Here is a 72089-nt window from a genome sequence, read left to right on the forward strand (position 1 = left end):
AATTATTGTCATGTCAACCATCAAAAATATAATGTAATATCAAAACGGTAAAAGAGTAGATATTTATATAGTTCCCTATGGAACTATATGAAAGTAAAAAAAAAAAACATTTATATTCAAGGCAAATATAAGAACTAAACTCCACAGTGGCCGCCCCTTTAAGAGTGACTTGAATAGTGACCGCCCCTTTAAAAGTGACTAGAACTGTGGCCGTCCCTTTAAGAGTGACTTGAATAGTGACCGCCCTTTTAAGAGTGACTAGAACTGTGGCCGCCCCTTTAAGAGTGACTTGAATAGTGACCGTCCCTTTAACAGTGACTAGAACTGTGGCCGCCCCTTAAGGACTCAGCCCTATTTCACCTTAAGGACTTGGCCATTTTTTGCAAATCTGACCAGTGTAACTTTAAGTGCTGATAACTTTAAAACGCTTTGACTTATCCAGGCCGTTCTGAGATTGTTTTTTCGTCACATATTGTACTTCATGACACAGCTAAAATTGGGTCAAAAAAGTAAATTTTTTTGCATAAAAAAAATACCATATTTACCAAAAATTTTGAAAAATTAGCAAATTTCAAAGTTTCAGTTTCTCTACTTCTGTAATACATAGTAATACCCCCAAAAATTGTGATGACTTTACATTCCCCATATGTCTACTTCATGTTTGTAGCATTTTGGGAATGATATTTTATTTTTGGGGGATCTTGCAAGGCTTAGAAGTTTAGAAGCAAATCTTGAAATTTACAAAAAAACAATTTTTAGGGACCACTACAGGTCTGAAGTCACTTTGCGAGGCTTACATAATAGAAACCACCCAAAAATGACCCCATTCTATAAACTGCACCCCTCAAGGTATTCAAAACTGATTTTACAAACTTCGTTAACCCTTTAGGTGTTGCACAAGAGTTATTAGCAATTTTTGCATAATTTTCAATTTTAACCCATTTTTTCCACTAACAAAGCAAGGGTTAACAGCCAAACAAGACTGTATCTTTATTGCCCTGACTCTGCCGTTTACAGAAACACCCCATATGTGGCCGTAAACTACTGTACGGGCACACAGTAGGGCGTAGAGGGAAAGGTGCGCCGTATGGTTTTTGGAAGGCAGATTTTGCTGGACTGGTTTTTTGACACCATTTGAAGCCCCCCCTGATGCACCCCTAGAGTAGAAACTCCATAAAAGTGACTCCATCTAAGAAACTACACCCCTCAAGGTATTCAAAACTGATTTTACTAACTTTGTTAACCCTTTAGGTGTTGCACAAGATTTAATGGAAAATAGAGATACAATTTCAAAATTTCACTTTTTTGGCAGATTTTCCATTTTAATATTTTTTTTCCAGTTACAAAGCAAGGGTTAACAGACAAACAAAACTAATTATTTATGGCCCTGATTCTGTAGTTTACAGAAACACCGCATATGTGGTCGTAAACTGCTGTACGGACACATGGCAGGGCGCAAAGGAAAGGAATGCCATACTTCCGTTTTTGGAAGGCAGATTTTGCTGGACTGGTTATTTTGACACCATGTCCCATTTGAAGCCCCCCTGATGCACCCCTAGAGTAGAAACTCCAAAAAAGTGACCCCCTTTTAGAAACTACGGGATAGGGTGGCAGTTTTGTTGGTACTAGTTTAGGGTACATATGATTTTTGGTTGCTCTATATTACACTTTTTTGTGCGGCAAGGTAACAAGATTTTTTTTTGTTATTTACAACATTCATCTGACAGGTTAGAACATGTGGTAATTTTATAGAGCAGGTTGTCACGGACGTGGCAATACCTAATATGTATACATTTTTTTTTATTTATCAATGATTTCATTTTTAAAACAAAAAAAATGTTTTAGTGTCTCCATAGTCTAAGAGCCATAGTTTTTTCAGTTTTTGGGAGATTATCTTAAGTAGGGTCTCATTTTTTGTGGGATGAGATGACAGTTTGATTGGCACTATTTTGGGGTGCATATGACTTTTTGATCGCTTGCTATTACACTTTTTGTGACGTAAGATGACAAAAAATGGCTTTTTTTACACCGTTTTTATTTTTATTTTTTTACGGTGGTCACCTGAGGGGTTAGGTCATGTGATATTTTTATAGAGCCGGTCGATACGGACGCGTCGATACCTAATATGTATACTTTTTTTTTATTTATTTAAGTTTTACACAATGATTTCATTTTTGAAACAAAATAAATCATGTTTAAGTGTTTCCATAGTCTAAGAGCCATAGTTTTTTCAGTTTCTGGGCGATTATCTTAGTTAGGGTATGATTTTTGCGGGATGAGATGACGGTTTGATTGTTACTATTTTGGATTACATGCAACTTTTTTGATCACTTTTATTACCTTTTTTGGGAAGTAAGGTGGGCAAAATTTCAATTTTCTCATAGTTTTTATTTTTTTATTTTTATGGCGTTCACCGTGCGGGGAAAGTAACATGACCGTTTTATGGATCAGGTCGTTACGGACGTGGTGATACCTAATATGTGTAGTGTTTTTTTTTTTTTTTTTTTTATTCAGTGATAAATGTGTTTTTTTTTATCTTAACTTTTTTCATTTTTTTTTTACATTTTTTTGACCCAGACCCACTTGGTTCTTGAAGATCCAGTGGGTCTGATGTCTGTATAATACAGTACAGTACAATATATATTGTACTGTACTGTATTTTACTTACACTTTGTCTGAACAGATCTCTGCCTTTAGCACAGATCTGTTCAGCAACATGGACAGCAGGATGCCTGAGACGGCGTCCTGTTGCCATGGGAACCTTCCCGTCTGCTCAGTAGTGATCAGAACTGCGCAGACGGGGAAGGGTAAGGACGGGGGTGTCGGGGGGCTGTCTGGGAGCTCTCTCCCTCTCCCATTGGGGGGCTGCAAAGGCACAGCAGCCCCCCGATGGGAGAGGGAGCTCCCTGAGCTGTTAACCTTTTCCATACAGCGGTCCGTATGGACCGCTGTATGGAAAGGGTTAAACGGCTGACATCGCATCACCCATGTCAGCCGTTTATACCAGGGTGTCAGCAATGTGCTGACACCCTGGTATAACCACTAGAAGCCAAAGTGACTAGAACTGTGGCCGCCCCTTTAAGAGTGACTTGAATAGTGACCGCCCCTTTAAGAGTGACTAGAACTGTGGCCGTCCCTTTAAGAGTGACTTGAATAGTGACCGCCCCTTTATTTTCGAATAAACTCTGTCTCTCTCAACTCCCCTTCCGATCCAAAGACAGGCACGCACGCACGTACGGACGCACAAACACGATTATGACGTATTATCGCGATAACAAACCAAACATGGTAGACTGTATAAGTTGAAATCGCAATTCGATTCATTCAGGTTATAATAATCGAATTGCGATTTCAACTTTTTACGTTTATTCCTAATGCTCTAACTTCGTCTTTTAGAATATTCGTATTATTCTAAAAGACGAAGTTAGAGCAATATAACGAATATTCTAAAAGACGAAGTTACAGCAATATTACGAATAGTCTAAAAGACAAAGTTACAGCAATATTAAGAATATTCGTATAATACACATATAGATTGTAATTTAGCTAATATACTGCTATTGTAATTTTTTAATAGTGTACATATTTTAGAAAACTTAAGTTCAGAGGCAAAAAAAAATTGAGAAAAAAAAGGATTATAGCACCATATTAGCTAAATTACAATCTAGATGTGTATTTTACGAAAATTCGTAATATTGCTCTAACTTCGTCTTTTACAATATTACGAATATTCTAAAAGACGAAGTTAGAGCAATATTAACCGCCTCACGTCCGCCCATAGGATATAAACGTCCTATGGGTGGACGTCTATTTCTGACAGCACGTTTTAAAACGTCCTGTCAGAAATAGCAGCTGCACGCTAATCGTGCAGCTGCTGATCGGGTTGCCCGCTGTCAGTGACAGCAGGGCAACCCAGAGATAAGGCAGGGACAGTGCCCAGGTGTCCCTGCCTTCACGATCGCTGCAGACACAGCGCTCACCGAGCGCTGTGTCTGCAGAGCAGGAAGCGCTGTGCGCTTCCTGTTCCGGCCCGGCGGTCATGTGACCGCCGGGACCGGAGAGTGCAGGGGCTGTGTGAGGTCTCTCAGAGACCTCGATCAGCCCTGCTGTGAGGCTGTACAGCGCAGGATTGCTGCTGTACAGCCTCTATAGGGGTGCATTTGTCCTGTAACTGGGGCTACTATCTCAGCCCCAGTTACAGGAGAAATCAACCGTGAAAAAAAAAAAAAAAAGTGAAGTAAATGTCCCCCAGAGGTCTTGTATGACCTTATGGGGGACGAAAAGTGTAAAATAAAATAAAAATAAAATAAAGTGTTGAAAAAATAAAATAAAAAAAAGGTTCACATGTAAAAAAAAAAAAAAAAATCCCAAGTAAGGAATAAAAAAAAAAAAAAAAAATAGAAAAAATAAAATAAAATAGACATATTTAGTATTGCCGCGTCCGTAAAAACCAGCTCTATAAAAATATCACATGACCTAACCCCTCAGGTGAACACCGTAAAAAATAAATTAAAAAAACTGTGTCAAAACAAGCAATTTTTGTCACCTTGCATCACAAAAGGTGCAACACCAAGTGATCAAAAACGCGTATGTCCCACAAAATGGTACCAATAAAACCGTCACCTCATCCCGCAAAAAATGAGCCCCTACATAAGAAAATCTCTCAAAAAATAAAAAAAACTATAGCTCTTAGAACATGGAGACACTAAAACATCATTTTTTTGGTTTCAAAAATGCTATTATTGTGTTAAAGTGAAACAAATAAAAAAAAGTATACATATTAGGTATTGCCGCGTCCGTAAAAACCAGCTCTATAAAAATATCACATGACCTAACCCCTCGGGTGAACACCGTAAAAAATAAATAAAAAAAACTGTGTCAAAACAAGCAATTTTTGTCTCCTTGCATCACAAAAGGTGCAACACCAAGTGATCAAAAACGCGTATGTCCCACAAAATAGTACCAATAAAACCGTCACCTCATCCCGCAAAAAATGAGCCCCTACATAAGAAAATCTCTCAAAAAATAAAAAAAAACTATAGCTCTCAGAACATGGACACATTAAAACATAATTTTTTGGTTTCAAAAATGCTATTATTGTGTAAAACTTTAATAAATAAGAAAAAGTATACATATTAGGTATCGCCACGTCCGTAACAATCTGCTCTATAAAAATGTCACTTGACTGAACCCCTCAGGTGAACGCTGTAAAAATAAATAAATAGAAACTGTGCTAAAACAACCAATTTTTTGGTCACCTTGCCCCATAAAGTGTTATAATGAATGATCAAAAAATCATATGTACCCAAAAATAGTACTAATAAAACTGGCACCTTATCCCCTAGTTTCCAAAATGGGGTCACTTCTTGGGAGTTTCTACTGTAAGGGTGCATCAGGGGGCTTCAAATGGGACATGGCATCTAAAAACCATGTGGAGTTCCTTTCCTTCTGCGCCCTGCCGTGTGCCCATACAGCAGTTTACGACCACATGTGGGGTGTTTCTGTAAACCGCAGAATCTGGGTAATAAATATTGAGTTTTGTTTGGCTGTTAACCATCGATGTGTTAAAGAAAAAAATTGATTAAAATGGAAAATCTGCCAAAAAAGTGAAATTTAAAAATTTGATCTCCATTTTCCTTTAATTCTTGTGGAACGCCTAAAGGGTTAACAAAGTTTGTAAAATCGGTTTTGAATACCTTGAGGGGTGTAGTTTCTACAATGGGGTCATTTATGGGGGTATCCACTATGTAGGCCCCACAAAGTGACTTCAGACCTGAACTGGTCCTTATAAAGTGGGTTTTGGCAATTTTCTTACAAATTTGAAGAATTGCTTCTAAACTTCTAAGCCTTCTAACGTCCTAAAAAAATAAAATGACATTTCCAAAATGATGCCAACATAAAGTAGACATATGGGAAATGTTAAATAATAACTATTTTATGAGGTATCACTTTCTGTTTTGAAAGCAGAGAAATTGAAATTTAGAAAATTGCGAATTTTTCAAATTTTTGGGTAAATTTGGGATTTTTTCATAAATAAAGGTGAAATATTTTGACTCAAATTTATGACTATCATGAAGTACAATGTGTCACGAGAAAACAATCTCTGAATGACTTGGATAAATAAAGGTGTTCCAAAGTTATTACCACATAAAGTGAGATATGTCAGTTTTGCTAAATTTGGCCTGGTCAGGAAGGGGGCAAAGGGCCCAGATGGGAAGTGGTTAAGAATATTCGTAAAATACACATAACCTAGCTATAGCCATAGGAACGTTACTATCAAAGAAAAAATCGCAATACGCGATTATTTAAATCGCATATTATTCGCGATAATTGGAATAATTACGAATATTGGATTTCGACGAATATAACACGAATATTCAATCGAATATTCACGAAATATCGCGAAATCGAATATGGCACCTCCCGCTCATCACTAATAGCAATCCATCCACTCCCTGACGCAGCAAAGCAGCCCCAAACCATGATGCCCCCACCACCATACTTCACAGTTGGGATGAGGTTTTGATGTTGGTGTGCTGTGCCTCTTTTTCTCCACACATAGTGTTGTGTGTTTCTTCCAAACAACTCAACTTTGGTTTAATCTGTCTACAGAATATTTTGCCAGTACTGCTGTGGAACATCCAGGTGCTCTTTTGCAAACTGTAAACGTGCAGCAATGTTTGTTTTGGATAGCAATGGCTTCCTCTGTGATATCCTCCCATGAATTCCATTCTTGTTTAGTGTTTTACGTATTGTAGATTCGCTAACAGGGATGTTAGCATATGCCAGAGACTTTTGTAAGTCTTTAGCTGACACTCTAGGATTCTTCTTCACCTCATTGAGCAGTCTGCGCTGTGCTCTTGCAGTCATCTTTACAGGACGGCCACTCCTAGGGAGAGTAGTAGCAGTGCTGAACTTTCTCCATTTGTAGACAATTTGTCTTAACGTAGACTGATGAACAGCAAGGATTTTGGAGATACTTTTATAACCCTTTCCAGCTTTATGCAAGTCAACAATTCTTAATCGTAGGTCTTCTGAGAGCTCTTTTGTGCGAGGCATCATTCACATCAGGCAATGCTTCTTGTGAAAAGCAAACCCAGAACTGGTGTGTGTTTTTTATAGGGCAGGGCAGCTGTAACCAACACCTCCAATCTCATCTCATTGATTGGACTCCAGTTGTCTGACACCTCACTCCAATTAGCTCTTGGAGATGTCATTAGTCTAGGGGTTCACATACTTTCTCCACCTGCACTGGGAATGTTTAAATGGTGTGTTCAATAAAAACATGGTAACATTTAATTCTTTGTGTGTTATTAGTTTAACCACCTCAGCCCCCCTAGCTTAAACACCCTTAATGACCAGGCCACTTTTTACACTTCTGACCTACACTACTTTAACCGTTTATTGCTCAGTCATGCAACTTACCACCCAAATGAATTTTACCTCCTTTTCTTCTCACTAATAGAGCTGGTGGTATTTCATTGCTGCTGACATTTTTACTTTTTTTGTTATTAATCGAAATTTAACGATTTTTTTGCAAAAAAATGACATTTTTCAATTTCAGTTGTAAAATTTTGCAAAAAAAAATACATCCATATATAAATTTTTCTCTAAACTTATTGTTCTACATGTCTTTGATAAAAAAAAAATGTTTGGGTAGAAAAAAAATGGTTTGGGTAAAAATTATAGCGTTTACAAACTATGGTACAAAAATGTGAATTTCCGCTTTTTGAAGCAGCTCTGACTTTCTGAGCACCTGTCATGTTTCCTGAGGTTCTACAATGGCCAGACAGTACAAACACCCCACAAATGACCCCATTTCGGAAAGTAGACACCCTAAGGTTTTCGCTGATGGGCATAGTGAGTTCATAGAACTTTTTATTTTTTGTCACAAGTTAGCGGAAAATGATGATTTTTTTTTTCTTACAAAGTCTCATATTCCACTAACTTGTGACAAAAAATAAAAACTTCCATGAACTCACTATGCCCATCAGCGAATACCTTGGGGTGTCTTCTTTCCAAAATGGGGTCACTTGTGGGGTAGTTATACTGCCCTGGGATTCTAGGGGCCCTAATGTGTGGTAAGTAGTTTGAAATCAAAATCTGTAAAAAATGGCCGGTGAAATCCGAAAGGTGCTCTTTGGAATGTGGGCCCCTTTGCACACCTAGGCTGCAAAAAAGAGTCACACATGTGGTATCCCCGTACTCAGGAGAAGTTGGGCAATGTGTTTTGGGGTGATAACAGATGTGTTACACTTTTTTGCAGCCTAGGTGGGCAAAGGGGCCCACATTCCAAAGAGCACCTTTCGGATTTCACCGGCCATTTTTTACAGATTTTGATTTCAAACCACTTCTCACGCATTCGGCCCCTAAAATGCCAGAGCAGTATAACTACCCCACAAGTGACCCCATTTTGGAAAGAAGACACCCCAAGGTATTTCATGATGGGCATAGTGAGTTCATGGAAGTTTTTATTTTTTGTCACAAGTTAGTGGAATATGAGACTTTGTAAGGAAAAAAAAAATCATCATTTTCCGCTAACTTGTGACAAAAAATAATAAATTCTAGGAACTCGCCATGCCCCTCACGGAATACCTTGGCGTGTCTTCTTTCCAAAATGGGGTCACTTGTGGGGTAGTTATACTGCCCTGGCATTCTAGGGGCCCTAATGTGTGGTAAGTAGGTAAATGACCTGTGAAATCTGAAAGGTGCTCTTTGGAATGTGGGCCCCTTTGCCCACCTAGGCTGCAAAAAAGTGTCACACATGTGGTATCGCCGTATTCAGGAGAAGTTGGGCAATGTGTTTTGGGGTGTCTTTTTACATATACTCATGCTGGGTGAGAGAAATATCTCGGCAAAAGACAACTTTTCCCATTTTTTATACAAAGTTGGCATTTGACCAAGATATTTATCTCACCCAGCATGGGTATATGTAAAAACACATTGCCCAACTTCTCCTGAGTACGGCGATACCAGATGTGTGACACTTTTTTGCAGCCTAGATGCGCAAAGGGGCCCACATTCCTTTTATGAGGGCATTTTTAGACATTTGGATCCCAGACTTCTTCTCACGCTTTAGGGCCCCTAGAATGTCAGGGCAGTATATATTCCCCACATGTGACCCCATTTTGGAAAGAAGACACCCCAAGGTATTCAATGAGGGGCATGGCGAGTTCATAGAATTTTTTTTTTTTGGCACAAGTTAGCGGAAATTGATATATATATTTTTTTTCTCACAAAGTCTCCCTTTCCGCTAACTTGGGACAAAAATTTCAATCTTTCATGGACTCAATATTCCCCTCAGCGAATACCTTGGGGTGTCTTCTTTCCGAAATGGGGTCACATGTGGGGTATTTATACTGCCCTGGCATTCTAGGGGCCCCAAAGCGTGAGAAGAAGTCTGGTATCCAAATGTCTAAAAATTTTTACGCATTTGGATTCCGTGAGGGGTATGGTGAGTTCATGTGAGATTTTATTTTTTGACACAAGTTAGTGGAATATGAGACTTTGTAAGAAAAAAAATAATAATTTCCACTAACTTGGGCCAAAAAAATGTCTGAATGGAGCCTATATGGGGTGATCACCCCCCTGTAAGGCTCCATTCAGACGTCCGTATGCGTTTTGCAGATCCGATCCATGTATCAGTGGATCTGTAAAAATCATACGGACATCTGAATGCAGCCTTACAGGGGGGTGATCAATGACAGGGGGGTGATCAATGACAGGGGGGTGATCAGGGAGTCTATATGGGGTGATCGCCCCCCTGTCATTGATCACCCCCCTATAAGCCTCCATTCAGATGTCCGTATGTGTCTTGCGGATCCGATCCATGTATCAGTGGATCCGTAAAAAACATACGGACATCTGAATGCAGCCTTACAAGGGGGTGATCAATGACAGGGGGGGGATCAATGACAGGGGGTGATCAGGGAGTCTATATGGGGTGATCACCCCCGTCATTGATCACCCTCCTGTAAGGCTCCATTCAGACGTCCGTATGTGTTTTGCGGATCCGATCCATGTATCAGTGGATCCGTAAAAATCATACGGACATCTGAATGGAGCCTTACAGGGGGGTGATCAATGACAGGGGGGTGATCAGGGAGTCTATATGGGGTGATCAGGGGTTAACCCCTTAAGGACGCAGGGCGTATCGGTACGCCCTATTTCCCGAGTCCTTAAGGACTCAGGGCGTACCGGTACGTCCTAGCTTGAACTCAGTATTCCGGCGCCCGAGGGGTTAAACGGAACGGGATTTCGGCTGAAATCCTTCAGCCGGCATCCTGTGACAACGCCAGGGGGGGTCATGTGACCCCCCCGTGTCGGCGATCGCAGCAAACCGCAGGTCAATTCAGACCTGCGGTTTGCTGCGCTTTTTGCAGTTTCTGATGCCCGCGGTCCCTGACCGCGGGGATCAGAAACTTTTGAGTGCCTATAATCAATATTTTTCACCCCCCCCTGCACCCCTGCACGATTTTATGCCGGCGGGTGGTGCGGGGGGGTGTCGCATGCGGTGGGGGCGGTGCGGGAGGCGGGCGGTGCGGCAGGCGGGATCGCGATCCCCCGCCCGCCTCCCCATGAATGATCGTTGGCTTCTAGTGGTTATACCAGGGTGCCAGCACATTGCTGGCACCCTGGTATAAACGGCTGACATCTGTGAAGATGTCAGCCGTTTAACCCTTTCCATACCGCGGTCCGTACGGACCGCTGTATGGAAAAAGTTAACTGTCGTCGGTCAGGGAGCTCCCTCCCTCTCCATCGGGAGGCTGCTGTGCCTTTGCAGCCCCCGATGGAGAGGGAGAGAGCCCCCAGAGAGCCCCCCTCAGCCCTGTGCTTACCCTTCCCCGTCTGCGAAGTTCTGAGCAGACGGGGAAGGTTCCCATGGCAACAGGACGCCTGCTCAGGCATCCTGCTGTCCATGGTGCTGAACAGATCTATGCTGAAAGCATAGATCTGTTCAGTGTAAGTAAAATACAGTATAGAACAATATATATTGTACTGTACTGTATTATACAGACATCAGACCCACTGGATCTTCCAGAACCAAGTGGGTCTGGGTCAAAAAAAAAGTTAAAAAAAGTGAAAAAAGTTAAGATAAAAAAAAAAACATTCATCACTGAATAAAAATAAAAAAAAATAAAATACACTACACATATTAGGTATCGCCGCGTCCGTAACGACCTGATCTATAAAACGGTCATGTTACTTTCCCCGCACGGTGAACACCATAAAAATAAAAAAATAAAAACTATGAGAAAATTGAAATTTTGCCCACCTTACTTCCCAAAAAAGGTAATAAAAGTGATCAAAAAAGTCACATGTACGCCAAAATAGTACCAATCAAACCGTCATCTCATCCCGCAAAAATCATACCTTACCCAAGATAATCGCCCAAAAACTGAAAAAACTATGGCTCTCAGACTAAAGAAACACTAAAACATGATTTTTTTTGTTTCAAAAATGAAATCATTGTGTAAAACTTACATAAATAAAAATAAAGTATACATATTAGGTATCGCCGCGTCCGTATCGACCGGCTCTATAAGAATATCACATGATCTAACCCCTCAGGTGACCACCGTAAAAAATAAAAAATAAAAACGGTGTAAAAAAAGCAATTTTTTGTCATCTTACGTCACAAAAAGTGTAATAACAAGCGATCAAAAAGTCATATGCACCCCAAAATAGTGCCAATTAAACCGTCATCTCATCCCGCAAAAAATGAGACCCTACTCAAGATAATCGCCCAAAAACTGAAAAAAAACTATGGCTCTTAGACTATGGAGACACTAAAACTTTTTTTGGTTTTAAAAATGAAGTTATTGTATAAAACTTACATAAATAAAAAAAAGGTATACATATTAGGTATCACCGCGTCCGTGACAACCTGCTCTATAAAATTACCACATGATCTAACCTGTCAGATGAATGTTGTAAATAACAAAAAAAAAAAAAACGTGCCAAAAAAGCTATTTCTTGTTACCTTGCCGCACAAAAAGTGTAATATAGAGCAACCAAAAATCATATGTACCCTAAACTAGTACCAACAAAGCTGCCACCTTATTCCGTACTTTCTAAAATGGGGTCACTTTTTTGGAGTTTCTACTCTAGGGGTGCATCAGGGGGGCTTCAAATGGGACATGGTGTCAAAAAAACCAGTCCAGCAAAACCTGCCTTCCAAAAACCGTATGGCATTCCTTTCCTTCTGCGCCCTGCCGTGTGCCCGTACAGCGGTTTACGACCACATATGGGGTGTTTCTGTAAACTACAGAATAAGGGCCATAAATACTGAGTTTTGTTTGGCTGTTAACCCTTGCTTTGTTACTGGAAAAAAAATATTAAAATGGAAAATCTGCCAAAAAAGTGAAATTTTGAAATTGTATCTCTATTTTCCATTAAATCTTGTGCAACACCTAAAGGGTTAACAAAGTTTGTAAAATCTGTTTTGAATACCTTGAGGGGTGTAGTTTCTTAGATGGGGTCACTTTTATGGAGTTTCTACTCTAGGGGTGCATCAGGGGGGCTTCAAATGGGACATGGTGTCAAAAAAACAGTCCAGCAAAATCTGGCTTCCAAAAACCATACGGCGCACCTTTCACTCTACGCCCCGCTGTGTGGCCGTACAGTAGTTTACGGCCACATATGGGGTGTTTCTGTAAACGGCAGAGTCAGGGCAATAAAGATACAGTCTTGTTTGGCTGTTAACCCTTGCTTTGTTAGTGGAAAAAATGGGTTAAAATGGAAAATTAGGCAAAAAAATGAAATTCTCAAATTTCATCCCCATTTGCCAATAACTCTTGTGCAACACCTAAAGGGTTAACAAAGTTTGTAAAATCAGTTTTGAATACCTTGAGGGGTGTAGTTTCTTAGATGGGGTCACTTTTATGGAGTTTCTACTCTAGGGGTGCATCAGGGGGCTTCAAATGGGACATGGTGTCAAAAAAACAGTCCAGCAAAATCAGCCCTCCAAAAACCAAACGGCGCACCTTTCACTCTACGCCCTACTGTGTGCCCGTACAGTAGTTTACGGCCACATATGGGGTGTTTCTGTAAACGGCAGAGTCAGGGCAATAAAGATACAGTCTTGTTTAGCTGTTAACCCTTGCTTTGTTAGTGGAAAAAATGGGTTAAAATGGAAAATTAGGCAAAAAAATGAAATTCTCAAATTTCATCCCCATTTGCCAATAACTCTTGTGCAATACCTAAAGGGTTAACAAAGCTTGTAAAATCAGTTTTGAATACCTTGAGGGGTGTAGTTTATAGAATGGGGTCATTTTTGGGCGGTTTCTATTATGTAAGCCACGCAAAGTGACTTCAGACCTGTAGTGGTCCCTAAAAATTTGGTTTTTGTAAATTTCTGAAAAATTTCAAGATTTGCTTCTAAACTTCTAAGCCTTATAACATCCCCAAAAAATAAAATATCAATCCCAAAATGCTACAAACATGAAGTAGACATATGGGGAATGTAAAGTCATCAAAATTTTTGGGGGTATTACTATGTATTACAGAAGTAGAGAAACTGAAACTTTGAAATTTGCAAATTTTTCAAAATTTTTGGTAAATATGGTATTTTTTTATGCAAAAAAATTAACTTTTTTGACCAAATTTTAGCAGTGTCATGAAGTACAATATGTGACGAAAAAACAATCTCAGAACGGCCTGGATAAGTCAAAGCGTTTTAAAGTTATCAGCACTTAAAGTGACACTGGTCAGATTTGCAAAAAATGGCCAAGTCCTTAAGGTGAAATAGGGCTGAGTCCTTAAGGGGTTAATAAGGGGTTAATAAGTTACAGGGGGGGGGTGTAGTGTAGTGGTGCTTGGTGCTACTTATTACTGAGCTACCTGTGTCCTCTGGTGGTCGATCCAAACAAAAGGGACCACCAGAGGACCAGGTAGCAGGTATATTAGATGCTGTTATCAAAACAGCGTCTAATATACCTGTTATGGGTTAAAAAAATCGCATCTCCAGCCTGCCAGCGAACGATCGCCGCTGGCAGGCTGGAGATCCACTCACTTACCTTCCGATCCTGTGAACGCGCGCGCCTGTGTGCGCGCGTTCACAGGAAATCTCGCGTCTCGCGAGATGACGCATATATGCGTGACTCTGCGCAGGGCTGCCGCCTCCGAAACGCGATCCTGCGTTAGGCGGTCCGGAGGCGGTTAAGCAGACTGTGATTGTCTATTGTTGTGACTTAGATGAATATCAGATCACATTTCATGACCAATTTGTGCAGAAATCCATATAATTCCAAAGGGTTCACATACTTTTATATTGCAGCTGTATATACAGTGTATTCATGTATGTGTGTGCAGCGTATATATATATATGTTAAATTTAGGCATGTATGTAGCATATATATATATGGTGTATTTATGTATGTGTGTATAGCATATATATGGTGTATTTATGTATGTGTGTAGCATATATATGGTGTATTTATGTAAGTGTGTATAGCATATATATGTATTTATGTGTGGTCTGTATATATGCCACACGTCTGCCATACTGTGTTTAGTAGAGAATCTTTTGTTAATAACATGAAACCCACCCCTGTCGGTACAGAAACTGATTCAGTTTACTGTAGAGAGATACATATGGACCTTTCATACTTTACAGTTCTATAACTAACTCTTTGGACAGAGGAGGGTATTAGTAATAATATTTTCTTTGGAAAAATCTTCTAGCCCAATATGGATCAATTCAAGAATAATGCATAGATGTTGTTATACATCCCTAAGAAATGGAGCTGTAATCCTCTGGTCATATGTTTTTTTCTTCACTCAGCTAAAAATCAATTTCATGTTTGGAACAAAAACACCAAGACATTATACCCAATGGATTAGTGATCTAAACATCTAATAAAAAGCACAGCTTAGAAAAATCCAATCACCTACTTTATAATTCATTTAATTTCATCATTCTTGATCTGCTCGCTTCTCTGCTTCTCTGTCTTCTTTTAAATCCATTGCTCTTTTGTCATTTTTTAATAGAAGATTGATGTCTTACCTGTACAATCAGATAAGCCATTATATTCTAGTGTCAGCAGCCAAGCAGAACCTAAGTGGGGTATTCTTTATACCCACTGAGCGCATTAATGAATAAATAAGCAAAGCACGGGTAGAACCTTATAGTTCAAACAAGAAATAAATACTATCTGACGCTAGAACCATTCATGAAAAAATTCTCTCATTGATTTAATAATCAATGAAGGATCTTAAAACTGTGTCAAAACTATGAACTGTCCATATTTCTAGCATACCAACTTCTGTCGGATATGTTTTTTCATGTGGTGTTTAAAGGGGTTGTCTGCTTTCTGGATTTCTGTTGAACTTAAAGGATTGCATGACCGTATTAAAATGTGGATACTTCCTTCAGAAACCAAGCCACTGTAGTCCATGTGGTGTCTGTTATTACTAGTGATGAAAATTTTGATTCGGCTGCTTCACCATATTGCACAAAAAATTTCAATTCATAATGAATTACCTTGTAAGGAAGCTCATTCCTTTGTATGTAGCGAGGGCAATGATGGGGAACAGCGATTTCGCCACTGCCCCCCGTCATTGAACCTCTCAGATGATGTGTTCATCTTTTATTGCGCCATCTGATGCTGTTATGGAAATGGAATAGACAACAGGTGGAAATTATAGGCAATTAGCAAGACACCCCCAATAAAGGAGTGGTTCTGCAGGTGGTGACCACAGACCAATTCTCAGTTCCTATGCTTCCTGGCTGATGTTTTGGTCACTTTTGAATGCTGGCGGTGCTTTCACTCTAGTGGTAGCATGAGACGGAGTCTACAACCCACACAAGTGGCTCAGGTAGTGCAGCTTATCCAGGATGGCACATCAATGCGAGCTGTGGCAAGAAGGTTTGCTGTGTCTGTCAGCGTAGTGTCCAGAGCATGAAGGTGCTACCAGGAGACAGGCCAGTACATCAGGAGACGTGGAGGAGGCCGTAGGAGGGCAACAACCCAGCAGCAGGACCGCTACCTCCGCCTTTGTGTAAGGAGGAACAGGAGGAGCACTGCCAGAGCCCTGCAAAATGACCTCCAGCAGGCCACAAATGTGCATGTGTCTGCTCAAACGGTCAGAAACAGACTCCATGAGGGTGATATGAGGGCCCGACATCAACAGGTGGGGGTTGTGCTTACAGCCCAACACTGTGCAGGACATTTGGCATTTGCCAGCGAACACCAAGATTGGCAAATTCGCCACTGGCGCCCTGTGCTCTTCACAGATGAAAGCAGGTTCACACTGAGCACATGTGACAGACGTGACAGAGTCTGGAGACGCCGTGGAGAACGTTCTGCTGCCTGCAACATCCTCCAGCATGACCGCTTTGGCATTGGGTCAGTAATGGTGTGGGGTGGCATTTTTTTGGAGGGCCGCGCATCCCTCCATGTGCTCGCCAGAGGTAGCCTGACTGCCATTAGGTACCGAGATGAGATCCTCAGACCCCTTGTGAGACCATATGCTGGTGCGGTTGGCCCTGGGTTCCTCCTAATGCAAGACAATGCTAGACCTCATGTGGCTGGAGTGTGTCAGCAGTTCCTGCAAGACAAAGGCATTGATGCTATGGACTGGCCCGCCCATTCCCCAGACCTGAATCCAATTGAGCACATCTGGGACATCATGTCTCGCTCTATCCACCAACGTCACGTTGCACCACAGACTGTCCAGGAGTTGGCAGATGCTTTAGTCCAGGTCTGGGAGGAGATCCCTCAGGAGACCGTCCGCCACCTCATCAGGAGCATGCACAGGCGTTGTAGGGAGGTCATACAGGCACGTGGAGGCCACACACACTACTGCACCTCATTTTGACTTGTTTTAAGGACATTACATCAAAGTTGGATCAGCCTGTAGTGTGTTTTTCCACTTTAATTTTAAGTGTGACTCCAAATCCAGACCTCCATGGGTTGAAAAATTAGATTTCTTTTTTTTTTTTTTTTTGTGTGATTTTGTTGTCAGCACATTCAACTATGTAAAGAACAAAGTATTTCAGAAGAATATTTAATTAACTCAGATCTAGGATGTGTTATTTTTGTGTTCCCTTTATTTTTTTGAGCAGTGTATATATATACACTGCGTGCAGAATTATTAGGCAAATGAGTATTTTGACCACATCATCCTCTTTATGCATGTTGTCTTACTCCAAGCTGTATAGGCTCGAAAGCCTACTACCAATTAAGCATATTAGGTGATGTGCATCTCTGTAATGAGAAGGGGTGTGGTCTAATGACATCAACACCCTATATTAGGTGTGCATAATTATTAGGCAACTTCCTTTCCTTTGGCAAAATGGGTCAAAAGAAGGACTTGACAGGCTCAGAAAAGTCAAAAATAGTGAGATATCTTGCAGAGGGATGCAGCACTCTTAAAATTGCAAAGCTTCTGAAGCGTGATCATCGAACAATCAAGCGTTTCATTCAAAATAGTCAACAGGGTCGCAAGAAGCGTGTGGAAAAACCAAGGCGCAAAATAACTGCCCATGAACTGAGAAAAGTCAAGCGTGCAGCTGCCAAGATGCCACTTGCCACCAGTTTGGCCATATTTCAGAGCTGCAACATCACTGGAGTGCCCAAAAGCACAAGGTGTGCAATACTCAGAGACATGGCCAAGGTAAGAAAGGCTGAAAGACGACCACCACTGAACAAGACACACAAGCTGAAACGTCAAGACTGGGCCAAGAAATATCTCAAGACTGATTTTTCTAAGGTTTTATGGACTGATGAAATGAGAGTGTGTCTTGATGGGCCAGATGGATGGGCCCGTGGCTGGATTGGTAAAGGGCAGAGAGCTCCAGTCCGACTCAGACGCCAGCAAGGTGGAGGTGGAGTACTGGTTTGGGCTGGTATCATCAAAGATGAGCTTGTGGGGCCTTTTCGGGTTGAGGATGGAGTCAAGCTCAACTCCCAGTCCTACTGCCAGTTTCTGGAAGACACCTTCTTCAAGCAGTGGTACAGGAAGAAGTCTGCATTCTTTAAGAAAAACATGATTTTCATGCAGGACAATGCTCCATCACACGCGTCCAAGTACTCCACAGCGTGGCTGGCAAGAAAGGGTATAAAAGAAGAAAATCTAATGACATGGCCTCCTTGTTCACCTGATCTGAACCCCATTGAGAACCTTTGGTCCATCATCAAATGTGAGATTTACAAGGAGGGAAAACAGTACACCTCTCTGAACAGTGTCTGGGAGGCTGTGGTTGCTGCTGCACGCAATGTTGATGGTGAACAGATCAAAACACTGACAGAATCCATGGATGGCAGGCTTTTGAGTGTCCTTGCAAAGAAAGGTGGCTATATTGGTCACTGATTTGTTTTTGTTTTGTTTTTGAATGTCAGAAATGTATATTTGTGAATGTTGAGATGTTATATTGGTTTCACTGGTAAAAATAAATAATTGAAATGGGTATATATTTGTTTTTTGTTAAGTTGCCTAATAATTATGCACAGTAATAGTCACCTGCACACACAGATATCCCCCTAAAATAGCTAAAACTAAAAACAAACTAAAAACTACTTCCAAAAATATTCAGCTTTGATATTAATGAGTTTTTTGGGTTCATTGAGAACATGGTTGTTGTTCAATAATAAAATTAATCCTCAAAAATACAACTTGCCTAATAATTCTGCACTCCCTGTATATATATATATATATATATATATATTCATATATATTCAGTCAGGTTCATAAATATTGGAACTTCGACACAATTCTAACATTTCAGGCTCTATACACCTTCACAATGGATTTGAAATGAAACAAACAAGATGTGCTTTAAATGCAGACTGTCAGCTTTAATTTGAGGGTATTTACATCCAAATCAGGTGAACGCTATAGGAATTACAACAGTTTGCATATGTGCCTCCCACTTGTTAAGGAACCAAAAGTAATGGGACATAATAATCATAAATCAAACTTTCACTTTTTAATACTGCAGTCACTTACAGCCTGAAGTCTGAAACGCATAGACATCACCAGACGCTGGGTTTCATCCCTGGTGATGCTCTGCCAGGCCTCTACTTTAACTGTCTTCAGTTCCTGCTTGTTCTTGGGGCATTTTCCCTTCAGTTTTGTCTTCAGCAAGTGAAATGCATGCTCAATCGGATTCAGGTCAGGTGATTGACTTGACCATTGCATAACATTCCACTTCTTTCCCTTAAAAAACTCTTTGGTTGCTTTTGCAGTATGCTTTGGGTCATTGTCCATCTGCACTGTGAAGCTCCGTCCAATGAGTTCTAAAGCATTTGGCTGAATATGAGCAGATAATATTGCCCGAAACACTTCAGAATTCATCCTGCTGCTTTTGTCAGCAGTCACATCATCAATAAATACAATAGAACCAGTTCCATTGGCAGCCATACATGCCCACGCCATGACACTACCACCACCATGCTTCACTGATGAGGTGGTATGCTTAGGATCATGAGCAGTTCCTTTCCTTCTCCATACTCTTCTCTTCCCATCACTTTGGTACAAGTTGATATTGGTCTCATCTGTCCATAGGATGTTGTTCCAGAACTGTGAAGGCTTTTTTAGATGTTGTTTGGCAAACTCTAATCTGGCCTTCCTGTTTTTGAGGCTCACCAATGGTTTACATCTTGTGGTGAACCCTCTGTATTCACTCTGGTGAAGTCTTCTCTTGATTGTTGACTTTGACACACATACACTATCTCCTGGAGAGTGTTCTTGGTCTGGCCAACTGTTGTGAAGGGTGTTTTCTTCACCAGGGAAAGAATTCTTCGGTCATCCACAACAGTTGTTTTCCGTGGTCTTCTGGGTCTTTTGGTGTTGCTGAGCTCACCGGTGCGTTCCTTCTTTTTAAGGATGTTCCAAACAGTTGTTTTGGCCACGCCTAATGTTTTTGCTATCTCTCTGATGGGTTTGTTTTGTTTTTTTCAGCCTAATGATGGCTTTCTTCACTGATAGTGACAGCTCTTTGGATCTCATATTGAGAGTTGACACCAACAGATTCCAAATGCAAATAGCACACTTGAAATGAACTCTGGACCTTTTATCTGCTCATTGTAATTGGGATAATGAGGGAATAACACACACGCCTGGCCATGGAACAGCTGAGAAGCAAATTGTCCCATTACTTTTGGTCCCTTAACAAGTGGGGGGCACATATGCAAACTGTTGTAATTCCTACACCGTTCACGTGATTTGGATGTAAATACCTTCAAATTAAAGCTGACAGTCTGCAGTTAAAGCACATCTTGTTCGTTTCATTTCAAATCCATTGTGGTGGTGTATAGAGCCAAAAATTTTAAAATTGTGTCGATGTCCCTATATTTATGTACCTGACAGTATATCCATTTTCTCGTTGAGAGGCCGTGATTGAAGACACCGCACAAAATATCTCGCTGGCTAGGTGTGGTGACATCATCACTGCACGGTATCTTTAATCAAAATGACTGCGAGAGCCTCTCCGTGAGCAAATGGATAAGGTGAGCATGTTTTTTTTTTTTTTATGCCCCATTTCAGGAAAAAAAGATTTGATACCACGGAGTGCAAGAAAATTTGGCTTTGTGGTGAATCAAATTTTTCCTGAAATTTGGATCGAAAGTCAATTCGTTTGGCGTCAATTCGCTCAACACTAGTTATTATATATCAGTCCCATAAACATCAATAGAACTGAGCAGCAGTATCAGATACAACCAATGGACAAGTGTAGCAATGAGTGTGAAAGAAAGGATCCATACTTTTCTAACGTACAATACAGTACATCCAGCAGAAAATTTTACAATTCACCTGCAATGCCACTGCAGAAGCAAATTACATGTCAAGTCTATTGAAATCAACAGACTGCTTGTGAATGTAATATATTACATAGTTTTGCCAGGTCCTCTACATTGAGAAACACTCTTTACAGTCACCCTGCGCTTTATCTAATTGATGGAAAGCTAATTGAATGTGTGATTTAGAAAAAGGGTTTCTACCGCCATTAATTGTGTGACATTTATGTGGTGTTAAAAAACAGAGCCAATGAAGAGTTATGATATCTACATACAGTTGCAAAAAAAAGTATGTGAACCCTTTGGAATGATATGGATTTCTGCACAAATTGGTCATAAAATGTGATCTGATCTTCATCTAAGTCACAACAATGGACAATCACAGTCTGCTTAAACTAATAACACACAAAGAATTAAATGTTACCATGTTCTTATTGAACACACCATGTAAACATTCACAGTGCAGGTAGAAAAAGTATGTGAACCCCTAGACTAATGACATTTCCAAGAGCTGATTGGAGTGAGGTGTCAGCCAACTGGAGTCCAATCAATGAGATGAGATTGGAGGTGTTGGTTACAGCTGCCCTATAAAAAACACACACCAGTTCTGGGTTTGCTTTTCACAAGAAGCATTGCCTGATGTGAATAATGCCTCGAACAAAAGAGCTCTCAGAAGACCTACGATTAAGAATTGTTGACTTGCATAAAGCTGGAAAGGGTTATAAAAGTATCTCCAAAAGCCTTGCTGTTCATCAGTCCACGGTAAGACAAATTGTCTTTAAATGGAGAAAGTTCAGCACTGCTGCTACTCTCCCTAGGAGTGGCCGTCCTGTAAAGATGACTGCAAGAGCACAGCACAGACTGCTCAATGAGGTGAAGAAGAATCCTAGAGTGTCAGCTAAAGACTTACAAAAGTCTCTGGCATATGCTAACATCCCTGTTAGCGAATCTACGATACGTAAAACACTAAACAAGAATGGATTTCATGGGATAATACCACAGAGGAAGTCACTGCTGTCCAAAAAAAACGTTGCTGCACGTTTACAGTTTGCACAAGAGCACCTGGATGTTCCACAGCAGTACTGGCAAAATATTCTGTGGACAGATGAAACCAAAGTTGAGTTGTTTGGAAGAAACACACAACACTATGTGTGGAGAAAAAGAGGCACAGCACACCAACCTCATAACCTCATCCCAACTGTGAAGTATGGTGGTGGGGGCATCATGGTTTGGGGCTGCTTTGCTGCATCAGGGCCTGGACGGATTGCTATCATCAAAGGATAAATGAATTCCCAAGTTTATCAAGACATTTTGCAGGAGAACTTAAGGCCATCTGTCCACCAGCTGAAGCTCAACAGAAGATGGGTGTTGCAACAGGACAACGACCCAAAGCATAGAAGTAAATCAACAACAGAATGGCTTAAACAGAAGAAAATACGCCTTCTGGAGTGGCCCAGTCAGAGTCCTGACCTCAACCCAATTGAGATGCTGTGGCATGACCTCAAGAAAGCGATTCACACCAGACATCCCAAGAATATTGCTGAACTGAAACAGTTCTGTAAAGATGAATGGTCAAGAATTACTCCTGACCGTTGTGCACGTCTGATCTGCAACTACAGGAAACGTTTGGTTGACGTTATTGCTGCCAAAAGAGGTTCAACCAGTTCTTAAGTCCAAGGGTTCACATACTTTTCCACCTGCACTGTGAATGTTTATATGGTGTGTTCAATAAAAACATGGTAACATTTAATTCTTTGTGTGTTATTAGTTTAAACGGACTGTGATTGTCTATTGTTGAGACTTAGATGAAGATCAGATCACATTTTATGACCAATTTGTGCAGAAATCCATATCATTCCAAAGGGTTCACATACTTTTTCTTGCAACTGTACATAGTATCACACCAGCGTGTGTATATGGCAATGTGCAGGACCACCTGGCACTTGCTCAGTTAGTTAAGGCTGTATTACACTCGCCGATATTTTGGGCGATAATCGCTAATGAGCGTTCATATGAATGCTCATCTTGCAGTCTAAGGCTAGGGCTACATGACGACATATGTTGTGCGACAAAAAGTTGTGCGACACATAGGATGGATTTTTTGCTACTGTCGTGTCGCAGTCTCAGTACGTTGCATGTCGCAGTGCGACACCATCGACAATCATTATAAAAATTGTCGTGCGACACATGTCGTTTTGTAGCCCTAGCCTAATACTGCAGCCAATTGCCTGATGAATAGTGTTGATCACGAATATTCGAATTTCGAATTTTTATCGCGAATATAGGTACTTCGAAAATTCGCGAAAATTTCGAATATAGTTATATATATTCGAAAATTCGAATATTCGAATTTTTTCATTTTTTTTTTTTCGATTTTTTTTTTTCGATTTTTTTTTATCAGTACACATGATCCCTCACTGCTTCTAGCTTGTGGGCCAATAAGAAGGCTGCAATATACTTGACTTTAGGAGTAGTACTGTTTGCGAATTTTACTCTATATTAGATTTTTTTGAATATTCGCTATATTGCTATATATTCTTGTTTTAGAATATTACGAATATTCGAAAAAACGAAGTTATAGCAATATAGAGAATATTCTAAAAAAAATCGAATAGAGCAATTTAGCTAATATAGTGATATAATCTTTGTCTAATAGTTGTAAGTTGAAAAATTCGCAATAAAAGAATCGAATCCAAAGATTCGAATTCCGAAAATTCGCATATTGCACAATCATTACCTTTCCGATTTTTTGAGTAAAAAAAAATCGCGAATTTTCGAATTTGCAAATTTTCGACGAATATTCTACAAAATGGTTCCCTCCCGACAATCGCTTGCTGATTTGCCTAATGCAAACTTTAGCCTTTGCACTCCTTACCACTGTGACTATTGGCCTATGTAATTGTCTTTACTGTTGTCTCGTGTAATTGTCTAATTGTCTACATGTAATTCAATGCATTGAATTTATGCCTACAATGTAAAATGTGGGGCACTAGATGGCCCTTTAGTACCATAGACAAGAAGAAGGTCATTTAAAGAAAAGATAGCAGCAAGTGAAGCCCTGTGTGTCTTAAGCCACATGGCAGGCCGACGTACCAGTTATTTTGAACTAAGGGGGAGATTTATCAAACTGGTGCAAAGTAGAACTGGCTTAGTTGCCCATAGCAACCAGTCAGATGCCACCTGTCATTTTCCAAAGGAGCTCTGAAAAATGAAAGGTAGAATCTAATTAGTTGCTAAGGGTAACTAAGCCAGTTCTACTGGACACCAGTTTTGACAAATGAAGGCCAGTATGTCCCAAAAGTGTAGGACTCGAAGGTTGCACTGTGAATATTGCCTGCCTGAATGTCAGCAAAGCTTTAGATACAGTGCCACATAATGAGCTGATAGATATACATTTTTGAAGATTGAACTTAATCCCTGCATACTGTAGCTAAGAGGATTTGCAAGTTGACTAATGAATAGATATCAGGTTATTGTTGTTAATGGTGTGGATTCTGAGGAGACACACAAGTGGTATACCTTAAAGGAAATGTGTCATCAGAAAATGGCCTATTGTTTATCTGTTACAATGGTGTTCACAGGTGCCACTGTTCCATGTATATTCCTTCCAGGTACTTGTAGACGTTCAACTTGGGTAATTTCTCGGTATGACAGTTCACTTTTGCCCCCGTCCCCTGCACATGTGCCGGCTATTTGTGGGAGTGAGTTAGGGTCATTTCTCTATATAGCAATTTGTTGGTGCCACTGTTCCTGTCACGGCCCTTGGTGTGGGCTGTGACACGGTTGCCGTGCATGCTGATGCCAGCAGCAACCTGTTGTGGTTACAGCATGTAGGTACCTCCTCCTTTCTCCTTGGGCCTTCCCTGTCTGGTGCCGGAGGGGTTAATTATCTATCTAGTGAGGATTTAGGTGTGTCCTGGGTGTGGCCACGAGGTTTATATTACCTGTGGCTTCCAGGCTGGAGTCAGTTGTACTCCAGCCTTGTTTGGTGATGGAGCTCTGCTCCTTTCCTGGTTGAACCTGCCCAGTCCTTGAGGGCCACCTTGTTGGACATAAATTGTCTTCCTTTTGTATCCTCCTTGTACCCTACCTCACTAGTATGTTTGGTGTGGGTTTGCGTTCAGGGTGTGTTGTACGTCTTGTTGTAGTTACATGTCTGGTCTGTTGGTGTTGTTTGTCCCAGCATATATGCAAGACGTTTCCCTATGTGTTATTCCTCCGGAAGGGGGCTCCATGGTTTCCCAGAGGGGTGAACCAATAGTCAAGTCAGTGAGCTGCTATTATCCTGATTCACCGGCAGGTAAGTATCTTGTTTCCCAGACCTTCTATCCAGGTGGGATTCAGGTTTCTGGGTTTTTACCTAATTATTCTGTTGAGGGTTCACTGTCTTGTCTCTCTTACTGTTGTGGTGTTGTTCTAGGGGTCAGGTGGACCCACTATAGTACATGACAGTAAGAGTTGTTTACTTTCTTTTTTTGTTTCATGAGCAAGGGGTCAGGTGGACCCACTCTTGTACATGACAGTAGCTCCGTTGCTTTTCCCTTTGTCTTTGGTTGTTTGGCCTGTGGAGACTCCGGTTCGTCTGTGTCCTTGAGGAATCAGTAGTCTCCTATTCCTGACCCCTATGCTAGGGATTGTTAGGGTCAGTAGGGCCCAGGTTCCAGTGTATAAGTCCTCACACCATTAGGGGGCACTCATACGGTCATGAGATCAGGGCTAGGATGAGGGTTGTATTGGAGGTTTTCATCTTCCCTATCCTTGCCTACAGATCTGGTGACATCCTATAATTCCTTTCAGGTTTCCCTCACTCCCCACCGTGACAGTTCCTTGCACTCATGCCGGCTACTTGGTTGTGAATTATGGCTATTTCTTGGTATGGCAATTCACCGGGACCACTTTTCACATGTGCAAGCTTTGATTTTTTGTGGGTGTGAATGGTACTATTTGTATCTCTTCCCTGTTTGGCATTGCAGGGTTAATGCCTCTTGCTTACAATGTGCTTACAATGTGTATCTGTTTGCCTTGACCGGGTTATTTGCCTCTTGCTTTGTTTTGCAGGGGTTAATGCATCTTTCTGTTTGAGTGTACCTGTGTGCGTTTTAAGGCTAATGAGTCCACCCCATGTTCTGTCTGTCTATCCCACCCCTTGGCTGAGCAACACCACCATCATGTGCATCTGTTGTTCTGTTTGCCTGTCCATTCTGAACCAGTTTTTATGCCTGATCTGTGTCCGTTGTTGTGTCTGACCTGATCCAGCCTGTGTTCTTGTTGTATTCATTCTGTGTTACCCTGCTAGTTTGGTCCCAGCCTGCCTGTTTGGTGTTCCAGCCCACCTGTTGTTATGTGCTATATGGATCCCAGAGACCTTTATTTTAGTCTTGGTGCTTGTTCAAACTGTGGTTTTGGTACATTTTCTAGTCCCTGAGCCTCCTGGTGCTTGCACCAGAATTTCACATTCTGGAGGGTCAGCTGCCAAGTACACCAGGACCATCTCAGGAGATAGTTTGGTTACTCCCCTGCAGCAAAGTCCACATCCTTGTACAGAGTTTAAAGGGCAAAAACCAGCAGAGTGTTGGAATAATACTCTTAGGGCTGTTTCACACGAGTGGATGCCGTGCATGTCATCCTCTGTGTGAAAGACAGCCAAGCCTCGCTCCGGACAGCAGAGACACGGAGCATTAACATGATTGATAATGCTCTTTGCCTCTCTGTGATCTTTTTATTACAAAAGCACAGTGAGATAAAGTTGTCACTGTGATTTTGTAATAAAAAGGTCACAGAGAGGCACGGAGCATTATCACTCATGTTAATGCTCCGTGTCTCTGCTGTCCAGTACATGGCTTGGCTGTCTTTCACACAGCGGATGACATGCACGGTATCCACTCGTGTGAAACAGTCCTTAGGGTTTGGCACTTAGCATAGTAATTCTGTAACACCCCAGAGTGGCATTATCACTTTACCCCGCTACTGTTTTTATTGGTCTAATATCATGTCATCTACAGTATGCATTTATTTCAGGTCCACTACACTGTGCATTTCCAATGTTTTGTAACTGTTATGTTAACATGTAATGTGCCTGGTTCACCAGCAGGTGGCGGAAAACATGGCAGAACTATGCTTAGGTAGAATGGAGCTTTTCATTCCATTCTAACCCCCCTCTATGTTGAAGTGAGCGAGTCCTACTTCCTGCAGGAAGGGTGGGGACCATTTCTAGTCAGTCTAGCTTACCCCCTGCTAGGGGAGAGTTCCAGCTTACCCCCTTCCAAGGGAGAGTGTGCTGGGCATGTCTCTGCTGGACGTGCCCAAGCCAAGCCAGCCGGAGCACCTTAAGCTCTGCTGGACATGGAGGTCAAAGCTTGAAGTCTCAGGAGCCAGGAGAAGTGTTCCCTGGCCAAACTTAGAGTCAGACTACCAAGTGTGGTGCAGCATAAAGAAGAAGCAAAGTCATACAGTCAGCTTGTCAGTGCAGCAGAGCCAGAGAGCAACAGATGTAGCAATGACGAGTTTGCCAGCCAGAGTTAATGCTAAAGCATGTTGGGACCAAGACAAAGTTGGGAGATTGTGTCTGATGAAAGTGTATGCAACTAGCAAATGTAGTATTAGGTAAATATAAAATATTAGGCAAATATAAAATCAAGATATAAAATCAAATCAAAATTTCAGTGACTTAATTCACCCAGGAGGGTAATGTGGGATAAAGCACAAGACACCCACATCACACCTCCTGGGTGAAGTGAGTCACTGAAATTTTGATTTATTTTATATCTTGATTTTATATTTGCCTAATATTTTATATTTACCTAATACTACATTTGCTAGTTGCATACTATATACAAATTTACCGTGAGAATTATAATAACTGGTGAGTGTGAAAGTATTGCCACCCCACTTATGTATATCTAACAACTCAAGCTCATATCCTTTTGGTTATATACCATCATAACCCTAGATACTAGGGATCTTGGCGCCTCTCTGTGGTCCTTTTTAGCGTCTCCACACAACCCCACTGTCTTCTTTGCACAGGTCACAGAGCATGCCTAGAAAAATCTAGTGATCAGAGTAAAAATTGCAGAATTATATACAATTTTAATATTCCATGTGATGTATTAGGAAGCTGGAAAAAAAATTCTAAATGGGGAATAATTTGAAAAAAATAAGGCTAATATTGTTTTATGGGTTTTGTTAATTTTATTTTATGGGTCAGTGTGATAACAGTGATATAATATAGTTTTTCTTGTGTTTTAATACTTAAAAAAAAAGAAAAACTCAGATTTTTTTTCTTCTTTGAGTTGCCATATTCTGCTCCCTTACCTTTTGTATATTTAAGTCTAGGAAGCTGTGCGGGACACTCCATATTTTTCATTGATATTACGGGATGTATTCGATTTTCTTTGTCACTGGGGAGCCGTTTGGTCACCAGGAGCACAGCGCTTCCAGTAATTGACTGCTCAGATGCCATCGTACTAACTGACCATGGCACTGGAGGGCATAAAAGTCAGTGATCGGCGTTGTTGATCATGAGCTTTGCAATCGGATGTCTGCCGAGTAAAACAGCAGGTACTTGGCAGCTATGGTGCCTACTTAGCTCCTGAGCAGCCACCGTCAAGTACTGCGGATGTCGGGAAAGGGTTAAAAATAAATAGCAGCACTTGTTCCCAGTTTTACATATTAAACTGAGTTCATTTTAAGCCTTTCATATTTTAACTACTTATCTATAGTATTTACTGGTGCATTACAAAGAAAAAGTAGTAAAGTTGTTTCAAAGGGATCATTAAAGATGGCTGCCATTGCTACACTATCGTGCATGGTTCGCTGCTGCATTCTTGTGATTGCACCATTAAGGAAATTACAGCAATATTAATCCAGCTTGTGCGGTATTTATGAACAGCTGGAGAAAACATTATACAAATCAGCTTTATTTTCTTATTCTTTTGAAGTCATTTGCATCCAGTCGTTTACACCTACATATAAAAAAAAATAATTAGCATCTTTTCAATTACAAAAAAATAATGAAAAGCAAGCAAACTCGAAGAAAAAAAAATAACCATTACACTACTGCATTTATTGCTTACTGAATTTCATGCTTGAATGTGGAGCTGATTTAATAAAAAAGTGCATTATCTTATCAGAAAAAGCTATTAAATCTACTGAGTACAAAAAATAATATTCTCATTTTCTCATTTATTCCTTTAAATAACACAAGGCATGATATCTCTACCTCTCCAAAATTAACACTGTATCAACAGTTCACGTTAAATTTATTTTATCCGTAGCTAACACTAACTCTAGATAAGTGGTTCTGTGCCATAGGGGACCACCAGAAATACAGAGTATCAGTGAAAATTAAAACCTAATGAATTACATTCTAATGAGGTCTTTCGAAATGCAAGATATCTCTTAAAGTTTGTGCCCAATAAAATCTTCGACATGAAGTCTTCGACATTTAGCTGCACAGAGCACACTAAAGGGTTTATTTATTATACTCAAATATGCCTATATTAGGCGTATTTCAGGCACAGATGGCAGCGCAGAGGGTTAGTTGCGCCACCATCTGCTACTTCTCCCTGTTCACGCCAGGTCTAAAATTGTGGGCATGGCACAGGCAGGGAAGGGGACGGGACGGCAGGCCCATCTGATTTACCATTTTCTACGCCTGTTTCACACATAGAAAAAGGTCTAAATGTTAGACAGCTAGGAAGCTGTCTTACATTTAGAACTGGTGCAGGATCCTATTAAAAATGCGTATAGCAGCACAGCGAAAAATTAAGGCCTTATCTTGTGGTGGTGCCAGCCGTGTTGGGAGCCTGTCTGGAGTTCCCCCTTGGGTGCGTCATATAGAAGAAACTGCAGCACTCACTTGTCTTCAATTCTGTGGAATTTATTTCACCAGCAAAAAATGCGACGTTTCGACCATAATGGTCTTTCTCAAGCAACCTTGCTTGAGACAGACCATTACGGTCGAAACGTCGCATTTTTTGCTAGTGAAATAAATTCCACAGATTTGAAGACAAGTGAGTGCTGCGGTTTCTTCTATATGACGCAGGATCCGATAAAGTTATGGAGAGGCCGGCGCCTCTTCATACAGTAATAAATGTGCCCTAGAAATATCAGCACAAACACACTGTATATACAACTCCATATTAGTGGTTGCAGTCACATCACATGTTGGCCCACTTATTGGAGAGAGTTATCAAAACTTGTACAACTGCCTTAGTTGCCCATAGAAACCACTCAGATCCCACCTTTAATTTTCCAAAGGAGCTATAAAAAGGTGGAATCTGATTGGTTAATGTGGGCAACTAAGCAAGTTTTCCTTTACACCGGTTTTGAGAAATCTCCTCCATTGAGGGGATTTACTATTGAAAATGATTCACTTTTTTGGCAAAATTTTCACCAAAAACTGGTTTGCATTGCATTTATCAAGTGTTTAGGCACATTAACATTTTTTTTAGACGCTCATATGTAGATTAGTTCTTTTTTCTTCCTCTGGTCCAACACTGTTCTACCTACGTCACATCCAATATCTTTGTTCTCCGAGTCCCCCACATGCACACCAACCATACTGTCCCTGCTGCTATAAATCAGAGGAGAGAGATGCTGCAGTGTGAAACTTGCTGGGGGTTAATGAGCAGCATCCACATTGCTTGTCCACCGTTGGCAATAAAAATGTGGAAGTGGCTGATATTTCTGGGTGCAAAAAGGTATTTAATAAAAAAAAAAAAGGTGCTGTTTGAGTTGCAGACTAAAGTACTGTATGTACCATTACAGCCTTGGTTGGTTTGCTTTGTGGTATAATCGCATTGATAAAATCGTATGAATAAAATCGCAATTAAAAACGCACACCAACATAAATTCGCAATAAAGCGCACACCAACATGAATTGTAGCCCAAATCCTAGGGCCTATGGATATGAATTGAATGGGCCTCTCGCTTGAATAAGCAGTTGGTCGAGTCAGTATAAGATACTTTGAGAGAATTCCTTGAGTTGATAAATAGAGGTGCTAGAAAGTAACTTTTTCGGATGATAAAAATCGATAGTAGCTTATTGTCAGTCTGTACCTCCGCTACTACGTGGTGTCCCACGGAGTGGTCAGCAATCCAACCTGTTTTACGTTCCTCCTGTAGATGACTCCGGCCGTGATAGTTCGCCATCCAAGTACGATACCCTGCGTGATCCTGGAGGTGTCAGCTCGGCGTCCCACGTGTTCAGGTAAATTGGTTTCCGGCTTTACGGTCGAGTCTTGGAGATCAGAGGTGGTGTAAAAGTTTGTAGAAAAGAAGCGCTTCTATTTGTCAGATGTTTTATCCAAAAAAGTCGAGAGTAGGTCCTGCGATATGGGAATCGAAACCATATGCATTTTGAAATGTATGCTCACTCCTTCATCAGTGGTCATCAACCTCTATTCCTTCTTCTTTCTACCTCATTATGTGTAGCTCATTGTGGGCTCAATGTGAAATTATATTACCAGTCTAATGCAACTTGAATGTGATAATGCGGCCAGAACAACACAGAATTTTAGGTGATACGCTCTGTCTACATTACAGCAATGCATGCTGCTAGGTAAGTTGGTCAACTGGGATGACTACTAGATGGCCAGCAACAGCTAGAAGTTGAGGAAACATCCATTTTTTTACTCATTTGCCAGGGGCCCTGACACCAGTATTTTGCTTTGGCTCAAAGCAAGTTCACATTTTCTGTATATCCACATAGGCATAATGATAATCATTGAGGATCGTCTTTTCCAGTTTGACGTTTAACATCAGTCTTTATTACCGTTTCATCTATGGTCACCTTACCTTTATTTTTCTACATTTTTCTTGAAATTACTAGAGCATTATACTGGATGTCGTTAAAATGAATATTTCCCTATATCAATAAAGGAACATACATTTACTACCTTTAAGTTGTAGCCAGGAATGGCTTAGCTTGCAGAAATGGGTTGTTGTCTTCACATTGATCAATTAATCTATAACCTTTGATTATGAATAATGGTTGACAAGATAGAAAAGACAAAAAGCAACAATCCAAGTAACTATTCTTACTTATAATAAATCACCCACCACTGGCCAAATGTTGCTGGCGCAGGGTTTATTATCAATCTTTTCATAAAGTACATTACTCTGAGCTTCACCTATTTTACAGATTTTTATATATCTTCCTTCAACCCTTAGCTTCTCACTTAGTACTATTTTACCTCCATGTCAGGCAACATGTTTGGTTCTCCTTTGGATGTAATATCTGAATTTTTCAAATGCTCAATATGCATTTGATACAGATATGTATTGTACATTTCCAAGTATATTATTGCCATTTTTTTTATTATCAAATTGAAATTCATTGCAAGATGTTCAAACTAAACATCAGCCACCTGGCAAGTGCTTCCTAAACCTGGGTAAATTACCCTAAATTCGGTAAATTTGAATAATGTAACAGGAGTAGTGATGAGCAAGCACCAAAGTATTTGGGTGTTCGACCCGAACACAATGCTATATTTGTGTGCTCGGCCGAGCACCTGAGTATAATGGAAGTCAATGGCAGACAACCAGGCACCCCCTGCTGGGAAGAGAAGAGGGTGTCTGGTTCATAAAAAAAAGGGTAGAAATTGATGGAAACCCCATAAAAATGGTTTGGAAACAGCATTAAGAGGATAGATGGATGCGTCTTAGACTCCTGATATGTATGACATACAATAGACAACCACACAAAGGCTATATGCCAAAAGCCAGGTATGTGCAAGCCATCAATCTATCCATGAGACAGATGACAGGCTTAGTCAGCATACCTTACAATGGAAGGCTTGTGCACCATGAGATATTCCAAACCAGCTCTCATCTGACTGCGAATGAGTGAACCTTAAAGTTATTTTGCATCTGTTGGATGGCTTGGGTGGACCTGCACACCTAGATCAATATCATTAGGGCGACAAAAAGTTTTCTGATTGTCCTAACATAATATTCAATAACCTTTCTATACAGTTTTGTCATGTAAAAGCTAATTTGCATAAACATGGATATATGGAAAAGACATGTAAATGAGCAGAATCTGCCTTGTTTTTTAGCTGTGATAAGACTATGAAAACCAATAGATGGCGCTATTGAGTTATGAACAGCGCCCTCAATTGGTTTCACAGTCTTATGACAAGTCTAATATTCTTGTCAGAAGACTATGAAAATAGAGGGCTCTGTTCATAACTCAATAGCGCCATCTACTGGTTTCATAGGCTTCTGACAAGAATATTAGACTGAGTCTTATGACAAGCTTATTAGTGTAGCCTTTTGCATGGAAAATTTGCGATTAGAATATTCGTGATCTACACTAGGATGATATCTGACACTGGGAAAGCTGGGTAATAACTCAGTGATAAAATCTGACACTGGTAAAGCTGGGTAATAACTCGCGATCTACAATGAGTTATTACACAGCTTTTCCAGTGTCAGATATTATCACTGACTTACTACGTAATTATTACATAATATTCGCTATATTGCTATATATTTGTTTTTTAGAATATTTGTTTTTTAGAATATTATGAATATTCTAAAAAACAAATATAGAGCAATATAACAAATATGATCTCAGCGAATAGTCTTGTCATAACACTATGCAACTAATAGAAGGCGCTGTTCATGAGTCATGATTCATGACTCATGAATCATGACTCATGAACAGTGCCCTCTATTAGTTGCAAAGTGTTATGACAAAACTTTTTGCTGTTGTGAGTGAATAGTCTTGCCATTTTAGAAAACTAACTGATGGTCACTGAGGACCTATATACGTCTTTGGATCATGTACTGTTTTTAATAGTTAAAACTTCACTTTTATTATTTTATTTAATACACATTGTCATCTCTTATCTCTATACATGCATTGACACTCTATAGACAATTAAAAACTATCAGTGGTGCGGGCTATCTTATTATTTATATTTTTCACTTTTCTCACTAACTACTGTTTGTTGCCACAGTTATTTCTGGCCTGTTTTTTCTTCTGGCATTTCTTCCATTTTCGCCTGTGTAGCTATTTGTGCACTCCTATTGGTGAGGTTCCCTCACTACCTTCATATAGGGGGTCAGTGGTGTAAACTTTTCTATATTGCTTTTTATTATTCGCACTGCTACTACTACTGCTACTATACACCTATTATTCCTTACCGCTGGTATTCCTGACCTATATTGTGGCTGTGTTTGCTGCCACCTATATAGCTATACACTCGCTCATATATATTTAGAGCTCTCCCACTACCACTGTCTAAAACTTAACACTCAAACACCCTGCATCCCGAAAAGAAAAGAATAATAATGAGAATATCAAAATACTATCATATTAGAATAAATAATAATAGAAAATAGACACAAATAGTATAGATATAGAAGAGACCATCCAAATAATATATAACTCAAAGTAAGAACCATTTAATGGAAAAATAAAATACTTACCATGGCGAGTGATGTGAGCTTCCATCCTGGACTGTGAGGTTGTCTTCCGTTGAGGGGGCGGGAAGAATAAGTAAGTCCCACTTAACTCATCAGAGATCTGTAGATAAGCATAAAAAATAAATAAAATATAAAAAATATAACAAATTACAAATGATGGAAGACAAATTAGAAACTGTACATAGAGAAAATAGATTATCATCTAGGAAAAGTAATAGAGTTATCCAATGAAATTACAGAAACTGATTGAAGATATGGGAATCTCCCAATAAGAAGGAAACATCTAAGCCCCATATAGATACACCATAGAGGAAAAAAGCATCTATGAGTGTGAAGAAGAAATGGGAATTAACCTCCAATGATGTAAAGTGATAAGATAGACACATCATAATTTACATTATGCTGGCACAATGTAAAAACCGGTACTAGCAGAAAATAGACAGGATGGAAGCACATTAATCATAAAATGGAACCAGCAACTAGAAATAATTAAGTGTACACGCCTATACAGATGATGAAAAGATAGAGATCCTATAAGAGGATCAACATTTTTGCGCGAGTATATCTAAGGCATAGCGTAGATATGGAGAAAGAGAAAAAGATCTTCAAGTCCGCGCGCGACTATACGCAGTAGGCATCGCGAGGGTACAAATGAAGATAAATGACTGTTTAAAGTCTGCGCGCATGTGCGAGTATATCAAAGACATCGCGAGAACGGGACCGGGAGGTACGAGGAAGTTTAGATAAGTCCGGACGCATGCGCGAAGTTTTAATGTCACGTCACACTATGATGAGTCATCTAACCTCGACGAATATGGACCAATCAGGAAAAAGAAGGCGTGGTAATAAGAAAAAAAGAGAGATGACAAATCGGCATATTACTGGTACCTATCAACATGTGACCAAATACGAGTCTTTAAGAGATGGTCTCCACCCCCAACACTCACGCCTGCTCTATCCCCTGAAGACGCTGGTTATCCAGCGAAACAGCAATGGAATGCAGGGTGTTTGAAGTTTTAGACAGTGGTAGTGGGGGATCTCTAAATATATAGTGTATAGCTATGTAGGTGGCAGCAAACACAGCCAGAATATAGGTCAGGAATACCAGTGGTAAGGAATAATAGGTGTATAGTAGCAGTAGTAGCAGTGAGAATAGTAAAAACCAATATAGAAAAGTTTACACCACTGACCCCCTATATGAAGGTAGGGAGGGAACCTCACCAATAGGAGTGCACAAATAACTACACAGGCGAAAATGGAAGAAATGCCAGAAGAAAAAACAGGCCAGAAATAACTGTGGCAACAAACAGTAGTTAGTGAGAAAAGTTAAAAATATAAATAATAAGATAGAGCCAGCCGGGACCACTGATAGCTTTAAATTGTCTATAGAGTGTCAATACATGTATAGAGATAAGAGATGACAATGTGTATTAAATAAAATAATAAAAGTGAAGTTTTAACTATTAAAAACAGTACATGATCCAAAGACGTATATAGGTCCTCAGTGACCATCAGTTAGATTTCTAAAATAGTAAAACGTTGACATGTACTGTGAGGTCAGCTGATACATAGTTGGAAATAGTCTTGCCATAACACTATGCAACTAATAGAGTGCTCTGTAATCATAACTCATGAATCATGACTCATGAACAGCACCCTCTATCAGTTGCATAGTGTTATGACAAGACTATTCGCTGTTGTGAGTGAATAGTCTTGTCATAACACTATGCAACTAATAGAGGCCGCTGTTCATGAGAGATTCTGCTCATTTGCATGTCTTTCCCATATGCCCATGCTTATGCAAATTAGTTTTTACATGACAAAACTGTATAGAAAGGTTATTTATATATTATGTTAGGTCAATCGGAAAACTTTCTGTCGCCCTAATTATATTGATCTAGGTGTGCAGGTCCACCCAAGCCATCCAACATATGCAAAAAAAATCTTGGAGGTTTAGTGGTTCTCAGTCAGATGAGAGCTGGTTTGGAATATCTCATAGTGCATAAGGCTGCCATTGTAAGGTATGCTGGCTGTTATCTGTCTCATGGATAGATTGACGGCTTGCACACACAGTACCTGGCTTTTGGCATATATCCTTTTTGTGGTTGTCTATTGTATGTCGTACATAATAGGAATCTAAGACGCATCCAGCTATCCTCTTAATGCTGTTGCCAAACCGTTTTGATGGGGTTTCCCTCAATTCCTAACCTTTTTTTTATGAACCAAACACCCTCTTCTCTTCCAAGCAGGGGGTGCCTGGGGTTCTCCCATTGACTTCCATTGTATTTGGGCACCCAAATTATTCAGCCGAGCACTCGGATCTGCCGAGCATAGCGATGCTTGAGCCGGACAGCAGTTCGGCCGAGCATGCTCGCTCATCACTAAACAGGAGCCAATTATTGCCTAATCACAACAATTAACTTGCTATATATATATATATATATATATATATATATCCCAAAAAACGAGGCAGCACTCCAGAATAGCGTGAAAGGGTGAAGACCCCAAACTTTAATCCCCCAGCAACGTTTCGGCCTACTCAATGAGGCCTTTGTCAAGCTGTCTGTCACGACCGCTACCCCAGCAGCAGTCGTGTCGCACCAGACGGAGGGGAAGGGGGACCCTAATCTACGGATGGGAATAGTATGGCCACCCCTGACTAACCCTAAGCTGGCACCTGTCTGCCCTGATACCCTAGACGGGGTGTGAACCCGTGCGGCGAGCAGGATGCCTAAAACCCTCAGTCACCCTAACAAGCCTAGAGTGGGGAAAGGCCGATGGGAGCACTAGTCACCATCACTCATGTCTAGGAGAACAGCAGGGGAAGACAGCAACAAACAAACTATATCAGAGATAGACTTATCCAGTCACGAGCAGAGAAGGAGATCCCAATCACGACAGTCCACGCCGGACAAGAGCTCCACAGCAACACCATCAAACGATCTCCTTCAAAGGTCAGAATAGAACTGGAAGTAAGGACTATATCTGGCAATGAAGTGAAAGTGAAACTAATATAGTAGCTGGGAGTGGCAGACAGGACTCACCTGAGAAGGATGCCTACAAACTCCCAGTCAGGACAAAAAGGTTCACAAGGCAAAACCCAGATGACATACCCTGAACCACGGAGCAAACTCACAAGCTATCGCGAGTAGCAAGTCGCTGCGACCTTCTCCTCCCAGACCTGTCTGGATCAGTCACAGTCATGACAGTACCCCCCTTTCTACGAGGGGCCCCTGGACCCTCAAGACCAGGCCTCTCCGGATGGGAGCTATGAAAAGCCTGAATGAGTCTGTCCGCTTTTATCTCTGATGCTGGAACCCACATTCTCTCTTCGGAACCATAACCTTTCCAGTGCACCAGGTACTGAAGAGAGCGGCGAACATATCGTGAATCAACAATCTTTTCTACCTGAAACTCAAGACTGCCATCAACAACCACCGGTGGAGGCGGTAGTGGCAATGGTTCAGGAGGTTCTACATATCTCTTAAGCAGAGATCTGTGGAAGACATTATGGATCCTTAGAGTCTGAGGTAGCTCCAGACGAAAAGCCACCGGGTTAATGATCTTAATTACCCTATAAGGACCAATAAATCTCGGACCTAATTTCCACGAGGGAACCTTCAACTTGATATTTCTGGTAGACAACCACACCAAGTCATTCACCCCAAGGTCCGGACCTTCAGAGCGCTTCCTATCAGCCGCACGTTTGTATCTACCACCAATTCTCTTCAAACTTTCTTGCACACTCTGCCACACTGAAGAAAGTGAAGACGCAAATCGTTCCTCCTCGGGAATCCCAGACGGCCCCCCCCTCACTAAACGTACAAAACTGAGGATGGAAACCATACGCACCAAAAAATGGTGACTTATCGGTGGATTCTTGACGACGATTATTAATGGCAAACTCGGCTAACGGTAAATAAGATGACCATTCCTCCTGATTTTCGGAAACAAAGCATCTCAAATATGTCTCTAGGTTTTGATTGGTACGTTCAGTCTGACCGTTGGACTGTGGATGGAAAGATGAAGAAAACGACAGATGAACCCCTAAACGAGAACAAAAAGCTTTCCAAAAATTTAGAAACGAATTGGGTACCACGATCCAAAACAATATCGGAAGGGACCCCGTGAAGCTTCACGATGTGGTCAATAAAAACCTGAGCCAGTGTGTTAGCATTAGGCAATGCGGCAAGAGCAATAAAGTGCACCATTTTACTGAATCTGTCAACAACTACAAGAATAACAGTCTTCCCCGCTGATACTGGTAGATCCGTAATGAAATCCATTGACAGGTGCGTCCAAGGCCTGTTGGGGATGGCCAGAGGTAAAAGACGCCCTGCCGGACGAGTATGATCTACCTTAGAACGAGCACAGGTAGCACATGCAGACACAAAATTCAACACCTCCTGGCGTCATTTAGGCCACCAGAACCGACGAGACACTAACTCAGAGGTTGCCCTACTACCTGGGTGTCCTGCCAGTGTGGAGTTATGGTGTTCTTTTAGTATCTCCAGTCGTAAATTTTCTGGCACAAACAGTTTACCCGAGGGGCAGGAGGCCGGGGCGTCCCCCTGAGCTTCCAACACCCTCCCCTCCAAACCTGAGTGTAATGCAGAGACCACCACCCCCTTTTGCAAAATGGGCTCTGGTACCTCAACATCACCCCCTCCAGGAAAACTTCGAGACAATGCATCCGCCTTAGTATTTTTTTCCCCCGGGCGATAGGTTATTACAAAATTAAACCTAGTAAAAAATAACGACCACCGAGCCTGTCTAGGGGTGAGACGTTTAGCAGACTCCAGATATAATAAGTTTTTGTGATCAGTAATCACCGTGACGGGATGAACCGCCCCCTCCAAAAAATGACGCCACTCCTCAAAAGCCAACTTAATAGCCAAAAGTTCCCTGTTGCCAATATCATAGTTCCTTTCTGCAGTAGACAATTTCTTCGAAAAGAAAGCACACGGACGCCATTCACCAGGGGACGGGCCCTGAGATAGTACCGCTCCCACCCCCACCTCTGATGCGTCAACCTCTACAATAAAAGGAAGCGAGACATCTGGCTGTACGAGAATAGGGGCCGAGGTGAATCTCTCCTTCAGAGATGCAAAGGCAGTTTTGGCTGCATGTGACCATTTGGAAAAATCGGATCCCTTTCGGGTCATGTCCGTCAGTGGTTTGACCACCAAGGAATAGTTTTTTATAAACTTTCTATAAAAATTGGCAAACCCCAGGAAGCGTTGCAATGCCTTCAGGTTCTCAGGCAGATCCCAGTCTATAATCGCCCGGACTTTCTCTGGATCCATGCGGAAACCTGAATCTGACAACACATACCCCAGAAATGGCAGTTCTTTTACGGCGAACACACATTTTTCTAACTTAGCAAACAATTTGTTGGCCCTTAATATCTGCAGCACTTGTCTCACATGGATCTTATGTGTATCCAGATCCGGGGAATAGACCAGGATGTCATCAAGATATATCACAACAAATCTCCCGATAAGGTGACTAAAAATATCGTTGACAAAATGTTGGAATACCGCAGGCGCATTAGTAAGACCAAATGGCATGACCAGATTTTCATAATGCCCTTCCGGAGTATTAAAAGCCGTCTTCCACTCATCCCCCTCTTTGATGCGAACCAGGTTATAGGCTCCTCTGAGATCCATTTTGGAGAACCATTTAGCACCAGCAACCTGATTAAAGAGGTCGGGAATGAGAGGAAGAGGATAGGGATCTCGGATAGTTATCCGGTTTAATTCCCAGAAATCCAGGCAAGGACGTAGGCCCCCATCTTTCTTTTTAACGAAAAAGAACCCTGCAGCCACAGGTGAAGAAGAGGGTCTGATGTGTCCCTTAGGTAGTAGATTAATCGGGCAATCATATGGACGATCAGGTGGTAACCCCTGACAACCCTTCTCAGAGAACACATCCATAAAATCTGACAGAAAGGCAGGTAAAGATGTTACAGAGAGTGTAGAGCACCTACTACTCAAGCAGTTGTCCTTACAATGTTCACTCCACTCCACAATCTCCCCGGCCTGCCAATCCACCACTGGATTGTGAGTCACCAGCCAGGGAAGCCCCAATACCATAGGAGCCGGAAGACCGTCCAGGACATAACAAGAGATATGCTCTTTATGGAGGTCCCCTACCTGCAGATGGATATTATGAATGATCTGAGTTAACTCTTTCTGAGTAAGAGGGGAGGAGTCGATGGCAAAAACAGGAATAGTTCTGCGTATCGGTTCTGGAGTAAAACCCAGAGCCTGAGCAAACCGTGAATCCACCAAGTTGACCCCCGCCCCACTGTCCAAAAAGACGGAACAGATCTCAGTCTTATTGCCCGCCTCAACGGTAGCGGACAACAAAAACTGAGACATGCGTATGGAGGAAACGAATACGCCCAGACTGTTATCCTCCGCACAATCTGGGGACTCTAGTTTTCCAGCGGCTCCTTTGTTTGTGGTCTCTTGGGTTCTGAGGGACAAACCTTTACAAAATGACCCCTCCCCCCACAACGAAAACAAACCTCTGACCTACAGTGGAACTTAGGTGGATTCACCCGTCTAGTGGCGCCCCCTATTTGCATTGGTTCGACTGGATCATGACAAACCGATCCCTGCCCTATAGAGGCCTCCGTAAAATTTAATAGTCTCTCCCTGAGTCGTCTGTCGATTCTTATGGACAGAGACATAGCAGCCTCCAGAGACCCAGGGACCTCGTATACCGCCAGCGCGTCTTTTAATTTTTCAGACAACCCCTGGCAGAACTGACTCCTAAGGGCCGAGTCGTTCCATAATGTATCAGTAGCCCACTTACGGAATTCGGAACAATATAGTTCAGCAGACCGGTTCTCTTGCCGAAGTCTACGTAGCTTAGACTCAGCCAGTGAGACCCTGTCCGGGTCATCATATACGATACCCAGGGCTTCAAAAAACTCCTCCACTGATCGTAAGGCCAGAGAGTCTGATGGTAGGGAGAAAGCCCAAGCCTGCGGATCTCCTTGCAGGAGAGAAATTACAATACCCACCCGTTGTTTCTCACCGCCGGAGGATCTAGGGCGTAACCTGAAGAACAATTTGCAAGCTTCTCTGAAGGTTACAAATTGGTCTCTCCCTCCTGAGAACCTATCAGAACCTATCAGGTAAAGCCACTTTTGGCTCAGGAGTACCTTGGCTTCCCGTAGCAACGGTGGAACCCAAGGATGGCTGCTGCTGCAGCACTGTTGCTTTTAATCCTGCCACTTCAAGGGATAATCCCTGTAATTGTTTCGCCAAAACCGTAACCGGATCCATAGTGGAACAGAAAAATACAAAGCAAAACAGCAAGCAAAAAAAAAAAAAAAAGAAATGTCACTTTTTTTTTTTTTTTTAAAAGGCCAGATATACTGTCACGACCGCTACCCCAGCAGCAGTCGTGTCTCACCAGACGGAGGGGAAGGGGGACCCTAATCTACGGATGGGAATAGTATGGCCACCCCTGACTAACCCTAAGCTGGCACCTGTCTGCCCTGATACCCTAGGCGGGGTGTGAACCCGTGCGGCGAGCAGGATGCCTAAAACCCTCAGTCACCCTAACAAGCCTAGAGTGGGGAAAGGCCGATGGGAGCACTAGTCACCATCACTCATGTCTAGGAGAACAGCAGGGGAAGACAGCAACAAACAAACTATATCAGAGATAGACTTATCCAGTCACGAGCAGAGAAGGCGATCCCAATCACGACAGTCCACGCCGGACAAGAGCTCCACAGCAACACCATCAAACGATCTCCTTCAAAGGTCAGAATAGAACTGGAAGTAAGGACTATATCTGGCAATGAAGTGAAAGTGAAACTAATATAGTAGCTGGGAGTGGCAGAGAGGACTCACCTGAGAAGGATGCCTACAAACTCCCAGTCAGGACAAAAAGGTTCACAAGGCAAAACCCAGATGACATACCCTGAACCACGGAGCAAACTCACAAGCTATCGCGAGTAGCAAGTCGCTGCGACCTTCTCCTCCCAGACCTGTCTGGATCAGTCACAGTCGTGACACTGTCAAGCTTGAAGCTTGACAAAGGCCTCATTGAGTAGGCCGAAACGTTGCTGGGGCATTAAAGTTTGGGGTCTTCACCCTTTCACGCTATTCTGGAGTGCTGCCTCATTTTTTGGGATATATATACAGTGGAGGAGAAGCCTGCCTTTCTAGAGGAATTGCACCCAGTACACACCATCTGACTGTGCTGCTGCTGTATTTGCAAGTGTATATATATATATATATATATATATATACTGTATATCCTATTAAGACAAAAATGTATAAGCTTATGACCTCCTGCGTAGAGGACTTTTTCTCCAGTCTAAAATAACAGATGCCTGACGTAACAGACAGAAAACTGATGCAAAATGAGCATTATGTATGCTGAAAATAAAGGATCAGTTTTTTTTCCTGTTATTCTGATGGATCAGAAGAATGGAAAACTAAATGGTGTTTTGAATGTGGCCTTTGCAGTTTTAGGTATTGAAGGAAAAAGTTTGGGAATCACTGAACTATGCAATTTTCCATGTTTAGTTTCATGTACCGGAAGAATAAATATTCTTCAGTAAAAGAGCTGGTGTAGATTTCTGGTCTAATATGTTCCAGGTTTTGGATATTATTAAGTGAACCCACTCCTGCCCATAACCCGCCCACTTTCTGTATAAGTGCCATTCATTGTGGAAAAATGAAAATTTTTGGAGGAAAACGGCCCTTGCGCTACAAATTGCAACTTTTGTACACTTTGCTAGATGATAGCTGAAAGCCAATAGTGAAAATTAAGATCCACAACAAACGTTCAAACGTTTTCCTCACTTTTAGTTCTCATGCGCATGGCCGTGGTGCGGCCGTTCCGTGCATTGGGGGCCCCAATTTGCTGTCCCCAATGCACGGGCAATGTCCGTGCGGCGGCCGGCACAGATCCAGACCAGATCCATGTTGCTCCATAGTGCTTCCGTGAGATTCCATACCTCCGTTCCGCACCGCAGCTCCGGATTGCGGACCCATTCGTGAAGTGGGCTGCAATGCGGCCAAGGCCGGGCAACAGCCTTGTGCACAAGGCCTTAGAGTTTTTTGGGGTTCATGGAATTTTTTTTAAAAGCACAACATGCTCTAGGGTATGGTGTTTTTTTTCAGAAATTTTCCCAAAGGCTTGTCTATAGAACTTGAAAAATGCCTGAAAAAACATGTTAAAAATTGTCTTAATGAAAATAAAATTAAAATAAATGCTTGTGAAAACTAAAAAATAAATAAGCCCCAAAAACTGTGATGAAAGCCTAATTGTATTTAATGCAAACCAGGAAGAGTGGAAATATGTATGGTATATGAACAGTTATATCTAGCATCACACAAGGAGTTAAAAAATATTGCTTTAATGCGAAGTGCAAAAAAAAGCTGAATATAAATACATTGCCATTTTATGTGACCTTGTGTGCACATTATTTTTCTTCTCCAAAATGTATTTGAGAATTGTAATAGAAACTCCCAATGTCACATCAGCGGAGGACATGTGTATTTTACCTCTGTACAGGTTCCCACTCTCCATCTCCAGACATAAAGGGAGAGCTGACCTGTGTCCTTGAAATCTGATGAGATACTTGCTTCAGGACTGATATAAAACACAATTACTCCAACACATTTCCATCTTCTATCTTATCTCTTTCATCCAGCCTCCCTTGAGCCTGCCTATCCCCCCAAATCATTGTTTGAAACTAAAAGCAATGCGCAAAGGTAGATTTTATTTTGGGTGGGTGGGTGGGGGGGGGGGGGGGCGCAGTATTGATATTGGTTGTTACCTAGTGATTTTATAGAACACTGAGCTGGCAAAATGCTACGATTTTGGATGATCGCCAGCAACTGTGTGTGCATTCCAACCCCAAAGCATCTGGCATTGTTTAAGTGCTTTGGTTTTCCAACCGTGTTAAGGTTATAGGTGGGCAAGGAACAAAGAAAAGGAGGAGAATAGAGAAGACCAAGCAATTCTCTCCATCTTCATAAAGTGATGCCACGCTGTGCAGTGCTATCCCGTGTGCTCCAAGCTGTCCTTATTAGCAGAGGTATACAGCTGTTGTATCTGAAGCCTCTGATATTGGCCTCTTTTGTCATTATGCACACAGATGTCTGAAACACAAGAAGCAATCTGCTTTCTTTCTTTTTAAGGGCCAACAGGCAATTTATGGGTTACAGCAACTTACACATTCTGTTTAGATTAGTTTTTATTAAAGATCAATGGAGAAATGTATCCCGCTGTCATTTTTTGCCTTGTGCATACTGATGACTTTGCATATTAGTTAATCTTTGATGAGAAGAAATTAAATATATTGCACTCACATAAAATCAGTTTTCTTGGAACTGCTGCCTATTAGATCAAATTCCCTGCATTTTCCCTATTGCACAATACGCAGTGTTAGTTCATTGTCCACTTCATTTTGTAAACAGATTATCAGACAGCAAGAGTTAGGAATTTTACCTCTAACCTATTGATCTGCACTGGGCAAGGATTGAGGCCCCTTTAGGGTCCATTCACACGTCCCTATGTGTTTTACGGATCCGCAAAACACGGATACCGGCAATGTGCGTTCTGCATTTTGCGGACCGCACTTCGCCGGCACTCTCATAGAAAATGCCTTTCCTTGTCCGCAATTGCGGACAAGAATAGGGCATGTTCTATTTTCTTGCGGAGCAGAAGTGCGGGTCCGCAAATGCGGATGCGGACAGCACATTCTGACCCCATTGAAAATGAATGGGTCTGCACCTGTTCCTCAAAATTGCGGACCCATTTTGCGGACGTGTGAATGGACCCTTAAGGGTGTTTTAGACTGACAGATTATTGGCAGAGGATCGCAAACGAGCTTTCAACTGAACACTCGTTAGAGATTATCTGGCAGTCTAATACTGCCTCCAAATGCCCGATGAATGAGAAAACGCTTGTTCATCGGGCGATTGTGATTTTTAAGCATGCTTAAAAATCACAATGGTGCTGGCAGCAGATCGTGCTGTGCAATAGTGATCTACCGCTGGCACACCGCTGACGTGCATAGGGACGAGCGATGGCATAGCGATCGCTCTTCCGCATGCCATGGAGGATATCGCTGCATGTAATAGCAACGGAGTCTTCGGCTAGCTATTTGATGATTGCCGGGAGGGAACACTTCCCTCCTGACAATCGCTTGTGGCATATTCTGTGGCCCTTTACACAGACTTAATTGCGGCACTAATAATTGCCCTGTATAAAGGTGCCACTGATCACCCGATGAACGAGCAAATGCTCATTTGCTGGTTAAAAGCATAATTGAAGTGGACATCTAAATACTTTTGGGCAGCAGCTTTACAAACAGAAGTCTTCTGTCCAGAAACATTCTCTATATGGACTAGGGGACACTGATCTTTATACAGAAGAGATGTTGCTGCATGTAAAGGCAGTTCACACCTTCTGTGAGTCAGCAATTATCAGGGACAAAAGGTTAGTTCCCTGATAATTGCCTGTGGAGTCGGTGCATGTAAAGGTGCCTTTAAGATCAATAGAGGTCCTTGGGCAAAAAAATGTATGGTGGTGTCACACCTAGCAGCAGTGTCTTTTAGTATGTGGATAACCTACTATGGACACAAATAATAGTTCATTGTCAGCATGTCCCACTGATGTCACCAAGATCTGCAGACAATTTAATGTGTTTGGCAGGAGCTTTCTTTCCTCTGCCAAGTCACTGCATCTGCATGCTTAAATGAGCATGCATGTGTATGGGAGGACCAGCAGCGATAAAGGTTGGCCAATAGATCATCAATATTAGGTTGGTAGGGGTCCAGCACCAACAATCCCACTGATCAGCTGACACGTGAATGGGAGTTGAGTAGCAGTACGTCAGCATAGTGACTTTACAGTGACTGTAGCCTTCTGCTTCCCACGATAAAACAGCGAATCAGCCAGTTTGACTTCAAACCATAGATAAATACATTTATATATTATTAGTATTTACACTTATTTTAATATAACTTATGTCCTCTTTGGGAACTTGAACATGTGATCATTAGATCGCTTCTCCCATAGATTGCAACAATAGCAGTCTACTGTATAGGAGATTTACTATTGCTGTGGTAGCCTTGTAGCCTTTAGAAAGCTCAAGGCTGATCAGCGTTATTTAAAACAGCAGAAACTCGGTGGTTATTGGACCCTCTCAGACCCGACTTCTGACCCGCATGTACTGCGGAGGTCAGGATGATATTAAAGGGAGTGTGTCACCTATAATTTGTTCTGCCAATGAAAACCAGATGAAACACATATTTTTTTCTAACCTGTTTTTTTTTTTCAGATTGAAAATATTAAAATTTTGTTTACTGTACATGATTATGGGGGCTGCCATAGTGCCTGAGATGTTATCAGCATTTAGAGATATGCTTGAAAGCAGCCACATAGGACATAGACACAATAGATTGGAGAGGACTCATTGATGTCTATGGGATAGTTTTCTAAACATGCTCTGTGACTTGTGCAAAGGTCATCGTACGGGAAGGATAAGGGGATGAGTGGTCACTATCATTTATTGCGAATGGTATCTCCTGTGCTATCTATATATAAAATGTTTAATATACAAACTTATTCGATGCCCCAAGAGTCGGTATATTATTCCTGATCTTTGTTTGTCTGTAGGGCAATCTGTGTGATTAAATGTATACGTGTTTTGAAATTATTTAATGTATGTAAAAAAAAAAAGCAATGTACATAATGTATGTAAAAATAAAAGCGAAAAATAAAATAAAAATAGAAAACATACATAACTGATTTAAATGTTAGGTCATTTTCTGACCACACATTTCCTTTAAAGGGAGTCTGTCACCTACATATGGCCATATACAGTGCTTACATTGTCCTATCGCACACCTATACATGAATGTAATGGTACCTTTGTCTTTGTCTTTACACTTGCAGAAGCTGGAAAAACGAACTTTTATTGATATGCAAATGAGCACTCACAAGTGCCCAGGGGCGGCGTTCACTGTGTTGGTGCCCAGGCTGCCCTGCCTTTTTTCATTGTTCCCCCGCCCCAGCCTCTGCATATGCCCGCCCTCCTATTCCCTTGCATCATCCTAAGCTCCGTCCGAGATCCCGCGCCTGCGCACTGCCTCGCCGGAGCATGCGCAGTAGTTAAAGCGATTCTGTGCCAACAATGGGCATCGCAGTGCGCGTGCTACAGCCCAGCGAGGCAGTACGCAGGCGCGGGATCTCGGCCAGACCAAAGGATGGCGCAAGGGAATAGGAGGGCGGCCATATGGCCATAGGTGTGCCATATGGCCATATGGTGGTGACAGACTCCCTTTAAACGTCATGTATGGAAAGCAATGCTCTTGTCAAGGGGACTAGCTGACAGGAACCATTTAAAGGTATGTTCAAGGGGAAGCATGTATTACCAGGGGTCTTGCATGAGGATAAAAACATAAAAGAAGGGATACTCACTGATCCTTATTGCTCCTGTTCGAAAGCTTACCAGGCCCTCTTTGGTATCAGCTTCTGCAGTGACCTGCTTCAGACAGTGAATGGCTTAGCAGACATCTCTTGGTATTTTTTGCCTTTGAAGACCGGACCAAGAAGCAGACATCCAGTGGGGGCCTGGTAAGCTTTCGAAGGGGGCCTGGTAAGCTTTTTTCTACTCTGAGTCCTATCTAATGGCTCCCACCACTCTCAGACAACCCTTTGGAAAGCAATAAGATCTGTATGATGCCATACTAGTTTTATGGTTTGCTTCTTTTAATATCACTATTCTAGTGAAAAAGTCTCATTCTGCATTTTCTATGAAAGACCAAGGAACAAACAGCAGTGCAGACATTTTTGCTAAATTGCGAAGTGAAAGATCATTTGAAATGTTTTTATTTATTGTTGACCTTTATATTTCAGAATTCCAATAGACAAGCTTGTTTCTTTAAGTGATTCTTACTACTCCTTCAATATAGCAAGGTCACCTTAGAGTACCGGATGGCTGAGACAATGAGAAACAGCAGCATGTGCAGTTTTACTTCTCAAAGCTTAGATTGACACGTTCAACCTTTCTTGTAGGACATGTATAAATTCAATCGTCTTCTCACATATGTAAATTCAGATTCTATGTATATTTGCATACATTGTTTATAATATTCATTTCTGAGTCTTCATTTGCATATTTCTGTACAGAAAGATATGACAATTTTAGGAGAGCTGTATTAAGTAAGCTGCAGCCTGCACTTCGCTTTCTTTACCTAGCTACAATTTTGGCACTTGAAAATACAAAATAAGATTGGTTATTTAACTTATACGCACAACTAATAACAAAGAAAATGTAATGATGTGTAGTGATGGACGAACATCGGCCAGGACGATCAAATGTTCGCGAATCGCGCGTTCACGGTGGGCCCCATTCACTATAATGGCAGGCGAACCTATATTTGCAGCAACCAAATAAATACTAGAAGTGCACAAATAGTCCCACAACACGGACAGTGACATACCAGAGGGTAATGGCAAAAATTCCCACAAAAAATATGTATTTTAATCAGGGGCCATTTTTATGCGTCTTAAAGGGAAACTCTCAAAAATGTGCCCTGCTGGAGCCTAGACAAATTTTATTTTAGGCCACGGGAGTACAGGCCCCAAAAATTAGGCATTCACCTGACAGAAAAGAACAAGTGATTATGTGGCTGGAGGTACATTAGGCGGTCACTGAATAACAATTTTACTGTAGGCCACTGGAGTAGAGGCCCCAAAAATTAGGCATTCACCTGACAGAAAAGGCCTTTAATGCCCCTGTATATACATAAGACAAGGACCATTCTTTGTTCTGTGTGGTGGCGGATATGTGTGGGCTGGCATGAGGAAATTCAATTACACCTGGTCATCACAGGTGTTGAATTCCTCCGAGATCCATGCCTCATTCATTTTTAGAAATGTGAAATAGACCACACTGTCGTGAGCTAGGCGAGAGCGCTTATCGGTCATGATCCCCCCTGCTGCACTGAACGTCCTTTCGGACAGTACACTTGATGAGAGGCAAGCCAAGAGTTCCATGGCAAATTGCGCCAACTCTGGCCACAGTTCAAGCCTGCACACCCAGTAGTCCAGGGGTTCCTCACTTCTCAGTGTGTCCACATCGGCCGTTAACCTGATATAGTGGGACAACTGTCAATCTATGCGTTCCCTGAGGCTGGATATGGAGGGCGGTTGTCAATGGGTCGAAGGTACGCCGAAACGCGCGTCGGGGTAACGCCATCCCAGATATCCAGGTCGCATCTATCCTTGGTGAGTCCTTTCATTTACTTACACTCCATCTTTTGGTCTGGCTCATTGTTACACAGGCGGGATATAGGTCCAGTCAGGTCACACCATTGCCTGTTGTACGGGTTTTGCTTGTGTGTGGATAACCCTCTGGTCACTACCCACATCATTTTAGTAATTCAGCCATGCCTTACATTTGGACTCATATGTAACTACATCAATGTTCAATGAATTTGTGATTTTCTATGTTGACACTGTAGAGCTGGGATGGCGTCTGTGCTCCCTACTCCCCTTGTTTTTATGGCATTTTATTATTCACTGACTGAGTCTTCAATAAAGTATAATATTTTTTCACCATTGGATGTCTAAGAGCTTTCAGTTCTTAGTTTTTTTGTTGTACGTATAAGCTTGTCCAGTTATATCGGGATACTGGGTAGTCTCTCTTTTTTTGTATGAAGCCACACCATTGTGTGTATATATACTAGGCTATTGACACCCTTGGTTGTGCTTTTGTTTTTGTTTTTTTCTATTTTTTATTTTTTTTATTTTGTGGAAACAGGTATATAGAACCCCTTAATCAGTATTTTGTGGAAGCAGGTATATCGCACCCCTCAATCAGTATTTTGTGGAAGCAGGTATATCGCACCCCTCAATCAGTATTTTGTGGAAGCAGGTATATAAAAAACCCATTATCAGTATTTTGTGGAAGCAGGTATATTGCACCCCTCAATCAATATTTTGTGGAAGCGGGTAAATAGAACCCCTTACTCAATATTTGGTGGATGCAGGTATATTGCACCCCTCAATCTGTATTTTGTGGAAGCAGGTATATCAAACCCCTTAAATAGTATTTTGTGGAAGCAGGTATATCGCACCCCTCAATCAGTATTTTTTGGAAACGGGTATATAGAACCCCTTAATCAATATTTTGTGGAAGCAGGTATATCGCACCCCTCAATTAGTATTTTGTGGAAGCAGGTATAAAAAAAAAACTTAATCAGTATTTTGTAAAGGCAAGTATATCGCACCCGTCATTCTGTATTTTGTGGAAGCAGGGATATCGCACCCCTCAATCTGTATTTTGTGGAAGCAGGACTATAGAACCCCTTAATCAATATTTGGTGGAAGCAGGTATATCGCACCCCTCATTCTTTATATTGTGGAAGTAGGGATATCGCACCCCTCAATCTGTATTTTGTGGAAGCAAGTATATACAACCCCTCAATCAGTATTTTGTGGAATCAGGTATATCGCACCCCTCAATCAATATTTTGTGGAAGCGGGTATATAGAACCCCTTAAAGAATATTTGGTGGAAGCAGGCATATCGCACCCCTCAATCAGTATTTTGTGGAAACAGGTATATAGAACTCCTTAACCACCTCCGGACCGCTGTACGCAGACTCGCGTTCCGGAGGTGGCAGCGCTGCGCACAATCACGCATATACGCGTCATCTCGCGAGACGCGAGATTTCGCTCAAAGCCGGCCCGCGCATGCGCATCGCTGGCCGGCGAAATTAAAAGAACAAGTTCGTCACCAGCCTGCCAGCAACGATCATTGGCTGGCAGGCTGGCGATTTTCAAAAAATCCAATCACAAGTCATATAACAGATCATATTAGTAAATATGATCTGTTATATGGCTTCTCTGCTCCTGTGCTGGTCCTTTTCGTCGGTTGGATCCAGCACAGGAGCAGACTGAACTGTGAGTACACCAAACACTACACCTTAGCCCCAGATCACCCCCCTGCACCCCAATTAACCCTTTGATCACCCCTTTGATCGCCCCTGTCAATCACTAGTGAAAGGAAAAAAAGTGATCAGTGTAAACTGTCACTTTTTTTTTTTCACTGGTATTGACTGTTAGGTTTTAGGGATAGTTTAGGCCCCTTGGTTAGGTAGTTAGCGTCAGTTAGCGCCCACCCCACCGCACCGCAGTCACTTTTATTCGCTGATTAGCGTATCGCTAATCAGCATTTGTACTTTTATAGTATCTGTAAGTGATCAAAACTGATCACGGTCAGATCTATAATAGTATTAGTGTCACCTTAGCTCGCCCTCCACCCAAAACGCAGTGTTTGCCCGATCAGGCCTGATCGGTCGCCCACACGTGCGTTCACCCACGCCCGCCCCACCGCAGTGACAAAAAATATATATTTTTTTGATCACTGCACATTAATTTTACACGCACTGCGGCGATAAAAATATCAGTTTTGATATTTTTTATCAACCGCAGCAGCCTCCGGTACTTCGCTAGCCTCCCCTTTGTAAGACAGGTTTGCTTTTTTTCTTGGGTAGTCTCAGGGAATACCCCTAAATTTAGTAGTCCAAAATGTCAAACAGGGGGTATTCTTCTGAAGAGGCCTACAGGATTCTGACCCAGTCGGATGAGGAGTGGGAACCCTCATCTGACGAATCTAGCGGGTCAGAATATGAACCTGTGGAAAGCAGTGGCTCTCTGACCCAAAGTTCTGACGAGGAGGTTGAGGTCCCTGGCAGCACCAGGCGTACCCGGCCCGATGTCGCTAGACCACAGGTTACGCAGGATCCGCTTCAAGAGCAGCAGAGTGGGGCTGTCGCTGCCGGATCACGTGGTGAGGCATACACCAGCAGCGCAGCCCTCCCTGGACCTAGTACCAGCACTGCCGTACAACATGGTGGCGTGGCGAGCACCAGAAGGGCAGTTGAAGTTGGTACGGTGGCACGTGCAGTAGTTACCCCGTCGCAGCCACAGACAGGCCCGTAGAGCCCCTAGAATCCCTGAGGTGCTGGCAAACCCTGATTGGCAGTCACCAACTTCAGCCGCACCTGTAGTTCCCCCTTTCACCGCCCAGTCTGGAGTTCGGGTTGAGACGGCTCAAATCGGTTCGGCCCTGGGATTTTTTGAGCTGTTCTTGACTGCGGAGCTCTTGGACTTAGTCGTGGCAGAGACAAACCGGTATGCCACACAATTTATATCCGCCAACCCGGGAAGCTTTTATGCCCAGCCTTTCCGGTGGAAACCAGTCCAAGTTTCCGAACTTAAAATTTTTTTGGGCCTTCTCTTCAACATGGGTCTAACTAAAAAGCATGAATTGCGGTCATATTGGTCCACGCACCCGATTCATCACATGCCCATGTTCTCTGCTGCTATGTCCAGGGCACGATTTGAGGCCATCCTCCGTTTCCTGCATTTTAGCGACAACACCACCTCCTGTCCCAGAGGCCACCCAGCTTTTGACCGGCTCCACAAAATTCGGCCCCTCATAGACCATTTCAACCAGAAATTTGCAGTTTTTTATCCCCCCGAGCAAAACATCTGCGTAGACGAGTCCCTAATACATTTTACCGGGCGCCTTGGCTTCAAACAATACATCCCAAGCAAGCGTGCCCGGTATGGGGTCAAATTGTATAAGCTCTGTGAAAGGGCCACAGGCTATACCCACAAATTTCGGATCTATGAGGGAAAAGATCAGACCCTGGAGCCGGTCGGTTGCCCTGACTACCTGGGGAGCAGTGGGAAGACAGTCTGGGACTTGGTGTCACCCTTATTCGGCAAGGGGTACCATCTTTATGTGGACAATTTTTACACAAGTGTGGCCCTCTTTAGGCATTTGTTTCTAGAACGGATTTGCGCCTGTGGCACCGCGCGAACTAGTCGCGTGGGCTTCCCCCAACGGCTTGTAACCACCCGTCTTGCAAGGGGGGAGAGGGCTGCCTTGTGTAACGAAGAACTGCTCGCGGTGAAATGGAGAGACAAGCGTGACGTTTACATGCTCTCCTCCATTCACGCAGACACGACAATCCAAATTGAGCAAGCAACCCGTGTCATTGAAAAGCCCCTCTGTGTCCACGACTATAATGCGCTCATGGGAGGGGTGGACTTCAATGACCAGATGTTGTCTCCGTATTTAGTTTCCCGCAGAACCATACGCTGGTATAAGAAGGTGTCTGTATATTTAATTCAATTGGCGCTGTACAATAGTTTTGTTCTCTACAGTAAGGCTGGGAGAACACGATCCTTCCTCAAATTCCAGGAAGAGATCATCGAGAACCTCCTTTACCCAGGAGGTTCCGTGGCCCCATCCACCAGTGTAGTTAGCCGTCTACACGAGCGACATTTCCCCAGTGTCGTTCCTGGTACCTCAACCCAACCGTCACCCCGAAAAAGATGTCGTGTCTGTAGCAGGAGTGGAATAAGGCGTGACACCCGCTATTTCTTGGTGAGTGTTTCCGGAAGTACCACACACAGGTACACCTAGCATAGGGATTGCATCTCACAGGACAGGCACACAGGGCTATTAGGGCCCTTTTACTCACAGCTGCTGCAAACCTCTCCTTTCACCTGGGATAAAGTGCATAACGTACTTTGCCACATCTTTGGGCGATTTGCGCTTTGCACATTGTCCCATGGGGAAGGAGAGGTTTGTTCTATAAAGGTAAAAAAAACTAAACAAAAAAAAAATTACCGGTAAGTAAAAAAGTTAAAAAAGTAAAAAAAAAGTTAATATGTTCTGTTCTAAAGTTAATAAAGTTATTGCGTTGCGGCCTGGTTTTTTCTTTTTTGTTTTGTTTTTTTTACCTTTCAGGTGGACCAACCGATCGACTAGCTGCAGCACTGATGTGCATTCGGACAGAAGCATTGCGCTGCTGTCAGATTACACGCAAGTCTGTGTATGCGGAGCTGCAAGACGAGATTTCTCCTCTGCAGTAAAAGATACGTTTGCCGGGGCGTGGCTTGGCCGCTGAGAGGAATGGTCGCTTGATCTATCTGCTCCTGCACCTCAGCGACTACAGAGAAGCTCCCTAGAGCCACGAACACTGCCATCTCTAGTTCCCTACCTGCGACAGGACTGGGGCACGCTCCTGAACAAGATGGGAAAATCCAAACGGCAGCTTCACAGGCTGCAGAGCGGCAACCTGGACGGCTTCCTGGAACGGGGCCTAACCAAAGATGGCGCATGTTCCCGCGCCGGCAGACTTACCTCGTCTCCTCAGAGTAATACATCGCCGATAAGCGCCTCCAGGTCTTCTTCACCCCCATCGGAGCCCGAAGTCTTCTCCTTGACTGAAGCGGAGTTCCCTTCACTACCGCCGACTCCGATTGATCCGGTGACTCCGGGCATCACGGCTGCACAAAATGGCGCTTCGGCTAATAACATCGGGCTCTCACCTTCTTGTAGCCCCCAGAAGCAAAAGCCGCGCCTGGACCAGTCATGCTCTCTTGAGGTCAGTAAGGGGCCATGGTCACAAGCGGTGGAGACCCCCGCCATTATCCCCATTATTGCATATCAGACCTCTGATAAACCCCTGTGTGAGGACTCCATTAAGAATATGCTCTTAGCTTTGCACCAGTCCCTGCGTACAGATATGGAGGGAATCATTAACCCTCTGGCGGCCAAAGTTAAAGAGTCTGCAGATAAAATACTGCATGTGGAGAGTAAGATGGCTGATTTTGCCACCTCACAGAATAACATTATTGACGCCCACAACAATCTGGCGGATGAAATGGAGATTATTAAGGGCAAATTGGCAGATCTAGAGGATCGTTCCAGAAGGAACAATGTTAAATTCAGGGGCATTCCGGAAGATGTAGCACCCCGAGATTTACAGCCCTACCTCAAGAACCTTATTAAAGCATTGCTACCAAAAATCCCTATCCCTGACATGATAATTGACCGGGCACATAGGATCCCAAAGCCACCTCACCTCAATGCAGATATCCCAAGGGACACACTAGCCAGGATCCACTTCTTCCATACTAAAGAGGCACTAATGATGGCGGCTAGGAATTGCGACAAACTCCCTGCTCCCTTCCAGACAGTCAGGCTCTTTGCTGACCTCTCTATGGCGACTTTGAGGCAAAGGAGGGAATTGCAGCCGGTCACCCTTGCCCTTAGGGACAATGACATTCAATATAAATGGGGATACCCGCAAAAATTGCTGATCCGCAAAGATGGAAAAACCCATGTGGTGAAATCAGTTACTGATGGAAGAGAGCTACTATCAACATGGGACATTCCCCTTCAGATGGAAAAAAGAGGGACCCACAGAAGAGACGATCAAATGTCTGTGTCTGGAACACAGGATTGCTAATTTCCTTACTGGTCTAACCCGGATCCAGGCTGAAAATAAAGGAACTGTTCTTCATACTTAACCTTAAAGTACAAGCGCCTAGGAGAGGTGGAGATATCTTCGCATTGTACAATATGGGTCTGATAACTAACCTTTTTATTTAGGTGCTGTCACTATGTTTGTGCATTTAAGGTAGTCAAGACCCCTCTCAGCTTCACCAGAGGACTTACGCCACCTATACTGCACAGACGGGTTGATCGTCTGGAGTTGTATTATTTTTTCATTTTTTCCTTTTCCGGTTGTTTTTTCTTACCACTTTCACCAACTTGTCATCTAGAGTATATATTTACAGCCTTCTGCACATCTAGCTTATTGTTAGGCAATTGTCTGTTGTTACTGTAGTTAAATAATTCTTGATAGTCTGTCTATCCGTACAGATTCTGGTTCCTCTCTTCACTCATATAGGTCTCAAAATTTTATCACTTAATGCCAAAGGACTTAACTGTCCTCAGAAAAGATCATATGTTTGGAGAGAGGCAACCAAAGCTGGAGCGGACCTTATTTGCATCCAGGAGACTCACTTGCTGCAGGAAGATGCTAAGCGTATTCATAACCGACTTTTCCCCCATGTACTACATTCTCATTTCAGTAAGAAGTCCAGAGGAGTGTTCATAGCTGTTAGGAGTTCAGTGGCATTCAACACCATTTTCTCAAAAGTGGACTCCAACGGCCGGTACATCATTTTGGTATGTTCTATCAATAACATCATATATACTATAGTTAATGTGTATGCACCTAATGAACACCAAATCCCCTTCCTGCGGAAAATACTGAAACAGCTCAATTCACTGAAACAAGGGAAGGTGATTATCTGTGGGGACTTTAATTCGGTGATGGACCGGTCGTTGGACTCCACTAGCTTAACCCGGCGTTCGGGGGGCGGCGTTGCCTCTCTGACACACACGGAGGGTCTCATTGATGTGTGGAGAGCTCAACATAGCATGGAGAGGGATTATACTTTCTTTTCTGCTCCTCACCTCTCATACTCACGCATTGACATGTTCTTTGTAGATCAAGCTACCTTGATGCACACAATATCGACAGATATTGGACTCATTCAATGGTCTGACCATGCCCCAATAACATTGACACTAGAGGACCAATTTCAATTCCCACGCGCTCCCATTTGGCGTAATGACACATACTTATTCTCCAACCCAGAAACTATTAGGGAGTTATCTGCTGAACTGCGGGAGTTTTTCTCCTTCAATGACGGATCTGTCACGGATAAATATATCCTATGGCAAACTCATAAAGCGTTCATCCGAGGCTCATTGATCAGATTGAAATGTAAACTAAGGAGAGTCAGGGAAATGGAAATTTCTCAGCTGCTTAAATCGGTCGCAGAGCTTGAGAATCGGAATAAGATATCTCCTACAGCTCATATATCTTCCCTACTGAGGGTAGAGAGGGACAAATTGTGTAGTCTCATGGCACGTGATTATTCTAGATCCCTACTCAGACTAAAGTCGAGATATTATATCCGGGGTAACAAGGCTGGCAAATTACTGGCCAATCAACTTAAAGCCCAACAGATCAAATCTAAAATCCCATTTCTCATTCACCCGTCCTCCAAAGCAAAACTATTAGACCCCAGAGATATCGCGGAACAGTTCCGTTCTTATTACCACAGCCTTTATAATCTTAAAGATACGGTCGTTTTGCCTGATAATTACCCTGAATTGGTGGAAAACTTCCTAACTCAGTCAGACCTGCCCACCCTATCTACCGACCAGCTTCATTCATTCAACGCTCCTCTCACGTCAATGGAACTTCAAAGAATAATAGCAACTCTCCCATTGAATAAATCTCCTGGCCCAGACGGCTTGTCTAATGAATATTACAAACACTTCCTCCCCGTACTGTCCCCCCACTTTCTAGACATTTTTAACCGCGCTCTTGAAGGAACCCCATTTCCACCAGAGATGCTTACAGCCCTTATAGTTACATTACCAAAACCTGGGAAGCCCCCAGATACCCCTCAAAATTTTAGACCAATCTCGCTATTGAATTCGGATATTAAAATTTTCGCCAAGTTAATAGCCAACAGATTGTCAGTCATCCTCCCCTCCTTGATTAAAGAGGACCAAACTGGGTTTGTTAGGGGTCGTGTATCTTCAGATAATACCAGAAGGATGATTGACTTGTTTGATTACGCGGAGCAAAATAACCTTCCAATGTTGGGGGTGACCCTAGATGCCGAGAAGGCATTCGACCGGCTACACTGGTCGTTTGCATTCTCGGTTCTTAGTAGGATGGGCTTTCAGGGAAGGATACTGAATGCTTTCCACAGCTTATACACATCCCCCATGGCTCGGGTATGGGTTAATGGGGTATTGTCCGCGTCCTTCCAGATCACCAATGGGTCACGCCAAGGTTGCCCTTTATCGCCCCTCCTGTTCATTTTGGCCTTGGAACCTTTAGCTCAAAATATTAGGAGAGCTCCCCTCATTCATGGTGTGGATGTTGGAGGAAGGGACCATAGAATATCGTTATATGCTGACGACATTATCCTCAACCTATCGAATCCCCTTCAGTCATTAAGCTCAGCCTTTGACATAATCGCACATTTTGGCAAGCTTTCCTATTATAAAATTAACAATTCTAAATCCCAAGCCCTGTTACTTAATATCCCACATCATGACACTGAGGTGTTAAAGTCTCGATTTTCCTTGGATTGGCAGGAATTGGAGCTTTCATATTTGGGAATCAAATTGACATATCCCTGCTCTCACTTATATAAGCGGAATTATGTACCTCTCCTTGATACTATGTCATCTGACTTTACTCATTTCTCCATGAAGGAGATATCATGGGTTGGTAGGATAGCGGCATTTCAGATGATGACATTGCCAAAACTAATCTATATATTTAGAGCTCTCCCTATTCCAATCCCTGATGCATTCTTTCGAAAAGCGCAGGAGATTTTGTCTAAGTACGTTTGGAAATCGTTTAAACCCAGGATTGCCCAAAAACAGTTATGCCTACGGAAAAAAGCCGGAGGGCTGGGTTTACCCTGCATTAGAGACTATCATAGCGCTATCAGTTTGTCACTTGCTAGGGAATGGTGGAACAATCATTGTAGCAAAGCCTGGCACCAAATTGAGTCTCATTCAACAAAAGAGGGCTCCTTAAGAGATTTGCTGATTAGTATAATATGGAGCGGGAAGGCCCCTAGTGTCTCCCTGCAGACGGTGCGACATGTAGGGAAGCTCTGGCTACACTTTCACAACACATACGCTGATTCTACTAGTGCCCTGACCTCTCATTTGGATACTCGCTCTCTAGAAGGGTTAGTGGGGAATATCAATCTTCGCAACTGGCGGGATCAAGGTATAGAGAGGGTCTCCCAGCTCATTTGCCCTGAGGGGGTTCTCCCGTTCACCTCTGTTCAACAGAAGTTCCAGCTTCCAACTAGGGAGATCTTCAACTATCTCAGAATTAAACATCTACTGACATCTGTTATCACTAAACCCCCCTCCACGCATGCAGGGATACTTCAACTCTATTGCACCCAGAGTTTACTGAAAAAAGGAGCAACAGGTCGTATATATGAGGAAATAAATCAGAATTTGCTAAATCCAAACCTTTCCAGAGGTGGGAACGAGAGCTGGGCAAAACTTTTTCTGAGGAAGACTGGTCCTCCGCAATAGGCTTCTTGACTTCTACCTTTAAATGTGTCACTCACTATGAGGCTGGGGTTAAGACGTTTTTAAATTGGTACTTTACTCCCAAACGACTACATATCATCTACCCTACATCTTCTCCCCTATGTTGGAGGGGATGTGGAAATATAGGCTCTTTGTTCCATATTCTATGGACATGCCCAGTTATCACTGACTTCTGGAAACAAGCGTTTGCATTGTTGGGGGAAATAACTGGCCACAACACCCCCCCCTCCCCGGAACTTGCTCTCTTGTTCCTGGGCATTAGGAGTATATGCCTGACATATAGGCCCATAGCAGGACATATCTTACTTAGCGCCAAACTGGTCATAACCCGTCACTGGAAGAAAATGCTCCCCCCAGACTTCTCAGAAGTGATAGCTGAACTAAACACCACATGTCGATATGAGAAGATGATTTCAGCTTCCATACTCCCCCCCGGGAAATATAGTCATAACTGGAACCCCTGGTTAGCCCACCCGAAATTTTCCCAGTAGTTGGCCCTTACACACACGGCTCATATGAGAGAGTAGTGGATGGATGTATATTTTAGAGACCTTTTTTCGGATAGGTCCTTCCTGTAGATGAGCTTTCTGAATGGACAGACCTGTGTTCGATATGTGGTTATATCTGTGGCTTTTGTTTAATATTTGTTGCTTATGTTTGTATGCAAATACTCCATGAGAATGGAGACCTTACCTATGGAAATATTCTTGTCTCTGGTGGCTGCGTCCATCTCAAACTGTCAATGCATTGACATACTTTGCTGATTATTATGTGAAAAATTTCAATAAAAAACTTTGAACTATAAAGATACGTTTGCCGAGGCATATGAGCTGAGGAGGTGGCGGTGTTCATATACTTTGGCAAACACTTTGTATATATAAAAAAAAAATTCCTGGCAATGATTTATTTATCCACATCGATTGATGTGAATGGAGAAATCGGGTTTGCCAGGGCATACGAGCTAAGTGGGTATGGATGTTAGGCGGAGCTCCTATGTCCTGGCAGGCGCCTTTCCCCTCCTTTTTCTTTTTTTGGCAGAGATTTTTTCATCCACATTGATCGATGTGAATGAAGAAATCTGTGCCGTTCATTTTTTTCTTTCAGCCCAGAGGCTGAACGGAAAAAAAAAATCTCATTACCTGTATGCTCAATATAAGGAGAATAGCAGAAACTCCTAATGCTGGGCATACATGTAATGATTGCGGAGACCCTCAAATGCCAGGGCAGTACAAACACCCCACAAATAACACCATTTTGGAAAGAAGACACCCCAAGGTATTCGCTGAGGGGCATATTGAGTCCATGAAAGATTGAAATTTTTGTCCCAAGTTAGCGGAAAGGGAGACTTTGTGAGAACAAAATCAAAAAAATCAATTTCCGCTAACTTGTGCCAAAATTTTTTTTTTTCTATGAACTCGCCATGCCCCTCATTGAATACCTTGGGGTGTCTTCTTTCCAAAATGGGGTCACATGTGGGGTATTTATACTGCCCTGGCATTTTAGGGGCCCCAAAGCGTGAGAAGAAGTCTGGTATCCAAATGTCTAAAAATGCCCTCCTAAAAGGAATTTGGGCACCTTTGCCCACCTAGGCTGCAAAAAAGTGTCACACATGTGGTATCTCCGTATTCAGGAGAAGTTGGGGAATATGTTTTGGGGTGTCATTTTACATATACCCATGCTGGGTGAGATAAATATCTTGGTCAAATGCCAACTTTGTATAAAAAAATGGGAAAAGTTGTCTTTTGCCAAGATATTTCTCTCACCCAGCATGGGTATATGTAAAATGACACCACAAAACACATTCCCCAACTTCTCCTGAATACGGCGATACCACATGTGTGACACTTTTTTGCAGCCTAGGTGGGCAAAGGCGCCCACATTCCAAAGAGCACCTTTCGGATTTCACAGGTCATTTACCTACTTACCACACATTAGGGCCCCTGGAAAATGCCAGGGCAGTATAACTACCCCACAAGTGACCCCATTTTGGAAAGAAGACCCCCCAAGGTATTCCGTGAGGGGCATGGCAAGTTCCTAGAATTTTTTATTTTTTGTCACAAGTTAGTGGAAAATGATGATTTTTTTTTTTTTCATACAAAGTCTCATATTCCACTAACTTGTGACAAAAAATAAAAACTTCCATGAACTCACTATGCCCATCAGCGAATACCTTGGGGTCTCTTCTTTCCAAAATGGGGTCACTTGTGGGGTAGTTATACTGCCCTGGCATTCTAGGGGCCCAAATGTGTGGTAAGGAGTTTGAAATCAAATTCTGTAAAAACTGACCAGTGAAATCCGAAAGGTGCTCTTTGTAATATGGGCCCCTTTGCCCACCTAGGCTGCAAAAAAGTGTCACACATCTGGTATCTCCGTACTCAGGAGAAGTTGGGGAATGTGTTTTGGGGTGTCATTTTACATATACCCATGCTGGGTGAGAGAAATATCTTGGCAAAAGACAACTTTTCCCATTTTTTTATACAAAGTTGGCATTTGACCAAGATATTTATCTCACCCAGCATGGGTATATGTAAAATGACACCCCAAAACACATTCCCCAACTTCTCCTGAGTACGGAGATACCAGATGTGTGACACTTTTTTGCAGCCTAGGTGGGCAAAGGGGCCCATATTACAAAGAGCACCTTTCGGATTTCACTGGTCAGTTTTTACAGAATTTGATTTCAAACTCCTTACCACACATTTGGGCCCCTAGAATGCCAGGGCAGTATAACTACCCCACAAGTGACCCCATTTTGGAAAGAAGAGACCCCAAGGTATTTCGTGATGGGCATAGTGAGTTCATAGAACTTTTTATTTTTTGTCACAAGTTAGTGGAATATGAGACTTTGTAAGAAAAAAAAACAAAAAAAAAAACATCATTTTCCGCTAACTTATGACAAAAAATAAAAAGTTCTATGAACTCACTATGCCCATCAGCGAATACCTTAGGGTGTCTACTTTCCGAAATGGGGTCATTTGTGGGGTGTTTGTACTGTCTGGGCATTGTAGAACCTCAGGAATCATGACAGGTGCTCAGAAAGTCAGAGCTGCTGCAAAAAGCGGAAATTCACATTTTTGTACCATAGTTTGTAAACGCTATAACTTTTACCCAAACCATTTTTTTTTTACCCAAACATTTTTTTTTCATCAAAGACATGTAGAACAATAAATTTAGAGCAAAATTTATATATGGATCTCGTTTTTTTTGCAAAATTTTTGAACTGAAAGTGAAAAATGTCATTTTTTGGCAAAAAAATCGTTAAATTTCGATTAATAACAAAAAAAGTAAAAATGTCAGCAGCAATGAAATACCACAAAATGAAAGCTCTAAAGCTCTATTAGTGAGAAGAAAAGGAGGTAAAATTCATTTGGGTGGTAAGTTGCATGACCGAGCAATAAACGGTGAAAGTAGTGTAGGCAGGGCTGGGACAAGGCCATTTGGTGCCCAGGGCGAAGATGGCAAACTGCGCCCCCCCCCCCCCCCCCCCCACGTTTTTAAGAAAGAATCAATGTTGTTTCAAAACAAGAATATACTTAAAGCAATAGAACAAAGGACTGTGGGACTTTGAAAGTCACAGACACTATAAAGTTCCCCCCCATCATCATGTGCCAGTATAAAGTCCCCCCCATCATCATGTGCCAGTTTTGTAATAAGCCCCCCCAATGTGCCAGTAACACTATTGTAAAAAAAAACAAAAAAAAAACACTTATACTTACCTAAGTGTCAGCGATGCGATGCAGCCTCTTCCTGTGTCCCACGCTGTAATGTAAGGCTCAGGCGGCACGATGACGTCATTGCGCCGGCCTCTGATAGGCTGCCGGCCTAGTGCCTGCAGCCAGGGGCGTACATAAAAATCACTGGGCCCCATAGCAGGAATCTAAATTGGGCCCCCATTCCCCTTTTATAGCCCCTCCCTTTGTTCCATGAACTATTCTTGCTGCTGCGTTTTATAATTTATGCCATCAGGGCCGGAATGGGATTACAAAACAGCCCTGGCACACAAAAGAGGTATAATAGATGCAGATGTATATTATATACAGCAGTGTACAGTTATGTGAGGTACGCGGTATAATAGATGCAGTGTGTACAGGTATATAGTATATTCCCTAGTGTTCTGATATGTGAGGTACAGGGTATAATAGATGCAGTGTGTACAGGTATATAGTATATACAGCAGTGTACTGATATGTGAGGTACGGGGTATAATATATGCAGTGTATACAGTATATACAGTAGTGTAATATGTGAGGTATGAGGTATAATAGATGCAGTGTGTACAGGTATATAGTAAATACAGCAGTGTATTGACACCTCGTACCTCACATATCAGTACACTGCTGTATATACTATATATCTGTACACACTGCATCTATTATACCTCGTACCTCACATATATAGTATATACAGAAGTGTACTGATATCTGTACACACAGCATCTATTATACCTCATACCTCACATATCAGTGCACTGCGGTATATACTATATATCTGTACATATTGCATGTATAATACTGTGTAATATATGCAGTGTGTGTGCATGTATGTGTGTGTATATATATATATATATATATATACAGAGCAGTGTATTGATGTGACACATAGAAGGTATAATACTGTAGATGCAGTGTTTATAGAAATATGTGGTCAGTTATGCATTATAGTCACTGTGAGGTACATGAGGTAGTGGTAACTGTCTGAAGTAGTATACATGAGTGAGCAATGAGTAAAAACAGGGCATGGAGGGGGGGGGGGGGGGTAAATGATGAAAAGTGGAGGACCTCCTCTTACCTCTCCATTCCAGTCTGTATGGATCAATACAGAGCTGCTTGTGAACTTTTAATACTTGCTGTTAGGGGTTGAAGGACCTGTGATGATGTCATCACAGGTCCTGGCAGATGTACCTTTGAAACCTAGGAACTACACCATTTTTGGTGCAGTTCCTTTGCTAGATTCTGCAGGACCTGTGATGTTGAAGATGATGTCATCACAGGTCCTGGCAGATGCACTGTTCTAACCTGGGAACTACACTTTACACTGTGCAGTTCCCTTACAGGACCTGTGATGACATCATCAAAGGTCCTTTAGCTTTAGAAAGGTAAACAGGAGTAATTAGGGGGCGGGGCCTCTCCTCCACTTCGGTGCCTGCCTGCAGCCTATCAGAGGAAAGGGAAGGGACACGCCTCTCCCTCCCCTGCACCTCCGCTGGCACAGACAGTTTACAATGGAGATGAGCGCAATGGAAGCGCTCATCTCCCTGTGCCCGGCGGCGGCTGCTCACTTGGGGGGGGGGGTCATTTTAGTTGGGGGGGCACAGCATGATGTAGGGGGGGCCGTGGCTGGCACTTCACCTGCGCCCCCCTCCTGTCCGCAAATGGTAGCGCCCAGGGCACCCGCTCCTTCGGCCCCTGCCTTGTACCGGCCCTGAGTGTAGGTCAGAAGTGTAAAAAGTGGCCTGGTCTTTCAGGGTGTTTAAGCACTGGGGGCTGAGGTGGTTAATCAATATTTTGTGGAAGCAGGTATATCGCACCCCTCAATCAGTATTTTGTGGAAGCAGGTATATAAAAACCCCTTAATCAGTATTTTGTGGAGGCAGGTATATTGCACCCTTCATTCTGTATTTTGTAGAAGCAGGCATATCAATCCCCTTAATCACTATTTTGTAGAAGCAGGTATATGGAACCCCTCAATCAATATTTTCTGGAAGCAGGTATATCGCAACCCTCAGTCTGTATTTTGTGGAAGCAGGTATATCAAACCCATTTTTCAGTATTTTGTGAAAGCAGGTATATCGCACCCCTCAATCAGTATTTTGTGGAAGCAGGTATATCATACCACTTAATCAGTATTTTGTGGAAGCAGGTATATCGCTACCCTCAATCAGTATTTGTGGAAGCTGGTATATAGAACCCCTTAATCAATATTTGGTGGAAGCAGGTATATCGCACCCCTCAATCTGTATTTTGTGGAAGCAGGTATATCAAACCCCTTAATCAGTATTTTGTGGAAGCAGGTATATCGCACCCCTCAATCAGTATTTTGTGGAAAAGGGTATAAAGAACCCCTTAATTAATATTTTATGGAATCAGGTATATCGCACCCCTCAATTAGTATTTTGTGGAAGCAGGTATATAAAAACCCCTTAATCAGCATTTTGTGAAGGCAGGTATATCGCACCCCTCATTCTGTATTTTGTGGAAGCAGGGATATCACACCCCTCAATCAGTATTTTGTGGAAGCACGTATATAGAACCTTTTAATCAATATTTGGTGGAAGCAGGTATATCACACCCCTCATTCTTTATTTTGTGGATGCAGGGATATCGCACCCCTCAATCTGTATTTTGTGGAAGCAGGTATAAAGAACCCCTCAATCGGTAATTTGTGGAAGCAGGTATATCAAACCCCTTAATCAGTATTTTGTGGAAGCAGGTATTTCAAACTCCTCAATCCGTTTTTTGGGGGGGCTACAGGTATATCACACCAGTTGCAATTAGTTATTCCAATAGCATTTTTTCCTCTATATAGCTGCGGTATCGCAGCAGAATCGCACACAACTGCTGCACAATACATATAGTTACATAGTTAATACGGTTGAAAAAAAGACATACGTCCATCAAGTTCAACCAAGGGATAGGTGGGGATGCGAATCCCAGAAGGAATTGAGACTCAGATTTCTATACGTTTTCATAAGCATTAATGTTTTTTACTTTGAAGAATTCGTATAAACCCTTTTTAAAACTGTCCACTGTTCTTGCTGTGACCAAGTCCTGAGGAAGTATATTCCACAGCTTCACAGTTCTTACAGTAAAGAAGCTTTGACACTCTCCAATTGGAGGCAATGCCCCCTTGTCTTTTGAGCACATTTTACATGGAACAGCTGTTCACTGTATTTTTTGTATGGCCCATTTATATATTTGTATAGGTTAATCATGTCCCCCCTTTGACGTCTCTTCTCAAGACTAAATAAATTCTATTATTTTTATCTTTCTTTATAACGAAGACCCTCCATTCCCCTTATCAGTTTAGTCGCTCTCCTCTGTACTTTTTCCAGCTGCAGTGCGTCCTTTCTATTTACTGGTGCCCAGAACTGAACTGAATATTCTAGATGAGGCTGCACCAACGCTTTGTAAAGTGGTAATATTACATCCCTGCCCCGCAAGTCCATGCCTCGTTTAATGCATGACAATATCCTGGTGGCCTTAGAAGCAGCTGATTGACATTGTATGCTGTAATTTAATCTACCACCCACAAAGACACCCAAATCCTTCTATATAAGTGACTGTCCCAGTTCTACATCACCTAGGACATATGAAGCACAGAGATTATTACTACCAAGATGCATAACTTTACATTTGTCCACATTGAACCCCATTTTCCAAGTTCATGCCCAGTCACTCAGAGTGTTCAAGTCAGCCTGTAGTATATGGACATCTTCCATAGACTGTACAGTTCTACACAGCTTAGTGTCATCTGCAAAAATGTATATGGTGCTATTAATCCCCTCCTCAATATCATTAATAAATATATTCAATAATAAAGGGCCCAGCACTGAACCTTGGGGTACACCACTTATAACCTGGGACCATTCTGAATAGGAATCATTGACCACAACTCTCTGGACACAGTCCTTTAACAAGTTTTCAATCCAATTACAAACTATACTTTCCTAGCCTATAGACCTTACTTTACCTATTAAGCGTCTATGAGGGACAGTATCAAAAGCCTTTGCAAAATCCAGAAACACTACATCCACAGCCGCCCCTCTGTCCAGGCTACTACTCATCTCCTCATAAAAACAAATCAGGTTAGTCTGACAACTTCTGTCCTTGGTAAACCCATGCTGATTATCAAAATATTATTTATAGTCACATACTCCTGTATATAGTCGAATCCTTCAAACATTTTTCCCACAACAGAAGTTAAACTAACTGGTCTATAATTACTTGTGGAGGACCTTGATCCTTTTTTGAATATGGGCACCACGTTTGCCTTGCGCCAATCACTTGGCTCTGTAGCAGTACCTAGAGAATCTTTAAAAATTTTAGACAGGGGCACGGCAATGATTGAACTGAGCTCTTTAAGCACTCTTGGGTGTAATCCATCTGAACCCGGAGCCTTGTTCACATTTACCCTATTTAACTTATCTTGGACCATATCTACAGTCAGTCAATTGCTAAAATTTCACACATTTTTGTTTGTTTATGAAGCAAATTCACCATAAAGAACAATGCGCTGTGCCTAGCTTCATCTATCTTAGTTTTCCAGCTCTACAAGGGTGTGTGGTTTAGTTAAAAGGGGTGCGCACGCTGGCCTCAATGAAGGCAGCATGGTATAGATGACATGTTCCCTTTAAATTAACCACATTAAATTACAGGGTATTCAAAACTTGCATATTTAAAATATTGTTTTCCACATTAGCTTAATTTTAAAGGAAACCTGTCACCTGGTTTGGGTCATTAAACCACCAGCATGTTGTGGTGCAAATAAACCCATAAAGAATTGCCAGGCCGCATTACAATTAGAAAATCACTTTATTATAGAAAATCAATAAGGGGAGGTTTAAAAAATAAATAAAAATGGAGACATCACCGAGGTAGTTACGAGCAAATAAAAAAAAAAGAAGAGAGGGAGAGAAGAGGGAAATGGGGGAAGGAAAAGGGGGAGAAGGGAGGGGGAATTGGAAAGCAATTAAAAAACAGATTCTAAATCCTAAAAAAAAGAAGGGTACAATTAGATTGTAAATAAAATATAATAATCCAATCCATGATGATGTAAAATTCCTTAAAAAATCCTACAAAGTATTTGCTAAAGCAGCCTACTTCGTTTTTGTATTAATCAGTTCAATATTGGACCATGTAACATAATGGAACTTTCATGATCTTCTGGTTGTAGTCAGTGTTCTCATGTGCTGTATTCATTGATATAGAAAATATAAGCCATAAAACTGGTGTTAGAGAAATTTTGAATCCTTGAAAAAGTGTGTGTATGAATATGTGTATGAGGGGAGATCTAATTAATATGTATAAATATATCAGGGGTCAGTACAGAGATCTATCCCATCATCTATTTATCCCCAGGACTGTGACTGTGACGAGGGGACATCCTCTGCGTCTGGAGGAAAGAAGGTTTGTACACAAACATAGAAGAGGAATCTTTACGGTAAGAGCAGTGAGACTATGGAACTCTCTGCCTAAGGAGGTGGTGATGGTGAGTACAATAAAAGAGTTCAAGAGGGGCCTGGATGTATTTCTGGAGTGTAATAATATTACAGGCTATAGCTACTAGAGAGGGGTCGTTGATCCAGGGAGTTATCTGATTGTCTGATTGGAGTCGGGAAGGAATTTTTTATTCCCCTAAAGTGGGGAAAATTGGCTTCTACCTCACAGGTTTTTTTTTGCCTTCCTCTGTATCAACTTGCAGGATAACAGGACGAACTGGATGGACAAATGTCTTTTTTCGGCCTTATGTACTATGTTACTATGTTACATTGTATGCCATATTAAATGGTGGCATCGGAAAGTACAACTTGTCCCACAAAAAACAAGCCCTCATACGTCTAAGTGAATGGAAAAATAAAAAAGCTATGGCTCTGTGAAGACAGAAGGAAAATGAAAACACAAAAACTAAAAAAAATCTCTGGTTAAAAAGGATTTTAGTAGCTACTTGCATTCACCTTTGCATTCTTGTGACTGTGTTGTCCTGTTCTTCTCTTATTCCTGCTAGATGTTTATGGATAAAGGTACATATGGGTGTTACCAGTGGGGGTTGTCTCTGTCACTGGCAGCACTGAGTGGTCAATGTTAGACTGTGCAAGGACACACCTCCCAACTGATAACTGTTATCTCTATCTTTATGTATAAACGTCTAGCAAGACTCTCTGAACAGCTCTTTGATAGAGTTCCTGAATGAGAGATCCCCATTCAACAACTCAGAATACTCTGCTATGGTAACCCTTTTAAGCAGGTCAACATCAGGTTCCTGCTTTATAATTCTTTCTGCTGTATCTCTGTACATTGGTCCTGGTTATATAATGAAAATCTCATTTTGGAATTTGGTACAAAACTGGCCACACAGCAAGTGCCAGGCAATCTCCTTCTTACACTTTTGAATGAGTTTAAATACATGATGGCCAACGTCACAGCCTGACTAGTAGTACCAGATCATAGTGATAATCATTATGTGAGAATGATCCAAATGGGATCTAATCTCTGTTGGACTGGAAGATATTTTTTTTTTTTCAGTCATCATTTCGGTAAGATCACACTGTATAGATCAGGGGTCAGCAACTTCCGGCACTCCAGGTGTTGTGAAACTACATCTCCCATCATGCACACTTGCTTGGCTCCTCTAAACTCCCACACAAGTGGAAAGAGCATGCTGAGAGTTGTAGTTTCACAACAGCTGGAGTGCCGAAGGTTTCTGACCCCTGGTATAGATAGTTGTTAGAAGTAGAGATGAGCAAATCAGTTCTAAAGAAATCAAATTTATTACAAATTTCCACAAAAATTTAGATTCTAGCGAAATCCGAAACTTTTGTGATTCATTTTGATTAATTGCTCAAAATTGTGGCTGCTATTTTACGGGTCAGAAGACAGAAAAGGAGGTATCTGCCACCAAAAGAGATCATTTTGGATAATTTTTTAATGTAAAAAGAATCAGTGCAGTGTGTTATTAACCAGGCTGTTTGCTACCACTGCTACCATGCATTTACCCATAGACATATACTGTAGGTTACTGTCACTTCAATTTCCAATGCTGTCTTAGTGTTAAAGAGCTTGAAAGGGGTTGGATACAGTCCTAGGAGACCACCGAGTGTCATACATGACTTTTCAGGGCAATTGGGGCAGTTTTGATTCTGGCCTAATTTATTCGGACCCGAAACAAATTTGGAGAAATTTGCTCATTTCTAGTTAGAGAGATTTTTTTTTTTCATAATTGTATCAGTTTTTTCTATCCGTACAGTAGCACAATATCCCTTGCTTTAATTTGGATATATGTCTGCACTAAGCATGCCTTCCCCATCTTATTAAGAGTGTTTTGGCCCCTGTTCATGTGATGGTACTGTTATAAATCTATCAAGGTAACGAATATTCCAGCCAAAGTAGCACAATTCCCTGGTGCCTAACTCCTTCGCTATATATATGGAGATATATAGCTTTTCATCTTTATCAATCTCCTGCCATTCCCTCTCTTGTTTAGCATGATCACTAGAGCTTGGAATTACTCGGCTGCCAGTTACCATCTTTCATAGGATTGGCACTAGAACAATCATACTGTCAGACTCTTATTCTCAATCATTATCCAGATATGCTTATTGAATCCATTTTATATTCTATAACATCTCATTTAAATGGTTTAATTACACTTAAAACTCTTACAAATTATGTACTTATCTACCTTTTTATCAGGACAGAATACAGTTCTGCTTATTCTCACAGGTACTGTAGATTACTTTTACATGTCATTTTAGGATTCATGGACACAGCAGAATCGGAGGAGGCTTTATATAGATTGTACCGTACAGAGCATGGTTTGCTATAGGTGCGCTTTTACAATATTTTATTTTAAAGCAGAGCTCTATTATGGCTGCCTACATTAAGGCTTAGTGGGATCACACTAAAAACCCCTAAATGCAAACCCACCCCAGATAATTATGCTTATGCAATGTTCCCTGGAGACAACCAATTGATTGTAAAATATGATTAAAAAAATAATTTTATTTATCTATTTTACCCATCTTTCCTGTACTGCGTGCTACCCTCACTTGGTTGTACTAGAATTTAGCTATATTCCTTGCAGTTCTGGAGAACAGGTGACAGCATGGACTAGCATAACAAGAGCAGGTGGTCATCAGGCAGCTTGGTATAGGTAACCAGCTAGGTAACTAAAAGGACAGTAAATATCAGGCCTGCAGTTAAAGTGATGGCACTGGACAGGAGCATGGTAAACAATAGTGCCTGGTATGGTAGGAAGATGCTACGCAGTGGGTCCACAACTATAAGGCACCAAACAAGCAAGATTATTAGGCAGAAGAGTTTTCAAAGAACAAACCAGGTCCAAACCACTTTAAGTCTCAGAATAGGTATTGAAAACTTTGGAGAGTTGGTTGAGGTGTCCGAATTTTATCCAATGCTGCCTAATTGATTTACATGGACACTGCTGACAGCACTAGAGAGGGGCAGGGAATGGCAGTATAAACACATTTTCTGGAGCTTTAAATATCAGACTTTAAATATCAGGGGTAGTGTAAATATGAACTTTTATTCTGCCAGGCTCTGCTCCTGCAAGTGCACTGGAGGGAAAGGGGAGAGCTTCACTGTAAAGTGCTGTCCGTCTTGCGCTGCTTAACAGCCCTTCCCCCTGCTCTGGGCAGGAGCGTAACTACCATAGAGGCAAACCATGCGACTGCTATTGGGCCCAGGGCAAGAGGGGGCCCAGTTGGGATAATCCCCTCTTCTACTGGGGGTGAAAACTTGGTCTAGACTCTACCCTCTGAAGCAGGCATGCTCAACCTGCAGCCCTCCAGCTGTTGCAAAACTACAACTCCCAGCATGCCTGAACAGTCTACAGCTATCAGCCTACACCAGGGCATGGTGTGAGTTGTAGTTTTGCAACAGCTGGAGGGCCGCAGGTTGAGCATGCCTGCTCTAAATGAACACATTTTAGCAAATGAGGCAGTGGAAAAACTGTCCCAAGGGTCAATGAAAAGGGTTTAGGCAGAAACCCTTCTGTCATGTGTGGGGGGCCTGGTTTGATCCTTGCTATGGGGCCCTTACTTCTCTATGTACGTCACTGGCTCTGGGTGACTGCTGTAGTATACAAAAAGGATATCACTACAGCTGACACTCAGAGGGGAGAGAGGGGTTGTGAAGCAGCTCA

Source organism: Bufo bufo, chromosome 3, assembly GCF_905171765.1.
Source record: "Bufo bufo chromosome 3, aBufBuf1.1, whole genome shotgun sequence".
NCBI lineage: Eukaryota > Metazoa > Chordata > Amphibia > Anura > Bufonidae > Bufo > Bufo bufo.